The sequence below is a fragment of the Xiphophorus maculatus genome, chromosome 21 (genome assembly GCF_002775205.1).
Source record: "Xiphophorus maculatus strain JP 163 A chromosome 21, X_maculatus-5.0-male, whole genome shotgun sequence".
In the NCBI taxonomy this organism is placed as follows: domain Eukaryota; kingdom Metazoa; phylum Chordata; class Actinopteri; order Cyprinodontiformes; family Poeciliidae; genus Xiphophorus; species Xiphophorus maculatus.
Window position 1 is genome coordinate 22601303 of NC_036463.1, and position 72089 is coordinate 22673391.

Sequence of the window (72089 nt, forward strand, 5' to 3'; positions counted from 1 at the left end):
ATTTGAAAAAGTAACACATGAAATTTCAGTATTGAAACTGGTGTCACTCATTCATGGAGCTGTAGCAGTTTGTGTACATCAGATACAGAGACGTTGTGCTAAAAATAATCCCTCTGACATCAGCGGACGCTGCAGAGCTGCGTGCAGGAGTTACAGCGGGTGAAGAAAGGTGATCTGCACTGGCTGCCAGTTGTAAATAATTTCATTTGCCTAATTGTAAATAGTTTAAATAGTTAGAATAATATATTCATGCTTTTTTACTGCAGGCAGGACAGTGGGTGCTGATGGAGCGTGACATGAACTGATAATCCCATCACAGGTAGGTCTAAACTAGTGCCGAGCTTTTATTGGGTGTTGATGCTGCATAAAGAGGTTGTGCTCTTTACTGTTCAGAAAAATGAAGTTGTACTTAGGATAGTGTTTATGGATGAACATCCATCCATTTTCTTACACCTTTATCGTATTGGGGAGGAGAGGGCTGCTGGTGCCTATCTCCAGCTGTCAACGGGCAAGAGGTCACCCTGGACAGGTCACCAGTCCATCACAGGGCAACATAGAGCGATCCAATCTCCATCCAGAAAAACCCCGGGCTGGGAGTCAAACATGGGACCTTGTTGCTGCAAGGCAACAGTGCTACAATCTTCACCACTGTGCAGCCTGTATTTATGGAATCTGTATTTGTTTAGCTGAAAATCAATGTAGACTAAGTCATTAGATCATACCTCATGTTTAGTGGAATGGTAGAAAGTCATGACTGACCTGTGGCCTCCATAATGCTGATTGGTAATGTTCTCTAATAAACCCAGAGGTCTTCACAGAACACAGGTTCATGCTGTTGAGGTGCTTTTCTAAGGGAACAAAGTATATGATATGAACTTATTTAGCGCTTTTCCAATATTTTTGGCCACTCAAAGTGCTTTACACTAGAGTCACATTCACCCACACAGTTATACACCGTTACACAGGTCAGTAGGCAATTTAGGGTTAAGTGCCTTGCCCAGAGGCACATGTACACGTGGCAGCTGGAATCAAACCTGTAACCTTTCAATCACAAGATGACAACTCCACAGAGCCCTGAAGCATGAATGTGTATCATTTTCCATCCACTGATAGACATGAAGTCTGAGGTTCAGCTCCACTGGTAAGAATACTTTTCCAAGACCCTGTTTGGAACAAACGTTTAATAAAAAAAACAGTTGCATTCATTTTTGGTTCCTATTTCTAAATGAGGCCAGACTTGCAATTAGAAGCATTCATAAATGTCACCTGAAATAATAACCGTTTTTTTCTAAGTCTGAAGGTAGTTCCTTTTCGCCGACTCTTTATACATTTATTTTCCGTCTTGCTGTTATTGTTATTCATAGCAACAAATTTATCAACAATCAGACTAATTGAATTTCTTCCCTCAATTTAATTCAGGCATACACGATGATGCAGAGGGAAACTCTGAATCATGTACTTTAGAAGTCTTTCTTTTTTGCTCTTGCATTGAAATATTTCTGCAAAGCCAAAGCAGAATTAGAAATGAAGATGTTCCACCTACAGTGTGTCATGATGTTTACATAGGACGGTTAATCCCTGCAGAGGCCTGAAGATGTAATTCCTCTGCAGCGTCTAGGTTCACTGAATCCTCACATCCGTTTCCCCCGGGGGCCATTTGATGCTATAAACATTTGGAATCTAGTCTGCTCACATGCAGCAGCAAAACAATATCCTCCCGAACACATTCTCCAAATTTAACATTTAGCTTTGTCTGTGTGTTTATTTGTTTTTTTGGGTGGGGGGTTCAAGAAAGAAAATGCTGTTAGTTGAAAGGTTCATGGATGACAAACAGCTTGGGGCTACACATTTCACGTGCTGCTTTCGCAGTTCTGCTGCGTTAGATTGTAGCATCTGTTCAGATTACATGTGTGGATGTTATATGTGCATAAACTTGTTCCTTAATCATATTTTCCTGACGTCGTTTGCCACTTGTAAGATTTAAATGTGGGATGATCTTTTTTTTTTCTGCCCCTCAGCTCAAGGTGCAACCGGAGATATTCCACACAGCTTCCATACAACCTTGTGACAAGCTGAGGCATCAGCAGGAAGGAATGCGTCATTATGTACAGGTGCTTCACAAAGCTTTGTTTATCTCATGGATTTATATTTCATTTGATTTATGAACAGAAGGCAATGCAAAAGGAGACACAGTGTCTTAAAGGGTGTTTTGTGAAATACATTAGGATTTCGAATTACATTTAATAAATTTGACTTTCAATAAGTGCCAGACTGATACATCATTTATCTTTTCATTTTTGAAAAGATACCTTGGCAGTTTTGCCAAGGTTTTGTGTTCTGCCCCCTCTACACCGATACCATCAGCAAAATCCTTTGCAGCCGAAAATTGCTGAAGAAGCAGCATCATGGAAACCAAAGAACACAGCACAGCTGGTTGTGTCATAAGATAATATTCAATCTCCTGTAGCAGTCATAAGGGAGAAGCCTCTGACTGAAGACTGGTGTGTGTCATCACATGCCAGCAGCTCATGATACTCCATACTAGCATGTTCTGGATGATACATCAGCAGTTTTGGCTGTATGGTTAGAAAGATCAGTAGAGAGATGACCTGGAGCTGCAGAGAGCCACCGCTCCAGTGGGGTTGACTCTAGATAGGTCTAACTTATTTATATAGCACATTTAAAAACAACGATGTTGGCCAAAGTGCTTTACAAAAGTTAAAGGAAACAACATTAAAAACAACAATAAGATTAACAAGACTGCAACAAACTGGCGAGCTGTTCAGGGTGTACTCTGCCTCTCGCCCGGAATGTTAGCTGTAGATAGGCACCAGCACCCCTCCCAATCCCACTAGGGACAAGTGTGTTAGAAAATGGATGGATGAAGATTAACAAGAACAAAAAGTAGAGTAAAAAAACTTAACTACAAGACACCAAAACCAAACAGGTTTGATGCAACTCAAACTGAAAGCCAGTTTAAAGAAATAAATTTCCAGAAGAGAATTAAAATACTGCACAAACTCTGCAGCATGAATATTAAAGGGTGATGTTGGTGCAATGGCAGAAACTCGATCTCCACTGAGTTTTACTATAGCCATCAGCTGCAAAATCTGGCAATAAGATCTCAGTGCTCTTTCTGGACTCTAAACATGTAGGATCCAAAGCATTCAAGATTTTAAAAGCAAGACAAAGAATCTTAAAAGCCACATGAAAACAAACAGGCAGCCAATGTAAACACTTTAAAACCAGGGTAATGTGGCCATCCCTTCTGTTACTTGTTAAAGATGAGCAGCTGCGTTTTGGACGACTGATCTAATGCTCCTCATCATCCTGAACATCCCCACAGCGAAATATGGTGGTAGTGGTATAATGCTGCAGGGATGGAAGATCCAGAGAAGTCAGGAGGTAAATGAAGTAAAGCACAAAATAAATCTCAAGAAAAATCTGTTGGACTGAACCCTTGAGACTGAGTCAGAAGTTCACATTCAGATAAAATGTATTTCCATTGATGTACAGTCGCTCCAATTTGTAACAATTGTCACCTCAAAACACTTTATAAAATAAACAGAACCAGTTCATATCCAGAAGTATGCAATTAAGTTGTTCCAGGCACAAACAGCAGAACAACCCTGGAATTATAACCAAACTTTACTCCAACACATCAATATGATTTGATCTAAGTTAGTCAAAGTCCATACCTGAATCCAGTATTTACAGATTCACTCCATTCAATCTATTAAGAAGATAAATTAGAAAAAAAATATATGAAGATATTTGGAAATTTACCCCCAAAAGTCATGAATAGCAGCAAAGATGGTTCCAAAAGGATATTGACCCAGCAGGGTTTAATATTAGGGAGTTTAATTTAAAACCTTGCACTATTTTCTCCCACTTCTCAATTGCACACAGCTTTATGTCGGTCTGTCACATAAAACCAATATATACTTATATTACTTATATTTAAGTAATATTTATAAGTAAATTATATAGGTTTGCGATTTTAAAAACACAAAGAAAAGTCCAAGAGACGTGAACTGTAAAATAAAAAAATTGGCAAAAAAACTTTACTACGTTAAACATTTGTGAGGGGTGAAATGAGCTCCAGCTCTCGGTGAGTCGTACCAGTTGTTCAAAGGAGCTCATCAGCAGCAGCTCAGATTTGCTTTTTCTCCTTGAGCTGTGAATTTTTACAGAGCTCACAGCTTGATTCGATTACAGTTCACCTGCAGGGCTGCAGACGAAACTCCTTTTATGAGCAGGGCCGGTGCTTCTTACTGATAATCTGGGAAGCACTAGCTGAAGTGACTTCAATGCAACATACTTTTTTCAGAGTATCTGTATCAATGAGAATGTATTTAAAGAAACATCACAGAAATCTTAATTGAAAGTGTCAGGTAATCACCATGTTGATACAGGAAACAATTTTCATTTCCTTTTTATGGAGTCATAAACTGTGTTCCTATCAACAAATCCTAAAATAGATTTATTTCCTATAATAGAAGTGGTGCTACAGAGAACCTTCACACCAGGAATCTTTAGTCCACTTTACTCAAACTCCAGTCCGTTTTCCTGAAAGTCCAGTTTGCTTGGGGATGTGTGAATGGGTAATCAAACTCTGATGTGGAACAAAAAACGATCTCTAGCCCACTTACAAACCAGGTCTAGGATCACTCTGGTGCAGTTCAAATGAACATGTGAACAGAGACAGCTCCAGATAAAGAAAAAGACCATAGCGCACAGCATTCTGGGTACATATGACCTAAACATATGCGAGAGTCTAGCTCTAGTGGAATAAATGGCTCGTGGTCTGTTACAAAAGACAAAAGAGAAATCCTACAAAAACTAAAATCTGATGCCACTCCATGTTTGTTTACATTTGGCGAAGAAGGAAGTTGTTCTTCAGGGTTTTGTTGTCGTTTTAGTAACACTTTATTTGAAGGGGTGTAAGACTGACATGAGACTATCAAAAACATGACATGACACATGTCATAAACATGAAGGAGACTTCGTTAATGCTTATGGCTGTTGTCATGAAGTGTCATTCAGTAAATAATGACAATGATATTAATGCAAAGTTGACACTTTTAATGGACTTTTAACACCATACAGCATTAAATGTTAAATTCATAAATACTGTAAAAATTTCACTTCATGACAACACTCATAGACATTAACGAAGTCTCCTTCATGTTTATGACAATCTGATGTCAAGTCTTATGCACACCCCTTCAAATAAAGTTTTACTGTTGTTTCTTTCAGTGTTGCCATGGTTCTTGGTGCAGCGCCACCTTGAAGGTTTGAATGTTTCAACGCAGTGTTGTGTGAAAATTAACTGCATCAGCTGAAAATGTAACAAATGTGGCAATTTTGGTGAACTATCAGGTGTCAAAACAAAAGGAGCTGGTCCTTCAGAGAGGCGATCAGGTAGACCTGCTTTGAGTTCTTGTCTTGGGTTCTCAGAGGGAGCCCAGGTAGGATTGCCTCTATGTCCAGATCTAGAACTCCAGTGAGGCTTTCTTGTTTCTAGAAATGTTTGTTCCAGTAAACGTTTAATCCTGTCTCTAAATAAAACACTATAAACTAACATGTAGATGATTCAGGCTTGGATAGTACGAATGGGAATGTTCTTTACTCTTTGTTTCTGCTCGGCCAGTCATCGTCCATCTCTCTGGCGTTCTAAACCATCCCACTCCTGCACAGTTCCATTCCTTTGTCTCTCACAAGCACAGCACTGTCAGTTTTTGACACATCTAAACACTAGGAGAGTGACGTCCGCCCTGCTGGTGCAGTGTTAGCCTGGTAACTTTTTGGTTTTCCATTGAGGTGGTGGAGGGGAGGGATTCAACGATCACATGGAGATTCCGGAGTTCCCAGAGTGTATAAAAGCCATCTACTATACATGGGAGAGATCAGCGTCTCCTGGCTTCATGCCAGCACGCCAGGGTCGCCAAACACATTCCTCTGATTCAGTGCTTGAAGTTGCTGTTGTCGTGTGCCCCCATTCTTTTATTCAACAAACTCCATTCCTCCTGTTGGCATGGCAATAGCAATTAATGGTTGTTTTAAGACTCGGTGAATCTCAAATATAGCACTTTTACTGTGGTTCTCTAACAGTGAGATTTAGAGATTATTTTAATCATCTTTACCAACCTCATCTTTACCATCCTCCTATATGAGCCATGCTCATATAACACTATGAGCATGGCTATAGTGTCTTATTTGACACAGTTCTGCTTGATTTAAGCTTTCTAATTAGAATTGGACTGTAGCTTTAAATAAGTTTAGCAAGGACACATGTTCCTGACGTCACCACATCTACTCTATATAAATGGCCTAATTTTATTGGCTTTCCTGTTTTAAAGTGTGTCTGAGAGAAACAGTCACTGCATAACTGTACTCCAGGGAAATAGGAAGTCATTGATTAACATGTAAAAGTTCTAAGAATAGCAAATTAATATAAAAAAGTAGGTAAAGCATAAAAAATGCTTCAGTTTCATTCAAGCTGTAGGAAATATGAAAGATAGCGAATACCAATGATTATAACTGGTGTTTTAGTAAGAACACAATTTTTTATCTTATCTGAATAAATAAACTCCAATGTGTGAAGGATACTGTATTTGGTTTCTACAGACTAAAAATGTTGTTCTCTTACTCAGCATCCAAGATTGGGTCGTTGGCCCTCCTGATCCCCACTTGAACTGTGGATCAGCTGACATCATCTTCTGACTGGACCCTTCCATAACTTCCAGCCTGACTTTTCAAACACCTCCTCTGCTACATTCAACTATTGATTCCATCTTTTTGTTGTTTTTAAGAGTGGCCTCACTTATCGCCATTGCTGCATACTGAGCCTTATCCACTATGACAAAGAGTAGGGTCAGCACCGAAGTCAATAAAGTCATCAGTCAGAGCGCAGAGTCAAATCCTCTGTAATGATTATTCAAAATTGGCTCCGGTGATAATCCTTTCTGATTAGAACAGAAATGGATCCTCAGCTCTGTGTAATATCACAGCCAGAACAGGAACAGTAGCAATGCTGCCTGCACCGCTTTTAATAACCAGCTATTGACTGGCTTTCACTCAATTGCCATTTATCATGATCAGAACAATTTCCTTTTCAACCACATCATCATGAACAGGACCATGGAGATCAATACCTCCATTCTGGTTGGAGCCGATGTGAAAGTTAGCATTAATAATGTCTTTTTATAATTTTCATTTTTTGTAATATTAAGAATATTGGACACAAAAATGTATCTCCATTGAGGGCCCAGTCCCATTATTCTCTTAAATTCTGCCACTCTAACTGTGTTCATGAATATTAATGAGATAACCCCATGCAGCCTTGAAAATAACTTTCACATTCATGTTTGGAACAAAAAATGGATTATTATAGCAATTCAATAACATTCTAAATATTGTTGAACTGCTGGTGCAAATGAAATCTTTAGGCTAAAACTTCCTAAGAATACAATGGTGTTATGGAAACCAATATATCAATGTCCTGTAGGGAACTGATTCTACTCTTCATAAATATGGAGAAGCTCTAGAGGATCTCTTGGCGAGAGAAGCCTTCATTGACCGTAATCAGAAAGAAAACAGGCAGAAAGAGGAGAAGGCATGCGACTAAGGTCTCAGGTCTGGGAACAACAGCTTCGACCGCCACGCTGAGTGCTGTTTATGACACACAGCAATAAAAATTCTGCATTTGTATAGTTCTTGAATATCTGCCAGACATTTGTGACTGTGCAGTAACCAGAAAACACAAAAAACAAGGACAGCAGAGAGCAAAACATGAATTCCTCCCATGAAAACTTATTTTTGATTACCAGCAAATTCATGGAGCAAATCCCAGTAAAAGTTTCAGCAAAGTATCTTTACAATAGAGGATTATTTACTTGGTTAAGCTGTCATACAAATTTAAACCAAAGAGGAATAGGAAAGTGCAACCTCTTCCTGACTCCGCTCACATGAAAAAGTTTTGTTTTCAAAATGGGTTGTCAGTTTCAAAACAGTCACATGCACAGTGGTCTGTTACCATAACTGTTTTTATCCACATGGGAATGAGAAGAATAGCCAGAAATGAAATTTTTGCTCCTGTAGACCAGTAAGTGGTGATAAACAAGGAATATGGAACATGCAGACAAATGTTTTTTAGCCTCCTTTTGTTCACACAGTAACATTGTGGACAGGCCAAACAAAGTTTTTTGCAAACAACAGGAAACATTTGGAAACAATAATAAACCATGTGCTTCAGCCTTCAGGACATGTTTTCAGTACCAGCAGCAGCACTCAGTGTTCTGCCTGAGCTGCTGCACCTCTTCAGATTATTTGGTGTGTTAAAGGAAAATCTTTTCCTTTAACACACCATATGGTGCATTTACACCACACCTCTTTAGTCCTCTAGTTCATTTGTGTAGAATGTCCAGGTCATTTTGGGAGGTGTAAATATGAAATGTGAAAACGCAGAGTGAATAAAGTGAACATGCTACAGACCTCGGTGTCGGTTCAGTTGACGTGAACTCTGGCACAAATCAAATGCATATGTGAATTTCAAGAGGACCAGAGAGTCTAGAGCTAGCAGGAGAAATGGCTCGCTTCTTCCGCTAAAGACAAAAGAGAAATCCTACAACAAATCTGACGCCGCTTTATTTTTGTTTACATTTTGTGAAGAAGTAAGTTACTCTTGTGTCCTTGTCAGAAATGTTTGTATGTCGTTTTCTTCAGTAGTTTTTGGTGCAGAGCCAAGGGAGGGAACATGCTTTTTAATTAGTTTATTTGGTTTGACATAGTACAGTGTGAAAGCAAATCACAGAAGCTAAAAATATAACAACTGTTGTGATTTTGGTGCCAATCAAACCGAGTCTCCCAGAACGTGAAAACACTTATTACATGCCCCAGTTATTTTTTCTGTGTTGTGTCGATATTGAGCCTGTGCTGCAGACCAGGGTTAGGAATAGACTACTAATGGATAATGATGGTGAACATATCTGATAAGGCATAAGTAGGCCTGTCGCTATAAACGATAAATGAATTAATCGTACGATAAATTAAAGCTATCGACATCATTTTAATTATCTCTTCCGGCCTTTTTCTCTTTCTGTTAATGACACTGAATGAGAAAAAGGCTCAACTCCGGTGCTCTCCACTGACCCCCCTTTCCTTATTTCCTCAGTGTAAAGCCCAGTGCACAAGACACGACCTTAGAGCTGTCTGCCGATTGTCGGCCCATTTTCAAAACCTAACAGACCACACATTAGCCGACAGAAATCCTTGGTATAACGGTTAGATCGGGTTCGTTCCTGCCGTGTGGTGTCCAACAATGGGCACAAAATAATGACTACAAGTTCAGTGAACTAATTTTAAAACCGGGCATTAATCATTGCTTTACTACAGTCTACCTGCAATGCATGTGGCTAGTGTCAGAGTAAAGTCCTGACTGAATGAAGATCATTAGAACCTATTTACGTCACGTTAACGAAGAACAGCTGAAAAGTTACCGGGTTTATCAACTGGTAGCAATTTCGCTCCAACTCCTCCCCTTGTCATTTCTATATTCTTTGCACGTTAAATAAACATTAATGTTGTTTCCACATATCATCTCCAATGTCCGCTGGACTTCGTTGCACCGTGTCAGCTGTTTGGGATTCCCCTCTGTAATTTCCCCTCAGAAAGCACGGAGGAGCTTTCTGATTGGCTACCTGTCACATTCAGCAGGCTGCGTTAACGATCCCAGTGGGGAAAACTATGAGGGGCCGTTTAGGACAAAATTTACGTTTTGTCTCTCACACACTACCAAAAAGTCTCGCATACTCCAAAAAAGTAGCCACGCACACTCCAAAAAATTACGTTTTGTCTCTCACACACTACCAAAAACTCTCGCATACTCCAAAAAGTAGCCACGCACACTCCAAAAAATTACGTTTTGTCTCTCACACACTACCAAAAACTCTCGCATACTCCAAAAAAATAGCCTCGCACACTCCAAAAAATTACGTTTTGTCCCTCACACACTACCAAAAACTCACGCATACTCAAAAAATAGCCTCGCATACTCAAAAAATTACGTTTTGTCTCTCACACACTACCAAAAACTCTCGCATACTCAAAAAAATTACATTTTGTCTCTCACACACTACCAAAAACTCACGCATACTCAAAAAAATAGCCACGCACACTCAAAAATTACTCACGCACATTCAAAAAATACTCAAATTGCGTATACACACACTACTAAAATGTCACACACACACACACAAACGTTAACTTTCTCGCTCACATACACTACTACCAGCTCGCTCACATACTCTGTACTAACAGCTCGCACATTCACAAACGTTAACTTTCTCGCTCACATACACTACTACCAGCTCGCTCACATACACTACTACCAGCTCGCGCACATACACACAAACGTTAATTTTCTCGCTCACATACACTGCTAACAGCTCGCACACACACAGACGTTTATCTCTCACATACACAAGACTAAAGTTGAACACACACACAGTACTAAGACTCGTTTTATGTATGTGTGAGAGCGAAACTCTTTTTGAATGTGTGAGAGCGAAACTCTTTTTGAATGTGTGAGAGTTGTCACGGAAGAGGCGGGGCATAATTTTTGGATCAAACTGCGCATGCGTAGATCCTAAACTATAAGTTTCGATTGTTGACTCACTGTATGTTCTATTACTTAGTATATTTGTGCTTTTAAATATATATAGAACGTTTAACTTTCTTGTAGATTAAATGTGCTATAGAAATAAATGAATCTGATTGATTGATTAAAAAGAGCAAAATTGCTGTAGTACAATCTGTCCACTGGGTGCCAGTATTACAGGAATTATTAACCGGCGCCAACTAGTGCCGAAGAAGAAAGAGTTTGCTATACCGAACATGGCTAACTCTAATTCGAAACGAGAGAGAATTGGTCAGGCAGCTGCCATTTTAAACACCGCTCCGGAACGGAACAGAGATGAGAGTTCTGAATCTACTGTAGCACTGCGGGCAGTCGTTGAATCGTTTAATGCGCCTGTCAAAGTGCTGGTTGCCTCCGGAGAAGATAGAATGGTGTTTAAAATGGCAGCTGCCTGACCAATTCTCTCTCGTTTCGAATTAGAGTTAGCCATGTTCGGTATAGCAAACTCTTTCTTCTTCGGCACTAGTTGGCGCCGGTTAATAATTCCTGTAATACTGGCACCCAGTGGACAGATTGTACTACAGCAATTTTGCTCTTTTTAATCAATCAATCAGATTCATTTATTTCTATAGCACATTTAATCTACAAGAAAGTTAAACGTTCTATATATATTTAAAAGCACAAATATACTAAGTAATAGAACATACAGTGAGTCAACAATCGAAACTTATAGTTTAGGATCTACGCATGCGCAGTTTGATCCAAAAATTATGCCCCGCCTCTTCCGTGACAACTCTCACACATTCAAAAAGAGTTTCGCTCTCACACATTCATAAAAAGTCTCGCTCTCACACATACATAAAACGAGTCTTAGTACTGTGTGTGTGTTCAACTTTAGTCTTGTGTATGTGAGAGATAAACGTCTGTGTGTGTGCGAGCTGTTAGCAGTGTATGTGAGCGAGAAAATTAACGTTTGTGTGTATGTGCGCGAGCTGGTAGTAGTGTATGTGAGCGAACTGGTAGTAGTGTATGTGAGCGAGAAAGTTAACGTTTGTGAATGTGCGAGCTGTTAGTACAGTGTATGTGAGCGAGCTGGTAGTAGTGTATGTGAGCGAGAAAGTTAACGTTTGTGTGTGTGTGTGTGACATTTTAGTAGTGTGTGTATACGCAATTTGAGTATTTTTTGAATGTGCGTGAGTAATTTTTGAGTGTGCGTGGCTATTTTTTTGAGTATGCGTGAGTTTTTGGTAGTGTGTGAGAGACAAAATGTAATTTTTTTGAGTATGCGAGAGTTTTTGGTAGTGTGTGAGAGACAAAACGTAATTTTTTGAGTATGCGAGGCTATTTTTTTTGAGTATGCGAGAGTTTTTGGTAGTGTGTGAGAGACAAAACGTAAATTTTGTCCTAAACGGCCCCTCATAGAAAACCCCTGATTTAGATCGGAGCGGCAACGACGATCTACCATAACACACCACACAATCTTAGAAAGACCAACGTTCTAAGATTGTTGTAAGGGGAAAAATAGGAGCAAAAAATCATGTAGTGTGAACTATTGCATCAGGTAGTCGATGTGCCCATTTTCTCTATTTAAATCTAATTATTACTGAAGGGCAACATAGTATACAGACTTCATAATCTGCACTCTTTTGGTTGAATGCAGTATTTATTTCCACTTTGGCTTTATGTTGTTTAGTTTTTTTTCAAGTGCGTTTTTTGTTAATGGAGACTGAGAATCCATTTTATTTTTGTTTTTGGTTGTTTTGTTTATTTTATTTATCAGTTCCAGTGTTTAGTGTTCTTTTGAAAATAAAGTGTATCTATCTTTGGCAAGAAATCACATGGATTATTATGTAATTTCCATTAAATCAGTGTAAAAAGGTCTTCAAATAATATTATCGTTTATCGCAATAATTTTTGAGACAATTAATCGTTCAGCAAAATTTGTTATTGTGACAGGCCTAGGCATAAGTGCAGTTACTAAAATGAATGGAAGTCAATACAAAGACCTCCTATGGGCAGATATACAAACTTGTGTGTGTCCTTGTATTCGATGCATTTTAAGGACCAATTTCTTTACACATCCTGCGTTGTGGGGACCAACTGTTCCTTATTGTTGCCCAGGACCCATAAGAAGAAGTGCTAATTTTGTGTGATAAAAACCAGCCCCTTGTTCTATGTTTTGCTTCATATGAGATCTGGACCCACTGCTATTGAGAAGCCATTTCTTCCTGGAGGCGGGGTCTCTGTCGAAGTTTTGAATTATACCCAATTGTTAACGTTTGTCCGTGATGTATGTAATGTGGTGGCTTAATGAAGCTTACCGGAAATTGTGTGTACTGCAAACAACCCCATGGGTAGTAGGGTGACACCATCTTTACGAGTAACAAAATATTTTATCCATTCTTCATGTTCCGACTTTAATTGTTCAATATTTGGAAGCATGGCCAAAGCAGACTGAATTGCTTTGTTGACTTCCTTGCTTTAATTTCCAATATGCTGCCATATACAGGCAGACTATGATTCTAGAGGAGCTCAGAAAATAACAGACACACACAGGCATGTGCTACCTGATCTTTAGACTGAATCTGCTCCTGGAGACACTTCCTAAAGCTGCTCAACAAGGACAGCTGTCGATGCTACAAGTTGCATTTGAGCTCTGTAGCACGTGCTGCCAGGGAAATTATACAGGAACTTTTACATTTGATTTTGCTCAAAATCACAATAGCAAAGTATTTGAAAATTGGAAAAGCAGTTTTGTTTTTGTTGAAAATATTTCTAAAGGAAGAACAATAGTTTTTATGACATCTAAATTAGTTTTTATGTTTACTAGAAGGCTGAAGGAAGACTAGTTTTAGCCAAGATTGACAAGCATAAAAATGCCTTGTGTGGCCTTAGTTCCTAACACAGGTGCACATAATATATGTATACCAATCATAGTTTATTGTAAATGTTTTAAAACAAATGGCTTTTTTTCTTCCAAATACAAATTAAACTCATTTTCTTGTTTGCCTTAGAGATATTTTGTCAGCGCTGGTTCAAATGTGAGATGAACGACTCGGCCATAAGTGCTGCTCCTGTATGAAATTGTTATGGTTCTGATTGGGTTTTAAGGTTCATGCTGAACAACAAAAAATAAACTCAAATTCATCTCTCATGATTTTGACAAAGAATCATGATGTACAGACCCATGTTTACAAACCACTTAGATATAAATGGTTGTTTCAATCTATCAGAACAATACAGATACGTAATATGTTGTCATAGTAACCCCTATTCTCACCTTTTTCTCTTGTTTTTGCACTAATATAACTTCTGCAACTGAAAAAAGGATGAAATTAGTTAATTCATACAAGTGAAACTGTTCTTAGGTGTTGGAGTTGAAATTTCATCTTTTTTTGTATTATTGACGGTTTTGTCAGAAGGAATATTTATATTTTTAATCGCAGTTACACAAACATCCCACCAAAACCTCTAAGCATTTTGAGTGTGCAGTTTAGCTTCATTGGGACATTGATGACAATGAAAACATCTAAATGAGGACTGCATATACAACTATAACCGTCTACACCACCAAGTCTCACCATGGGTGTGGAGTTTTATTTATTATTTTTTTATCTTTCACAGTACACACACATCCAAATCCTTATCTTTCATACATTGCACACTTCCTACACAATGAGGATATTTTGCACCAAAGTTAGCACGTCTATGTTTTTCTCTTTTCCTTCAATGGTATTATTACTCTAATTGTCCCTTGGTGACTTCTAGATGAGTAGTTGATGTTAAATATTTGTTTCTGACATTTTTTTTAAATAAATGAATTAAAATTATTTCTATAACAGTATTTGCCATCTACAGCAGCTGCACAGCGACCGCTGTCTAAGAAAAGCACAACACATCACAAAGGACACTTCTCACCCCGGACATTCTCTGTTCACACTGCTGCCTTCAGGCAGAAGATACAGAGCAATCAGAATAAGAACCAACCGTCTCAGAGACAGTTTTTACCCGATAGCAATAACAAAACTAAATGCAATCAAAAACAACCATTAATCATCATGAATGATGTATGTGAGAATGTGGCTATTCTTATTTATTAGTTTTTTTTTGTTTTGTTTTTTTTCCAGTTATTTATTTCTTACATTGTGTGTGAATTGTGAGACAGTTATTTTTTTTGTTTTTAAGCATATGCACTGACTGATGGCACTTTTTAAATTTCGTTGTTCTTGTGACAATGACAATAAAGATTTATCTATCTATCTATCTAGTCTTTGGTACGCACTGAGGTTCTGTTTTGCAGTGTTGTCCTCATGAATGTCTGACGGATCAAGCTTCTTGGCTACATCTATTTACAGGCCCCAACAGATGGTCTGATGAAATCAGAAAACATGACTGGAACTGCTGGTTAATCCTTTATTCAAATGAGCCATTGCCTCCTTCATCTAGTTACCGTGTTCAACACTTGAGCCAGTAATAATTTTCCACATCAGTTGTGCCTCTTGATAGCATCAGGTTATTGGTAGATTTTCTGTACTCCTGCAAGTGAGACAATTCCTCGTCCCAATAGATCTTCAAGTGGTCTGTGCTCTTCTTGAGGGAATTTTAAAAGGCCCCATTCCGGTCTGTTGCACCCTGCCTCATTTTAATCCTGCCTGGAGTGCTCTAATTGTTTCTTTCTCCTCTGAAGGGGCAATCAATCCTGACACTTTTAGTCTGATCTCAAGAAGGTTGAAGGTCCTTCAGCTAGGACAATTAATTACGATCAAAAGACAAAATAGTGGAGAACCAGGACAAAGAGAACAGACAAGGATTATGAAAATGATCCGACCAACAGTGGTAAAACGAGAAAGATGGAGATTAAACGTTGTGGTATCAAAAGGGATCTGAATAAAACAGAAATTATATTTTGTTATCACATTCACATTTGATAACATAATATTATCTTAAACTTTTGTGAAAGAGAATTAATTCCCATACAGGTTACTTCTGTGTTTTTAGGCCACACTTTAACTTCATCATAAGCAAAAATATCAGACTAATATTAGGAGTATAAATACCAGTTTCATCACAATATGATAAAGTGTTCTAAAAAGAGCTATAAGGTTTGTCGCATTGTTGTTATTATTTTTTATAGGCATTTAAATGAAAAAAAAAGAATTTCCTAATACATAAAATATGAAAACATGTCACCTATTTGTTTAAGTGGACTTTTTATCAGTTAATTTAAAAGTGCTCTTGATCACCTTTCAGCCATAACAAAGCAAACTAATAAATTTTAAACTTCAATAAATTCACGAAAGAATAACAGACTTTGAAGTCCATCTTTATTAAAGCACAAAATGTTTTGTCTCAAACAAAACATTTTAACAGAACATGATCAAGGACACCACTAAATATTTTCATCAAATGCACATGCAGTTCAATCATCCTGCATCGTCGTACAGATAACTTTGTGGATCAATATTTTCATTTTGACTTGACATAATTGGATCATTAATCATTTAATTGGTTTATCAATGTGGATCACATTGATCCACATTGATAAAATGTGGTTAGTCAATTCCATTGACTAACCACATTTAGTTAAAAATGACTTTGTATTGACTATCCAGTCTCAGGTCTAATTACAGTCTAAACTAATCATTCAACCAGAATCTGAAGTGGGCTAAAATATCATAAAAGGCTACACTTTATGATACGAACTACAGAAATTCAAGATCAGATCAGAAACAAAGTAACTGATTTGTGGATCTGGAAAGGATTACAAACCCATGTCTAAGGATTTCCAACTACAGCAAACCCCAAAGAGAACAATGATCCACAGACGGAGAAAACACAGAACAGTGAAACAGGAGAGGACAACCTCCAAAAATGACTCCAACAGAGCATCAACAACTCATCCAGGAGGATATGGCAATGTCTGGTAGAGTCTCTTGTGAGACAGGATTTTAACTCCCACCTCTAGAGAAGGGTCTTAGCAGTGCTAAATATGCTAATGGTGGAGAAACAACTTACCATTACAGGAAAACCGTTTATCCACCGTCATCGGTGGCCATGCTCACTAGCATAGCATTCACAACAGACTGCTAACTGCAGTGTAACAGATCAAAGGGGGAGGGGAAGGGAAGATGAGCAGCGCCACACAATATTGTGACTGACAGTGCTAAAACCCTCCTTCTGGCTCTGAGTGGTTGTTTAGACTTAGACTTAGACTTAGACTGACTTTATTGTCATTTTGCATGCACAGGGTGTATACAGAACGAAATTTCGTTACATACGGCTCAGAACAATGTTTTGAGGTTCCAGTGTTGTGAGGTTACTCCAGAATAAAATAAAATACAGTATAAAATATGAATATAAATATGAATATAAAATATAAAGTGCAGGACTGACAGTAAAATTGAAGTTATTTAGCTATGTATATGTGCAAGGTATGAAGTGGAGACCAGTTTTTGAGTGCAGTCCAGTTAAGAGTTCAGGAGTCTGATGGCAAGTGGGAAAAAGCTGTTTCGGAACCTGGTGGACCTGCACCGGATGCTGCGGAACCTCTTTCCAGAGGGCAGCAGGGAGAACAGTCCATGGTGGGGCTGTGAGGGGTCACTGACGATGTTTCGGCCTCGGGACACGCAGCGCTGGGATGAAATGTCCTGAATGGAGGAAAGGGGGGCCCCGATGATCCTCTCTGCTGTCTGCACCACTCTCCTCACGTTCTTCCAGTCGGAGGCGCTGCAGCCTCCACACCACACAGAGAGGCAACTGGTCAGAATGCTCTCTATGGTGCTTCTGTAGAACGTCTTGAGGATAGGCGGGGGCAGGTGTGCTCTTCTCATCCTCCGCAGGAAATACAAGCGTTTCTGTGCCCTCTTGACCAGAGACGCGGTGTTCACAGTCCAGGTGAGGTCGTTTGTGATGTGCACCCCCAGGAATTTGGTGCTGCTGACCACCTCCACAGCCGAGCTGTTGATGAGCAGTGGAGCGTGGCTGGGCCGGTTCTTCCTGAAGTTGACGATCATCTCCTTCGCCTTGTGAACGTTCAGGATCAGGCTGTTGTCTCTGCACCAGTCCACCAGCTGCTCCACCTCCTCTCTGTAGTCCAGGTCGTTGTCGTCTCTGTCTCTGATAAGGCCCACCACCGTTGTGTCGTCCGCGAACTTCACGATGTGGTTGGTGGCGAACCTGGGGACACAGTCGTGTGTCATCAGAGTGAACAGCAGAGGGCTGTTAGTTAACACTGGAAGAAGACAAAGGACCGTGACTTTTTTCACAGATTATATGTCTCATACACTGCCACGACACAGTGACAGCTTCAACAAGTATGTAAAAAAAGACATTTATTACAAAATGTACATACTGCACCTTTAACCATACTTTGCTCTTGAGGGTTTTGTGCTGTACTTTTAAACCAAGCTGCTTAAATTTAAAAGTTTATTGAGAAACAACAGTTTTCCAGTCCAGCCTCACAGATGAGCTCCTGATCAGGAAACTGACAGCTGGCAGTCTTACAGGTGACATGCAAAAACAATGCACGCGTATTTTCATCTTACATCACCTAGCAACCAACGCGTGTGCATGCCTTTCTATTTGCTCCTTCATCTACATTAGTGTGTGTATTAAAGTGTGCAGCAGTTTGCTACAACGTTTAGCCATGAAAAGCCTTGTAGCATGTCAATGGATAACAGACACCTAGAGCTAGACCTTAATGAAGACACAGTTCCTGACACCGCTGCTCACCCTGGTGCTGATGGACCCACATTTGAATGATAGCATGGTTGTTATGAAGATGGAAGCCAGAGCTTTCTCTACAATAGGCTCTGTCTGTTATGTCATGCTTCTGTGACCACCATCTCCACCGTGACACAAACATCTGCTGCCACTGGACAAATGTCTCATGGCTGTGAAGTAAAACATGGAAAAAATACATAATGTAATCTCTTACTGCCACCCAGTCATAATGATGGCACCGATTCATATCAAATCAGTGCAGGTGAATCAGAAGGCCCAGATACAGAACAAACGTGCTCATAACTCCATATTGTGACTCTCTCTTCTTATTGTAGACATATAAAGGTATAAAAATAGGAGGAAGGGAGTTTTTGGTAAATTGTTAGATTCTGTCAGTCTGATCTGTGTGACCGATTCCAGCTGGCTATGGTCAGAGTTTATTGGAATGTTTGGTGCTGCAGCTGTGCGTTGCAAATAAACATGAATCTGATGACTCTTCAGAACCATGAATACACTAGGTGCTAGGTGTCACAAAGAAATGTTCCACAATATCTGCATGAGGCAAATATTACCATAGAGTTGAAGCCAGAAGTTTACATACACTCTTTTCTTCTCACTGTCTGAGGCCTAATCAGACCAAACATCTCTTGTTTTAGGTCAGTTAAAAGCCCCAAAATATTTCTATTTGGAAAAATTCCTCAATAATAATGGAAATAATGTGCCAGAGTTTCATTTATTAATGTCTTCAAATTCAAAAGTTTACGTACAGAATGTTTACTGCGTCTATAAACGATGAGGGATGATGAGGTCTTGGCTTTGAAAACTTCTGATAACTGACTTAATGAAAAACACACATTGGAGTTAATTGAAGGCAAGAAAAAAGACTCACCTCACTGTAACCAATGTATCTAATGGCATGAATAAAGTATATTGGTACTTAATGGTATGAATGAATTTACTTGATTGATTGACCTGTATTTTAAGGCTGCACCTGAAACTCTTTGCTTTCTTGTTCGATACGATTGGAAAGTCAGCAGAAAATACTTAAGATGTTGGAAAGAAAATCATGGAGCTGTTCCAGTTTGATTCATCCTGAGGAACGATTTCCAGATGCTTGAAGGTTCCGTGTTGATCTGTTTGAATAATTCTATGTAAGTAGATGTGTAAACCAGAGATGTGCTTTTGACATGTGAACTATGTACATGAGAACTAAAACAAAAGCTAATAGTGATGAGCACCAGTCTATCCACCCTGTTGGGTGGAGAACCCAACAGGAAGTTTAAGGTCCATTCCTAAAAGGAGGGTATGTGGCATGAAACCAAACAATTTAAATAAACTTTATCATCCAGTCATTCTGTCAGAAGCTTTTTCATTAATACATCTGTAGTAATGATGACTGAATGTTAACATTACCATTTTCTGGGAAATCTATGGTGTAGCTTTCATACAACCACATGATCTGATCCAATGTCTGATCCAGTAATGGTTGAAAACATCTCTGACAGTTTTATTTCATCAAAGATTGTTAGATCTTGCATTTTAAGCCTCCTGCTCTTAGTGATGGATGCATTTCCATCTCAGAGCCACATGACATTTTTCAGCTAGGAATCTAACATCCAGTTTTAGTGTTGGCCTTAGAATCAAAGTGCCAAAGTTTCTATCTGCAGATGTCACTTTGCGCTGATGTTCCAGTCATATGGGGGAACATCCATCACATAGCAGGCAGACATACCAATTTCTGTTCTGACAGCGGCCTCAGCAGACCTGACTACACTGCAGCTGGAAGACATGCCAAGTTTTTTTTTCCCCTTTTCATTTTTTCACTCAAAGCTTTGTTATATTTTTTTCTTCCAAGTCTTTCTTTCTAGACCCAGACAGATTTAACAAGTAAACCATTTCAAGTTCCTTGAGATCATTGTGCTGAATATACAAAATCTTAATTTAAGCATAAAAAAGACAAAAATTAGAGGTTGCTTATATTTTGAAACATAAATATAAATAAGTTTTGGCATGCTATTTTTTAACCAATGTAACCGAAAAACAAATTGTAAGTGGCCTACATACTGTCAGGTGATGCACAGTAAACACTGAACTCTGCCCCTCCATACTTTAAAGTTTCTAAAGAAATTTCCTGGAAATCCCCTGAGGCGGAAGCTCCACATTCTTTGAAAAACGGCAGCAAGTCAAAGTTAATAATTATACTAAAAGCCTGCACTGGTGACGCATTCTCTTCTGACATATCCATTTTTCACACTTGTGTGGCAAACATTTCCCTCTGATGAATATTTTCAGGGATCAAAATGGAGTGCTTTAAGACGTTATTGGGAGTGTCTCATTGATATTTCACTCACAAGGCAAGAGTCGGCATTTAAGAGCACTATACTAAATAAAAGGATATTGATTTGGCTAAATGAATGCTCGATCTAACCTTCAGGACTGTATGAATTGGGGCAAGTGTCATGTAAGTTTGCTGCAGCTCAGATGCTTTAATAACTGCAGGAAAGACTGTACTACTGCATCCATGTAAAGCTCCTCATGGATGGGGAAAACTTTAAAGTTATAACTTATGAGATGAGAAATAATGAAAGGATATCAGGCTGGAAACTTGCTTCTCTCTCTTGACCTTTATTTTACTTACAAAATTGCTGAGTTTGACCCACAGTGGCTGGAACGTGGTTTTATAGGTTCACATGGGAGCCAGCTTGTAAACGGTAGACGAGACGATAAATTCCCACTCTGTGAAAATGTCAGGAAATTCAGTTGCGGCCGCCGTGATGCTCCTGGAAACATGACTTGAAATGTGAATAGAACACGACTGCACCTGATATGACCTTTGTTAGAAAAGCCAGTTCTAGGCATGAGTCCTTCCTTTTTCTGTATGTTATACACCCAGCTAAATAACATGAATTGAACTTTTAGACCTTTGCACAAGTCAAAACATAATTGAAGAAATTTAAATAAATGCAATAACTCCAATTAATTAAATTTTTACTGCCACATTCCCTTCCCCTTTTTAGATATGACTAAGCTATCTGTCGTGAGTTTGGAGTTGAAGCGGGACCAGAATGCAGACAAGAGGTTGGGAGCAGCATGAACATTGGAAGGCTTCAACAACGTTAAAATCATGGCAGGGGGACCAGGACCAGGAGGAAAACATTGGAAGGAGCAAACACTGAAGAACGAAAAACAGGAAGCTCAAAGGGGCAGTATTAAGTTTTTTTCCAGGCACATATTGGCATTTCACAGGACAATTAAGAAACTATGTTAACTTAAGTTGTATTACAAATGCTGTATATATCAAATATGACTTAAAAGAAATTTGGTCCTGTAATTTAGTGCCTTGAAATTGGGCTTCTGTCACTTTAAAAACTAATGTGCTCTCTGAAACTACACTTCCAGAAAGCCATCACAACATGGCTCTTCTATTAACCCTTTAAGAAGGTTTTTACCAGCGTTGCACTAAGAAGTAGCTTCTCTGTTGAGATCAGCAGTTGCACAATTCCGCTAGGTGTTTGTTAATTGCTGCTGTTGAATTGTTGTTTGAAGGAGCTGTTTAGGGGAGTTGAGAGGGGCGGCTGCTCTGTGAGGCGGAAACTCTGAGGCTTGGGAACTGCAGCTATGAGGAAGAGCTGCGTCTTGGCGGCGGAGCTAGGTCCAATCAGGTGTTTTGCACACCTGAATGTAGCCATGGAGATTAAAGGATTTCTCAAACATGCATGAACAAATCAAAGCAACACTCAGGGTAGGCTTTTGGTGATTGAATAACATTATAACATGATGTAAAGCTCAAAAAATGTGATTTTACATAATACAGAGATATGATCAATGACACTGGGAGCAGGTTGATGAACAACAACCAGTTTCAGAAAAAAATGTTCCAGTATGGACGGAACTGAGTGAGTGTAGAATCTCAGAACAGTTCCAAACATGACAGAAGTCATTTTTCTGCTAAAATGACAAGTGCTAAACTGACAGAAAACTTTGGTTATTCCCAAGTTTTTCATGCATCTTATCCATTTCCATCCATCCATCCATCCATCCATCCATCCATCCATCCATCCATCTTCTTCTGCTTATCCGGGGTCGGGTCGCGGGGGTAGCAGCTTCAGATGGGAGGCCCAGACTTCCCTCGACCCGGCCACTTCTTCCAGCTCTTCCGGGGGAATCCCAAGGTGTTCCCAGGCTAGTCGAGAAACATAGTCCCTCCAGCCTGTCCTGGGTCTTTCCCGGGGTCTTCTTCCAATGGGACATGCCCGGAACATTTCAACAAGGAGGCGTCCAGGAGACATCCTAACAAGATGCCCGAGCCACCTCAACTGGCTCCTCTCGAAGTGAAGGAGCAGCGGCTCTACTCTGAGTCCCTCCCGGATGACTGAGCTTCTCACCCTATCTCTAAGGGAGAGCCCAGACACCCTACGGAGAAAACCCATTTCGGCCGCTTGTATCCGTGATCTCGTTCTTTCGGTCACGACCCAAAGCTCATGACCATAGATGAGGGTGGGAACGTAGATCGACCAGTAAATCGAGAGCTTCGCTTTTTGGCTCAGCTTTCTCTTCACCACGACGGACTGGTACAGAGCCCACTTGACGGCAGATGCTGCGCCAATTCGCTTGTCGATCTCCAACTCCCTTCTTCCCCCATTCGTGAACAAGATCCCGAGATACTTGAACTCCTCCACTTGGGGCAGGACACCCCCCCTGACCCGGAGAAGGCACTCTACCCTTTTCCGGCTCAAGACCGTGGCCTCGGATTTGGAGGCCCTGATCCTCATCCCGGCCGCTTCACACTCGGCTGCGAACCACTCCAGCGAGAGCTGTAGATCATGACCCGATGAAGCCAAAAGGATCACATCATCTGCAAAAAGCAGAGATGAGAGCCTTATTCCACCAAATCGGATCCCCTCAACACCTTGGCTGCGCCTAGAAATTCTGTCCATGAAAGTGATGAACAGAATCGGTGACAAAGGGCAGCCCTGGCGGAGTCCAATTCTCACCGGAAATGAGCCCGACTTATTGCCGGCAATGCGGACCAGTCTCTGACACCGGTCATACAGGGACCTGACAGACCGTATCAAAGTCCCCGGTACCCCATACTCGCGGAGAACCCCCCACAGGGCTCCCCGAGGGACACGGTCGAACGCCTTCTCCAAGTCCACAAAACACATGTAGACTGGTTGGGCGAACTCCCATGCACCCTCCAGGACCCTGCCGAGGGTGTAGAGCTGGTCCAGTGTTCCACGACCAGGACAAAAACCACACTGCTCTTCCTGAATCCGAGGTTCGACTATCCGACGGACCCTCCTCTCCAGCACCCCAGAATAGACCTTGCCAGGGAGGCTTAAGAGTGTGACCCCTCTATAATTGGAGCACACCCTCCAGTCCCCCTTTTTGAACAGGGGGACCACCACCCCGGTCTGCCAATCCAGGGGAACTGCCATCGATGTCCATGCGATATTGCAGAGTCGCGTCAGCCAACACAACCCTACAACATCCAGAGCCTTAAGGAACTCCGGGCGGATCTCATCCACCCCCGGGGCCTTGCCACCGAGGAACTTTTTAACCACCTCGGCGACCTCGTCCCCAGAGATTGGAGAGCCCAACCCAGAGTCCCCAGGCTCAGCTTCCTCAATGGAAGGCATGTTGGTGGGATTGAGGAGGTCTTCAAAGTATTCTGCCCACTGGCCCACAATGTCCTGAGTAGAGGTCAGCAGCACACCATCCGCACTATAAACAGTGTTGGTGCCATACTGCTTCCCCCCCCTAAGACATCGGATGGCGGACCAGAATCGCCTCGAAGCCGTACGGAAGTCTTTCTCCATGGCCTCTCCAAACTCCTCCCACGCCCGAGTTTTTGCCTCAGCAACCACCCGAGTTGCATGCCACTTCGCCCACTGATACCCATCAGCTGCTTCCGGGGTCCCACAGGCCAAAAAGACCCGATAGGACTCCTTCTTCAGCCTGACGGCATCCCTCACCGAAGATGTCTATCAATGGGTTCGAGGGTTTCCGCTGCGACAGGCACTGACAACCTTGCGGCCACAGCTCCAATCGGCCGCCTCAACAATGGAGGCACGGAACACGGTCCACTCAGACTCCATCTCCCCCACCACCGAAGCCAACTCACCACCAGGTAGTGGTCAGTGGACAGCTCCGCACCTCTCTTCACCCGAGTGTCCAAGACATACGGCCGCAGATACGATGAAACGATGACAAAGTCGATCATCAAACTGCGGCCTAGGGTGTATTCATTTCATCTCATAAAAAACAGAACAACCTCAATTATCAGCAAATACTTTACCACTTCGCCATGATCTTCAAGTTTTACTCCAAATTAAATTCATTTCTTAGGGTCTGTGTTAAAATCTTATCTTGCATTGTTTAGTGAATCAAACTGGGATCATTAGTGCTGAGGCTAAATTCCTTAAAGAGCTAGTTAAAGCTACAAACAATATCACAAATTGATTGGATCAAAGACTTGCTTTGAAGTCTTCCCATCATGTCCTTTCTGTTGTTTGCTACATTAGTTTTTGCAGCCCTGTGCACACTCTCCTTCAGCATTTGAGCAGCACAGCTACTTTCCTGAGGGTAAATATCCATATTTTAAAATAAATAAATTATTTTAAAAATACTTTACCTTTGTGTTTTCTGGTGAGTCAAACTTCCTTGAAGCATGTCATTTCCTTTAATACCATGTCTATGGAAGAAAACCCTTCATTTTTGCTCATGTTGTCTCTTCTCTTTGCTAGGCTTGCTTATGACTCACCACATTTTGTCAAGCGAAACCAACTGGAAGGCTGATAGAAAACACATAATCTCATCCTGGTGCATGAACTTTATGAATTAAAAGTTAGTATTCTTACTTCTTCACATGGCTCAATAATCCTAGAAGCTACTGGAGAAAGCTGCCAGTAATTACTTACAATTTTTGATTAAATAAAAACAATATCTGTTGACATAAAAGCAGATCATCATTCATTATCAAGCAAAATCGTAAAAAACAGTTCTGACTAACTGGAGCGTTTCCTACCACTAACTGTTCAAAGAAATCCAATCCCTAGTAAACAGATCAACTCTCAGCAGCTATAACTTAGCTTCCTCTGATCATATAAGTAGCCCTGGAGTTGTTTCTTTCCACTGGTATCTGCAACTTTTCTTTTGAGTAACCTGGCTTTAAGCCGGTTTTCCATCATTTTTTAAATACAATCCTTTGGTAAGCTAGCTCTGAGTACTTTGAGGTCACATCATAAACAGCAGTTTAAATGCAATACCACTAGTGGGTGCCTGCGGACCACCAGTGCTCTGGGCACCACGGTTTGAGAAAGACTGCATTAGACCAACAGAAAACATTTCAATACAAAATGTGGGTTTGATCAAAATTGCCATGATATGTGTGTTTGATGGTGGACCCAAATACAGAAAGGCTGAGGTGGCAAGTAGATTTCATGCTCATTAGGACTACACCGTCTGCACTGCACAGAGCAGGAAATGGCTGAAACAGCCCTGTTTTCACATATAGCAGCTATTTACTGTTGCCATTTAGTGACATTTTTACAACTGAGGTCCCCTACCTGTAAGCTGCTCTGATATTAATCAGAATCTGACTGAGTATTAACAAACTCAGAAAGACAACCAGAGAAAGACAAATAATAAAAGCGAAGAAAGATGCTAAATAATCAGGAGCATGATGAAAATTGAAAATTCGAAATACTGCTTATCTGCTTAGACACAATACATTTACAGTTACTAAACTTTGCAAAAGTAAAAATCATTTGCTTACTTTGTGGCACTTTGCTACCAGAAATTAGTTCTCTACATCTCTGCTCTACCCAGTGTTATATTTCTATGGTAATTAATCCTCTCTGAAAACTGTCGTGTGCGTGAGAGGGGCAGACAAAATTCTCTCTCTGTCTTGGCTCCGTTCACACTGCAGCTGTAAGTGACCCAATTCCGATTTTTTGTCAAATCGGATTCTTCTGCCGTGGCCGATCACACATTAAAATAAATGAAACCTGTATGTGTTCTGCAGTGTAAATGGGCAAATGACCTGAAAGTGTCTTGCATGATGAGTAGAGCGCGCAATAAAGACAGCATTTTCAGTGTTCTGCCAACTGCCATAACAAGAATGCTCAGTGTTTGCGGAAGTAAACCTGGATGCTAACGTTGGAGCATAGTTTACACATTTGAAGTTGTCCAAAAGGAGCAGCATATTAACAACTTAATCCTCATTATAGCCAGTCATAGTTGTTATTCTTTCCGCTTGCATGTGTAGCAGCATAAATGGTACGCTGCCACTTTAAGATCAATTTCGGCTGCTGCATATAAGCAGGTGTCTACCTGCCACAAGACTACTTGCGTCATGACGTCAACTCATTCTGCTTAGTTTGTTTGCTGAGCTGTGCTGGGTAAGCATGGCTGTCTCTTTGTTTGTCAGCTTTTATCATAGCAATTAATGCAAGCTGGTCTGATCTGTTTAGCCTCCCTTGCTGTGCCTCCAACTCCTGGATCAATTTGTTCGGTTGTTTGCTGCCGGGAAGGTAAGCGCTAGCATGGCTAGGTAACATCCGTCTCATGTAAACGAAGCCTTTATGTAGTATTCTGTTACAGCTGCGCTCCATAGGTGACCTTGTGGATCTGTTTGTCTGGCCGTGTAGTAATTTACAGGTAAGCAGCTACCATAAGTCATAGTTTTTATCAGCAGTTGTATTAATAATCTACTCTATTTTTTAGCCTCCTGCTGAGTCCCTGACAACTATTAAATTTGGACGTACACTCGCTGCCGTTTTGCCTACGATGAATTGTTTTAAAAGATTTGTATGAACTTTCCCCCCGCTGCCGGGAGCATTGATGGCACTACAAACGGGATTAAAAAAAAGCAATGTTGTAGTGCTATTGTATCACTGTTTTACTCATATTGTTTCATTTTTTTTGTCTTTCTTTTAGGGACTGAGGCTTCTGTGGTGGCGGTGGTGACCCCTGGTGGCGGTGTCTTGTCTCGTGTGTTTTGTTGGAACACCCCTTTTTTTGTAGTGTGTGTGTTTGCCGTGTCTTTGTAGTGTCCAGGGTGATCCCTTTTCTTCACTGGATGTTGCCCCTTTCCTCACTACTCTCCCCCCACTGGTAAGCCTCAGTTTCCTTTGAAATTTAAACATTTTATAATCAACTTTATTAAAAATGCCTTCACTGTTTTAACTATTCGATTTCAGGTTATTGTTAAATTTAAACAACCTATTAAAGTTTAATAAATTTTTTGTAGAATTGTCTGAATCTTGTCTCATTCCCTGTAGAACGTACCTGTGTCCTTATTATTGGGGCCTGCCATGCAAAGCAATGGCAGGAACCTATTGCTATTCTCCCAAGAAAAGTTTCTTTATTATTATTGGGGCCTGCCATGCAAAGCAATGGCAGGAACCTATTACTCTACACCCAACAAGCGTCTCTTTATTGGGGCCTGCCATGCAAAGCAATGGCAGGAACCTATTACTCTACACCCAACAAGCGTCTCTTTATTGGGGCCTGCCATGCAAAGCAATGGCAGGAACCTATTACTCTACACCCAACAAGCGTCTCTTTATTGGGGCCTGCCATGCAAAGCAATGGCAGGAACCTATTACTCTACACCCAACAAGCGTCTCTTTATTGGGGCCTGCCATGCAAAGCAATGGCAGGAACCTATTACTCTACACCCAACAAGCGTCTCTTTATTGGGGCCTGCCATGCAAAGCAATGGCAGGAACCTATTACTATTGTCGGAGAGAAGCGTCTCTTTAAGTATTATTATTGGGGCCTGCCATGCAAAGCAATGGCAGGAACCTATTACTCTACACCCAACAAAGTGTCTCTTTATAATTGGGGCCTGCCATGCAAAGCAATGGCAGGAACCTATTACTATTGTCGGAGAGAAGCGTCTCTTTAAGTTTCTTCTTTATTTTTCTTCCGTCACCGTTAATGCGGCTCGTACCGCTGGGTGCACACCTACAAATGAGGTATCAAAACGTGCAGAAAATTCACGCCATTGGAGCTATTATTTTTGGTGGGATTTGGGCTTAACGTGGCGACATAATTCGCAAAAAACTGCGAAAAAAACCCCCATTATAAGTCAATGGGAAAAATCCTGGAAATACCCTATTTTTGAGGATTTGCTGTGTCGTCACAAATTCACCTAGAAATGCCATTCAAATTTCATTTTGTAGATACGTCTGTGATCTCTTTGAAAGTGAAGACGGCTCGTCGATACCAGTTACGGTTTGTCCACAATTTGCCTCTAAGCGACCCAAAGTTTCTCATTTTTCTTCAAATTAGAGTGACAGCCCATCTCGGTTCATATCTGGGCACAACATTTCTTTCTCTCATCGCTGTAAATGCTCTGAGTGAGGTACAGATATGAATCTCGGGACTATCGCAGAAGACACATTGAACTGTCATACGCTTAAAACGCTTTTCGAATATGTATTACGGTTCCCGAACAAGAAGGATTTGTTTCCAATGCTTTTTTTCAGTAAAGTGTGTTTGCTCAAACACACTTGTGTGTTTGAGAGCTCACAGCTCAGAGCTCACACCTGCTGAGACCATTATTTGCCATAGCAACGGAACTCAAGAGGCTATTGGCTGCTCATTAGGACTACAAAAACGCATCACTGTAGTTCTATCTACCCTCAGTTGAAACAGATCAGGACTGAGAACTGGCCTTTAGAACTACCTGCTGCTATCGGCTGTATATAACTGATTTAACTCAGTAACTGTTACACATGGGATTAGTTTGGAACTTTAAAATGGAGCATAATAATAATTTCAAAATAAAAGCCTTGAATATTTTACATGACGTAATTGCTCTTTTTGGCCGTATATGACTTTTTCATCCAAAGCAATGTTACACATGGGATTAGTTCGGAACTTTAAAATGGAGCATAATAATAATTTCAAAATAAAAGCCTTGAATATTTTTACATCAGGTAATTGCTGTTTTTGGCCGTATATGACTTTTTCATCCAAAGCACTGTTACACATGGGATTAGTTTGGAACTTTAAAATGGAGCATAATAATAATTTCAAAATAAAAGCCCTGAATATTTTTACATCATGTAATTGCTCTTTTTGGCTTTATCTGACTTTTCCATCCAAAGCACTGTTACACATGGGATTAGTTTGGAACTTTAAAATTAAGCATACTGAAAATTTCAAAATAAAAGCCTTGAATATTTTACATGACGTAATTGCTCTTTTTGGCCGTATATGACTTTTTCATCCAAAGCACTGTTACACGTGGTATTAGTTTGGCCCTCTGAAATGAAGCATACTGAAAATTTCAAAATAAAAGCCTTGAATATTTTTACATCATGTAATTGCTTTTTTTGGCCGTATATGACTTTTTCATCCAAAGCACTGTTACACATGGGATTAGTTTGGAACTTAAAAATGAAGCATACTGAAAATTTCAAAATAAAAGCCTTGCATTTTTTTACATCAGCTACTTGTGTTTTGAGCATTATATAACTATTTTAACCCAAGGACTATTACGCATGGGATTAGTTTGGCCCTTTGAAATGAAGTTTAACAAAACTTCCAAAATAAAAGCCTTGAATATTTTTACATCAGGTAATTGCTGTTTTTGGCTTTATTTGACGTTTTCATCCAAAGCACTGTTACACATGGGATTACTTTGGAACTTTAAAATGGAGAATAATAATAATTTCAAAATAAAAGCCTTGAATATTTTTACATCAGGTAATTGCTGTTTTTGGCTTTATATGACTTTTTCATCCAAAGCACTGTTACACGTGGGATTACTTTGGAACTTTAAAATGGAGAATAATAATAATTTCAAAATAAAAGCCTTGAATAGTTTTACATCAGGTAATTGCTGTTTTTGGCTTTATATGACTTTTTCATCCAAAGCACTGTTACACATGGGATTACTTTGGAACTTTAAAATGGAGAATAATAATAATTTCAAAATAAAAGCCTTGAATATTTTTACATCAGGTAATTGCTGTTTTTGGCCGTATATGACTTTTTCATCCAAAGCACTGTTACACATGGGATTAGTTTGGAACTTTAAAATGGAGCATAATAATAATTTCAAAATAAAAGCCTTGAATATTTTTACATGAGGTAATAGCTCTTTTTGGCTTTTTTTGACTTTTTCATCCAAAGCACTCTTACACGTGGTATTAGTTCGGAACTTAAAAATGAAGCATACTGAAAATTTCAAAATAAAAGCCTTGCATTTTTTTACATCAGCTACTTGTGTTTTGAGCATTATATAACTATTTTAACCCAAGGACTATTACGCATGGGATTAGTTTGGCCCTTTGAAATGAAGTTTAACAAAACTTCCAAAATAAAAGCCTTGAATATTTTTACATCAGGTAATTGCTGTTTTTGGCTTTATTTGACGTTTTCATCCAAAGCACTGTTACACATAGGATTAGTTTGGAACTTTAAAATGGAGCATAATAATAATTTCAAAATAAAAGCCTTGAATATTTTTACATCAGGTAATTGCTCTTTTTGGCTTTATTTGACTTTTTCATCCAAAGCACTGTTACACGTGGTATTAGTTTGGCCCTTTAAAATGAAGCATACTGAAAATTTCAAAATAAAAGCCTTGAATATTTTTACATCAGGTAATTGCTGTTTTTGGCTTTATGTGACTTTTTCATCCAAAGCACTGTTACACATGGGATTAGTTTGGAACTTTAAAATTAAGCATACTGAAAATTTCAAAATAAAAGCCTTGAATATTTTACATGACGTAATTGCTTTTTTTGGCCGTATATGACTTTTTCATCAAAAGCACTCTTACACGTGGTATTAGTTCAGAACTTTAAAATGAAGCATACTGAAAATTTCAAAATAAAAGCCTTGAATATTTTTACATCAGGTAATTGCTCTTTTTGGCTTCATTTGACTTTTTCATCCAAAGCACTGTTACACATGGTATTAGTTTGTCCCTTTGAAATGAAGCATACTGAAAATTTCAAAATAAAAGCCTTGAATATTTTTACATGACGTAATTGCTCTTTTTGGCTTTATTTGACTTTTTCATCCAAAGCACTGTTACACGTGGTATTAGTTCGGCCCTTTGAAATGAAGCATACTGAAAATTTCAAAATAAAAGCCTTGAATACTTTTACATCAGCTACTTGTGTTTTGAGCATTATATAACTATTTTAACCCAAGGACTATTACGCATGGGATTAGTTTGGCCCTTTGAAATGAAGCATACTGAAACTTCCAAAATAAAAGCCTTGACAACATTTTAAATCGTACCGAACGGTGCACGTCCGCCTCGCTTAACGTTCTTGCGGTTCTCCGCGTGCCACTGGTGACGTCGCGGCGTTCTTTGGCGTCGACGCCGATTTGTGGCGCGACGACGCCGGGCCCGAACCCCACGGGGGCGCCTTGGCAGGCCCCGTCTAAATTTCTTCCGAAATTTTTTATACTTCTTTATTTTTCTTCCGTAACCGTTAATGCGGCTCATACCGCTGGGTGCACACCTACAAATGAGGTATCAAAACGTGCAGAAAATTCACGCCATTGGAGCTATTACTTGTGGTGGGATTTGGGCTTAACGTGGCGACATAATTCGCAAAAAACTACGAAAAAAACCCCATTATAACTCAATGGGAAAAATCCTAGAAATACCCTATTTTTGAGGATTTGCTGTGTCGTCACAAATTCACCTAGAAATGCCATTCAAATTTCATTTTGTAGATACGTCTGTGATCTCTTCGAAAGTGAAGACGGCTCGTCGATACCAGTTACGGTTTGTCCACAATTTGCCTCTAAGCGACCCAAAGTTTCTCATTTTTCCTAAAGTTAGAGTGCTTCTCTCGCTGATTAGAGTGAGAGATCAAGACAACTTTTTCAACCCAAATCATTTTTGAAATCGCCATCACGCCCACAAATATCGCACGATTAGTATCAAAATCGCTCCTGACATTGATACGCCTGTCTGCTCCGGTAAAATGTTTTCGAAATTTATCTAGACCGTACGGTTTTCTGTCACGGTGCTTCAGAGCAAAGTGATGCGACAGGATTTTCTGAGGCTCTCAGGCTCTGTCAGTAACAGTTCACACCTTGGTGTGAAACTTATTTAACATAGCAACGGATCTCAAGAGGCTATTGGCTGCTGATTTGGACTACAAAAACGCATCATTGTAGTTCTATCTATCCTCAGTTGAAACAGATCAGGACTGAGAACTGGCCTTTAGAACTACTGCTGCTATGGGCTGTATATAACTGATTTAACTCAGTAACTGTTACACATGGGATTAGTTTGGAACTTTAAAATTAAGCATATTGAAAATTTCAAAATAAAAGCCCTGAATATTTTTACATGACGTAATTGCTCTTTTTGGCTTTATTTGACTTTTCCATCCAAAGCACTGTTACACATGGGAGAGAGACTCTATAGGCACCCTTCTGTCAAAATTTAATCGGAGTTTGATGGATGAGTAATTAAAGACCCTAATTAATTGATTGCTATTAATCCCCCCCCCCCCCCCCCCCCCCCCCCCATCCCCCACCCATCCCCCACTCCATCTGTTACGCCATCTGTTATTTCGGCTATGTGTTTTAAAAATAGTACAATTAAAGAACTGAGTTTGATTTATGACCCTAATCATTAATTGCTAATAATATCCACCCCTCCCCCACTCCATCTGTTACGCCATCTGTTATTCCGGCTATGTGTTTTAAAAATAGTACAATTAAAGAACTCAGTTTGATTTATGACCCTAATCATTAATTGCTATTAATATCCACCCCTCCCCCACTCCATCTGTTACGACACCTGATATTCCTTCACCTTCTGACCTCTAGGGGGTTTGAATTAGCCAATAGAAACAGAGACAAGGGGTTCGGCCTTTAGTGTTTCTGCTATAAGTAATGTCGGAAAAAATCAAGCACTCTACTTGTAAGAGTTGTTCAAGAACTTTACAATGAATGGAACTAAACGAGTTCGTCCTGCTGCTGAGAAAAATGGACCTACCTCCTCTGCATCAGCTGATACGGATTCGAAGTTACCTAGCCCTAAGACATTCGCTAAGATGATGAAGTCAACACCGTTAACAAACAAATACCTGCTTGCTGAACAAGAAGAAGAGCGTGCTGCTGTATATGAGATCCCAATAGCAGTGAAACCGGATTTGGGCCCAGTGTTGGATAATCCTGTAAGCTCACCTTCATCGCCTGATGCATCTGCCTCAAACACTGTGGATAAAAGAGAAATAGTGACAGGCGGAACGTCTCTTCTATGCGAGACCCCGATATCCATCTATGACAACTCCAGGCCTAGAACGGATGCCCCAAAGAAATCGAAATTTTATCTGTGCCGCGTGCAGAGCCCGGTACTTGGATCCCTCAAGGCAGACTGGTCTTTAAAACCTCATGGTCTATGGGGGTCATGGGGTTATGTTTTCCGTTATGAGACCGGAGAGCTTTACCTGTACCAGCTGGACAAGGATGAGGAGCTTTCGCCGATATCGGATACATGCAGCCTCACCTATAATGACTGGGCAGTGCTAAGGCTCGCAATTCCTCGTGCCAATGAAGATATGGAATTGGCCTTAGAGCAAAATACAAGAGAAGATGAACCTGACCCTCGATCTGCAAAGAAAACCAGAAGACAGTGTTTCCCAACCGATACTGAAATTGGAAAGGGACACATTCTTTTCAGCGCAGTGTGGGAATCGAAAACTACTGAATCTGGGCGCTGGTCCTTAAGGGCGAGCAGACGGAGGGGCGAGAGCCTGAATTCCCCAGACCTGTTTGTGTTGGAGGCTTTCAATGTGGACTGTGGTGTATTCAGAACCATGCTGGCTCTCCCATTTGAGGCCTGGTCTGAGAAAATGACGGAAGTCGGGGATCGGATTTCAGAACTGTTCCGAAAATCTCGCTGCTGGCTCGATATTTTGGCAGTGAAGAAAACTCTGACATTTCCTGTCCTGCCATCCTCTTCTGGCCCGACCCTCTTCTGAGGACCCGCCCCTCTACCTTATATAATGAGACCGCTGCGAGGACTTCTGACACCAGACCTTTAGAATGGGAGAAGTAAGGAGCTATGGACTATGGGGATCAAACTGGGGCGAGTCCAGTTATTCTACAGAGAGCCTCTTCACTCCTCCGTCTCCTGGAAGCTACAACATGGGTCCATATTACCCGCCTTCTCCTGTTTTATACTCTTCCTCATCAGCATCATCTCCAGCACTCTCTCCTACAAAATTTCTGATACCGAGTACTCTAGCTGAAGAGGGTATCCCTCCGACAGCAGCAGCAGCAGCAGCAGCAGAGGACTCTGAGGAACCTTCTACCACCTACACCCAACCTCCAGCACTGGCAGCAGAGGATTCTGGAGAGCCTGCAACCGGCTACTCCGAACCTCCACCTTCTCCAATTCAACAAGAAGATGAAATTGATGGATGGATACCGAGCACGCTGATTGGTGGTGTAAAAACAGCCTTACTGCATCTATTCAGTTTAATCTGTGCCAAGTATGTCAAGGAAACCTGCTACGGCTGCAAAACAGATCACCCAAGCCAGCGACAGCATCAGTGCCTGGAAATACCGGAGGAAGAATATTACCAACTCCACTTTCATCGCATCACACAGCGACTCCTGACTCCACGATTCATTCCTGCTGTCCAGAAATTGCTGAAGCAGCGCCACATACAGGTTGAGGATGCAAAAGTGAAGATGATTGCAGAAACGGTTTTACACGAACTGAAATCGGCATTCGGAATCCAGACTGCAATTAACGACATGTATCAAAGCATGTCCACTGATGAAAAACTCAACCAGCTTCGTTCTGTTTCAGAGTGTTACACTCAGAATGAAAAGTAATCTCTCTTCTGTTTTGACTTGTATTTTTCTAGTTCTATAGATTTAGTTTAAGTATTATCCTTTTCTTCATCTTATTTAGCATGTTTAAGTATTTTACTCATTATCCTTTACTTGTGTTTTATGACTGATTGACTAGCATTAAATATATCTTTATACACGTATTATCGGTAAAACATTTAATTGTAATTTCTAGTAAATAATTGTACTGTTTGTGATTTCTTACTATTAAAGCAAGAATAAATCCTTTGTACTACGATCTGGTTTTGTCATTATTTATCATCCGTCCATCAAAGCAGGTGACACTAGGATGGCTGGGAAAAGGTTAATGAAAACGGTATATTACACTCCGTCACATCCCGGTAGTTTAGGAGGAATAGAGAGATTGAGAAGAGGTTTGGAGGATGAAACGGGAAAGAAGGTTAAGGTGGAAAAAGTACAAGGTTTTTTATCGGAACAAGACACTTATACTTTGCATAAACCTGCACGCATAAATTTCCCAAGAAACAGAGTTTTTGTCACGAGGCCTTTAAAACAGTTTCAAGCAGACCTTTGTGACATGCAAGCTTTGGCTGAGGAAAATGATGGTTATAATTACTTATTAACAGTCATTGACATATTTTCTAAAAGAGCATACGTACGAATTTTAAAGAGGAAGACTGCGGATGAAGTGGTAAAAGCCTTTGCATCCATTTTCAAAGATAGTCAGACTCCTAAAAAATTGCAAACAGATGCGGGTAAAGAATTTTTTAACAAAAAATTTAAAGCTTTAATGAAAAAGCACGGCATTGAGCATTTTGCCACAGCAAGCGAAACAAAAGCCTCGGTGATTGAAAGGTTTAATCGTACATTAAAAACAAGAATGTGGAGATATTTCACCGCTAATAATACCCGTCGTTACGTCGATGTTGTGCAAGACTTGGTGAAAAGCTACAATCACAGCTACCATGCAAGTATTAAAACTACCCCTATGGAAGTGAATTCAAAAAATGCCTTTCAAATCTTTCAGAACCTGTATGGTACGTCCTCGAGCACACGTCGCAAGAATGCCAAACCTAAGCTTAAACCCGGGGATCTGGTTCGATTATCTAAATTACGCGGCGTTTTTGATAAAAAATATGAGCAGAGTTTTACGGATGAAGTGTTTACTGTGGCTGATACCATACTCCGATCCCCTCCTGTGTATAAACTGAAAGATCTTGATAACGAACCAATTCAAGGTTCTTTTTATGAGGAGGAGCTTCAGAAAGTGAAACTGTGTAAAGATAAAATGTACCAAGTGGAAAAGATATTAAACCGACGCACCGTAAGGGGGGTTAAACAGGTTTTTGTGCAGTGGAAAAATTGGCCTCAGAAATTTAACAGCTGGATCAGACTGGCTGACCTTCAAGATGTATAAAAGACACCTGCAGTAAATCTTACACCTGACACAACATCATGGAGCGCTCGGTAGAGGATGAAGGGTTCTACGTTACTTTACCCTCAAACGCGGGTTTAAATGTTTTTAAGGATAATACCATTTCAAGTTTTCGTGTGAATTTAGCACAGCATATTAATTTAGAAGGTTCCTGGCAAGTTGCCTTGACAGAGATTTCTTATCCCCACACCTGGTATAATGTCCCGGAAGAATTAGCTTACTTTGAATGGAGGGATAGAAAAGTGAAAAAGGTGTTTCGGGAAAGTATTACTCACGGATACTACAAAAACGCAACACATCTGGTTGGAGAAATCGAAACTGTCCTTAGAGCAATAAAATCTGACATTTACTTTGAACCGATTTATACGTTTGTAAATAAAGTATTCTTTCAAGTAGGAGGACAATATCAAATACGTTTTCATGCTCCGATTGCTTACATGCTCGGCATGGAACCTGGAAAATGGTTAACTTTTGATAGAAAAGCTTCTCAACCAATGGACATGCAAGCAGGATTTTACATGATTTATTGTTACAGCGACGTGGTCGAACAGCAAATAGTGGGGGATAGTTATGCTCCTTTGCTGCGTACGGTTAAAGTGGACGGTAAATTCGGTGATATGATCACTCAAACCTTTAATCCCCCCGATTATCTTCCTGTGGCGCGGAAACATATCGAATCTATTCAAATAGAACTGAAATCAGACCAGAACGTTCCGATAGATTTTACCTATGGAAAGGCAATCGTGAAATTGCATTTTCGACCTGTGAGGTCACGAGGAAGCCTGAGATAATAACTGTATGAACTTCGATGAGAAACATTCGTATAAAATACGGCTGATGATAAGGTGATCATTCATACGGGCTCACCCTCGCAGCGTGAAAGAGAGTATTTACCTTAAGAGAAGAACTGTATAAATCAGGGGTAACATGAGTCAAATAAATCTGAGAGATGATCCTCACCGGTTTGTACATTATTACCATAACCAGGTAGGGGGCGCGTTACCTGGTTTCTATGGGGCGCCGGTGATGTACGGCAGAGGTATAGGGGCGGTATTCTCTAGATTATTCAGATTTGTGTCGCCCCTAGTCAAATCAGGTTTCGCCCTGGCTAAACCTCACTTAAAAAGAGCAGCCGCTAATATTGCCACAGATGTTCTAGGCAAAGCTATGAATAAAATATCTGGTTCTAAAGAGGGTCAAGAAGGGTCAGGAATTATGGTTCTGTCAAGAAGAGCAAGGACGCGCCCACCGGGAGAGCGTGCGCATAACTTACAAATACGTAGAGCACTGAAGCGAAAGAAGTCAAACGGAAGAAGGAAGGCTAAAGCGAGGAACTCTGTTCCTAGCAAAGATATATTTCAATAAAACATGGCTCTTTTGCATCACAAATCACCGGAATGTACTTTAGCCGAGTTAGATTTATTTTCAGCCCCTATGACCCAGCTATCTATAGAAGATAAGGTCTACACTGAAATTTTGCCGCTGTCGGCTCTTACGGACAACGGTCCTATCGAATTTATGATCCCGGGAGGAGAGAAATATCTGGACTTAAACGACACCCTGCTTCATCTACGCATCAAGATCACCAACGCCGATGGTAGCAACCTAGCTAATGACGCTGCTGTGGGATTAATTAATTATCCTCTTAACACAATATTTTCCCAATGCGACGTCACGTTGGGAGACCGTCTGATATCTCAGTCGAGTTCCACCCACCCTTACAGGGCAGTGATTGAAACTTTACTTAATTTCTCTCAAGATACGCTGAGAAGCCAATTTAGCGCAGGTCTTTTTTACAAAGATACGGCGGGAGCCATAGACTCTATAGTTGTAAATAATGGTCCAAACCAGGGTTTAAATAAAAGGGCCTCCTTCACCGCTGAGTCCAGAGAAGTGCACCTGTTGGGGGCACTGCATGCCGATATATTTTTCTGTGAGAGGGTGCTGCTTAATTCTGTGGATTTAAGGATTAAATTAACAAGAGCCAGCGATGCATTTTGTCTGATGGGAGCCCGTGACTCAACTTTTCGATTGAAAATTTTGGGGGCTTCTCTTTTTGTGAAAAAAGTATCGGTTTCTCCCGCGGTCCGTTTAGGACACGCTTCTGCTTTAATGCGGGGAAATGCGTTGTACCCACTTTCCAGAGTTAATGTTAAAACATATTCTATCCCTGAAAACTCAAGAATATGTACTCAGGAGAACCTATTTTTGGGGGCTATACCAAAGTATATAGTTCTGGGAATGGTTCATCACGAGGCCTTCACAGGAAGAAGGGACTTGTCACCTTTTCATTTTAAACATATGGACGTTGAGTACTTGGCTCTGTGCCAGGAGGGCAAACAGATCCCCGGCAAAGCTTTCCAGCCCCAATTCAACCAAGGAATATCGGTCAGAGAATTTTACAACATATTCTCTGCATCAGGCCGTCATCTTAAAGACCTTCCGCTGAGCATAGACCGAACTGATTTTAACCAGGGATACTCACTGTTTGTCTTTAATCTCAACCCTGGAGAGGACGCAGACGCATTATCACCGGTTTCTAACGGAAACTTGAGGTTAGAGATCCGGTTCAGAGTCCCATTACCACACACGACCACGCTAATCGTCTATACGTGTTACGATTCTATTCTGGAGATCAATTCTAAAAGAGAGGTTTTGGTGGATTATTATTAATCATGAATAATCATCAACTTGAGAGTCTGCTACACCAGCTGTTGGGGAAAGTATTTTGCGGAGTCTGGGCATGCGATGAACTGTCTTTGCTCTCACACGAGTACGCAGGACCCGCATATTTTATTGTGAACACGCATCCTGCTCACATGCCCGGAGAACACTGGCTAGCTCTTACTTTGGAAGGGAACGGTATTGCCACGTTTTTTGACTCCTACGGCTTTCGGCCAGACTTTGATTTCTATCCAACAAGCATCGTAAAATTTCTGAAAGACAGGTCTTCAAAAATAATATATCATAATAATCAACTTCAAGATACTCTGTCTGTTGTTTGCGGTCATCATTGTGTTTATTACTTATGTAATAGAGCATGTGGTTTATCAATGCAACAAGTGCTTGATTCATACCCCGGGGATGTGAAAAAAAACGATGTCATGGTTTCAGATTTTGTGAAAAAATATCAGCGCTGTGTAAAACACCAAAAGTTTTGTTCTTTTCACCACGGAACATGTTCTATGCAAATGTTTAAAGATTGTCACAAATTGTTAACATGATTTTCTAATATTAGTGTATTAAAACAAGAGACTGTACACCTGAAAAATTCTTTAATAAAATATTTTATTGGAAAAAAGAATTGTTGTCAGAGAGTTTATGGAGTAAAAGCAATCCAACGTGATGGTTTTGTTCTTTTACGCGTACTTTGTCTGTTTCTGATCTTATTCTGTAGATCAAATTTAGGGGATAAGATAAATTTCTTTTTACGAGTACTTTTTACATCCGTCACCTCATCCCCAAAATCAAATTTAGGGGTTAGGATAATCTTCTTTTTTTCTCTTCTGGAAGGGGTTTTGACACCGTCTGTCTTGACACGCAAATATTGTTCACGAGCTTGTGGATTATTAACAGACGATACCGGGAAATTTAATTCATCCAGTGTGGAAAGGAAATCGGTCCACCCTGCAGGCAGGAGGCTTTGGGATTTTCTTTTAAACGGGAGCAGAAGGTTTTTGAGTAAATCAACCAAATGAGAACCTTTCATGACATTTCCTTTATAAACAAATTCTGCTTTAGATGTCCAACCGCTGTTACTTTTGGACAGCTTTTTCAAAATGTATTCAGCATTTTTTCGATCTCTTTCAGGAAGAGCTTTCACAACTTCATTAGCAGTTTCATCCAATTCGGTAGTTTTTTGAATAGAATCATCTTCACGGTTTCTAAGTTCAAGATCATCCTTGGTACGCTGCACAGTCACAGAAAACTGTGGCTCTTCTAGTTGACCTTGCTTGATTAAAGATAGAGATCTTTGTAGCAAAGCATCATATTTCTTAATTTTCTCGTATGCAGTGAGCCCTGATTCATTCAAAATGGCTCTCATTTGAGAATCCAGATCCTCCTCCGCCGCATCTCTGATTGAAGTCTTTGAGGAGTTCAAATGTTTAAACTGATGAGGTGAGATGAGAAACATCTTTTGAGATGTTTTAAGAGCCATTGCTTTTGTTCTATCTGCTGAGGATTCCGCCCACTAAGTTTCCTATTAACGGAGTCAGAGCAGCTAGCAGGGGGAGAATAAATCCTCCTCCTTGACTTTTAAGAACCAGCTGTTTACGCTTTAATCCGGTTCTTTTATCCGCCAACAGTCTGATAATTTTTCGCTGCTTTTTCAATTTCCGGTGTTGAGAAGGTGTTAGTTTAATATTTCCTTTTAGAATGTTCAGAGCAATCTCACATAAAGTTTTAAGAAAATCCGGTGAGCAATGAGCTAAAATATCTTTACGCTTCTGAGGGGTGGCCTGGTAAAGAGCCCTGAGCATCGGAGCATTCCTTTTTATGCGTGCAGACATTCTGACTTACTTTGATTTAGGTACATACACCACTGGCGATTCGCCGGGTAATATCCCCGTCCTTAACCTGTAACGTTCTGGGCAGCTAGGAGTAAGATCTACGATTAAATATCCGTGAGCTTCTTTGGTTGCGTCTTCAAAACTCTCCAGGAAACTTGCTTTAGCTGATGGGAAGACTTGACGCGCTAGTATATCCACCTGTAATTTATCTCGAGGGTTCTTAAAGAGCACCATATAATTACTGTTGAGACTAATGGTGCGGCTGTATTTTCCCTGTTGAAATACATTCTGGGTGAGATATAGAACAGACATATTTCTATGATGTCGATATTGGGTGAACAATTTGGCTACTTCAGGGTGGTTAGAAGCCTGGAAAATGACATCATCCAAAATGACCAAGTGACTTTGATTCACAGGGAATAATTCTTCGTCGTCAAAAGAATCAGGCAGTCCTTCCACAAATTTAATATTTTTATTCAGTTTTTGCAATTCAGCATATAATGGTTGAAAAGAAGTAAAAATCCAAACAATATTGTCCGGTACAACATTCATGACATGCTCAAGATTTTGCAACATTTTCCCTACAAAGTATGATTTTCCACAGCCACTTGCCCCCACGATCATACATGAGAAAGGTGAATTGAACCTAGGGTCAAAGTATACCTCTTGAACATCGTTGGAATAAGACATTTTTATTTTTTTATTTTTTCCTTGTCTCTTAAACTCTAATAACCAAAAGGTAGAGTTGAACCATCAGGAAAAAGCCTGCGTTTGTCATACACAACCTGAAACCTTTTAAGAAATGTCGCGTTTCTTAAAACGAACCCTTTTTTATCGCGTTTTATGGTGTGTTGCGGTGTTTTGATAACACCGTGTCGGGACCCCTCTAAGTACCCTCCCACCAGCTCTCTGATGCTGTCAAAATTGACTCTCTCGCTGCACTCATAAGTTTGAGTGATGCCTTTCACCCGGATCACCACTTTCTTTTGATTTTTTGTCTGGTAAGCATAACTTTTAGGCCCCGCTGCTACAAATTCCTGAATGGTGTCACCTCCTAATTCGTCGGTTAAATCACCGAGATAATTTCCCAGTTCTAGAGGACTCTCACCATCTTTTACCACATAGATCAGGCTGTCTGTGTCTATGTAGAGAATCTTATCCTGCACTCGCTCCAGACAGCTGAAAAGTTTTAAACGAGCATAAGCTGTGGTAAATGCTGCGATGAAAATATTATTTGATTTGTTAGGACGAATGATGCAACGTTTGCTGTAATTCCACTGGATCAGACAGGTTTCAGGGTTGATAAAGTGAAAGTACTTCACCACGTATTTACCTGAGAAAAAAAAATTGAAATATTCATCAGGATCACTTACAAAGCTGGTCTGAGAGAGATCATTTCTTTGCGCAAACTTTCCCCAGAAGCTATTGAGACACAGTTTAGCTACTTGTCTTTTAGCAGGATTCACCTCAATTTTCCCAGCATCTAGTTGAATACCTTGATTAATTTGATAATCTCTCACATATTTCAACCTGCTCTCCTGATCCATCGCTTCAGGGGGATAACCGCTGGCTTCCTGTTTCCCCTTCAAAAAGGTGTGAATGTAGTCTTTAAAGATCGAGCTACTGCTTCTCTCAAAATGCCAGACCTCAGTGATTTTTCCAAGACGATAACCGCATTGCAATGCTTTTTGAAACTCCGCACTCACCCAAACACCTGTCAGAGATCGAGCCTCGTCCTCATGGGTGCAGATCCCCGATTGATTGTTAATATCTGCACATGTGCGGCAAAGAGTGAAAACTAGCTTACCCCTAGATGTCTTGTAGGGTAGAACTGGAAAAAACAGGCCTCGTGGAGGATAAACGGTAGCTCTGATAAAACCAAAATAGTTGACTGGATCATCGAAATCTTTGTAAATGAGGGTGGGGTGACCTAGCGGATATTCACACGTAGCATTTACATAAGGGTAGAGAGATGTGAAGTCCACATAATGCACAGACTCACCCGGTCCAGCTGTGAACCTGAGCTTTAGAGCACAAGTTCGACCTCCGTACAGAGCGTTCCGAGGGACCAAAGGTTCTGGCGCATCAAATTTTTCCAGGAATCTGATTACCCCTGGATCAGACTTTTTCATTTCATCCCACTCATGTTCCCACACAGTCTCGACTCGAACACCATAAACGGCTTGCAGAATCTTAGATCTTTCAACCGTAGCTGCATAAATTTGTTCAAACGGTACTTTTCTCAAAGGACACACTTCAGTCTGCTTGAAACACCGAGGGCAGGCATGGTAAAGACACCCGTTGAAAGAGAATATGGTGGCTAAACCTGAGATTACTGCGAATCCGTCGACAAAATAGGGTCCGATTTTGCGTTCGCCCGAGTTTAGCGCGTGCTCAATATGTAAGTTCTCACTGTCCATCTTCCACTCTAGCCACTGAATTGAAGCATTGGAGAAAGTTTTGGACCCACGCCTGTAATCTACAGCGGATGGGATCGCCAAGGATTTCTCCGGAAGAAAATTGGTCACAAAAACCTGCATGCATGCAGAAGCAATTGTGATGTTCTTAAAGGGATCCACATTTGTCTCCTTAAAAAACTCCTCTCTGAATTTAACACAACCTTGAAAAAGAATGTCCACATCATTTTTGCAATAATGCAGGGATTCTTTCTCAAAGTCAAAAATGCCTTTGGATGCTTCACCGTACCAGTCAGTAATTTTCTGCCTCTCATCAGGATTCATAAGTTTGACGCCGTACGAATCTAAAGGAGGAAACACACCCACATACTTGAGATGCTCTTCAGCGGAAAATTCGTGGGGAAAATATCCTTTCGAGCGGTCATGGAAGCCCAGTGCTTTCGGCATGGCACTCAGTTTCATAGTCAGAAATGACAGGCTATCAATAAATTTCAATTTGTAATCGGGGTCTGTAAAACAAAGAACTTTTCCTCCTTGCATGATTAGAAAAGGCTTGATACCTAACTGCACCATAGAGTTAAGCAATAAATAACTATCAAACCCACGTGCATTATGTGCGATGAAGGTGTGTCCCTTAAACATTGGTCTTCGGAAATGAAGAAGGAATTGCTGTGCACAATCCAGGCCATAAGCGTGCCATTCAACACCTTTAACAGTTTTTGAACAGACTAGAAAGGGTTTATGTACGCCGCTCTGATCGACAAATGTTTCAAAATCGTAAAACACTAGTTTGTCATGAAGTTTGTCATCAATAGTACTGGTTTGAATGTAGCATTGATGATCGTTAAGAGTTACATCTGTACCAGGAGGTAGATTTTTTTCACCGCAAATGACACATTTTGATTCGCAAATGTGTAAAGTTTTCTCTTTGTTCATAGGAACGCGATACAACCTTTTACACGTAGAACAAAATTTGATCGTCTCGCAATCGCTTACACGCATTTCAGCATGAGGTCTGTTGCGAGGTTCTTTGTGCCTATCGAAGCATGTAGAGTTTCGACATATTCTGTTACAGTCATCGCAGTGTACTGGGTTGTACTGCAATTGTCTGCAGCTGTAGCCACAGCAGACACCACAGTAACCTTGGCAATGATGGGTGTTAGAATTATTATGACCGCCGTAACAAAATTTGCAAATATATCTCGACCCGGTAAAACCTGCAAGATTCCTAATGCCATAGAAGTGATTATTATGGAGGAGGAGAAAGCAGGGATTTGAACGATTTTGGAAATCTGTTTCAAATTTAGATAAAGCCCTATCTTTTGAGGTTCGATGAAACACTACAATTTTTCTTTGTAGAATGTTTTCAAACTTTGCGACGTCGCTGAATGTAACCGCTGTCTGATCAGTTAGACCTGCCTGATGCTGCCACTTTCTTCCCTGTTCAAGAGCTTGTTTATCTGTAAATTCAGGGTGAGCTACATGTGCAAGGCTGGTAGCAAAACACAATTTATTTCCTGTATTTTCTACAATATACAGGTGACGCCTCTTCTTATTAATCAATTCACATTCCAATGTTCTTTCAGCCTTACGTTTTGAACCTCCTGTAGGATTCCCGACTATCTGGAGAATCAGCTCCAAATTACTTTCTGAGGGCAGCTCTGCATTAGATTGAACCAGCTCATCTAAAAATTCCTCAAATGCAGGCAGGATTGCGTCGTTATCAGTAACGGAGATATTTATGTGATGAGAAATATTACCCCACACTAATTCTAACTGTACAACGTCATTACGATCAGCTATTGATCTTGCAGTATTAGCCAGATCAGTTAAAACATTCATAACTGCGGTGTAGAATTCAGCGATGTCAGGTACAGTTTGGGTTGGAGGCGCGATTGATAACGATCTCCTTATTTCAATGTTATTGAAACGCTGACGTTCAATTCTCTGATTTTGATCTAGATTACCTCCTCGCTGCTGTTGCTGCTGTGCTTGATCATCTGCTGCAGAAACTGTTTCAGATGGTGACATAGATTCAGTATTTTGAAAACCTTCATCTAATGAAATGCTAGACGAAGTAGCCGATGAACCAACGGGCGAGTTTTGCGGAGATATACAGTTATTTAAACCGCGGACTGCATCGTCAATTTGTCTGAAATAGTCTGAGACTTCAGATGCGTTTAAAATATCAGAGATTGGTGATCTAGCAGGGCTAAGAGCAGGGCTCTGTGAAAAGTTATTTTCACCGGTATTCAAAGCTGAAGCGATTGTTTGTAGAATCTGGATGGAATTAATAATTTGTTGGGAATAATCTGATTGAGATTCTGTATTTTGAAAAGTTTCATCCAACGCAAATGAGGTAGCCGGTGAACCATTGGGTGAGTTTTGCGGAGATATGTAGTCATTTAAACCGCGGACTGCATCATTAATTTGTCTGAAATAGTCTGAGACTTCAGATGCGTTTAAAATATCAGAGATTGATGATCTAGCAGGGCTAAGAGCAGGGCTCTGTGAAAAGTCATTTCCCCCTGTATTCAATGCTAATGCAAGTGTTTGCAGAGTTTGGATATTGTCAGCTATTTGTTGAGAATAATCTGATTGAGATGATTCAACTCTAGCTTGTTGGTGTTCCATTCTTTACTGAGTTATAAGAGACAAATCATACATGATTCATTTCACAATCACCTTTGCATCGGAGGAAAGATTATGCAACACTGTTCTGCTGGCTTGTAGCAGGATTTTAACTTGTTCTCGGTTGCGAGCCAGAGCTTGTCGTCGTCGTCGTCCTCTGTCCGTAGGAGGTCTGTCCAGCAGCATGAAAGATTCTGCAATAAATAATTAGGAATAAACTTCTAGCAGCTATGAAATGTGATTTTACTAGATAAATTCAAATAAAATACCTGTAATCATTCCATCTAATAAAACGGTTCTGAATTGGAGATTATGTGCTCTCCTCTTCCTCTCCCAGCCCCTGGGTCCGGAAGCTGTGGAATATATTTAATATGATTACAATCAGTTAGGTAAGGCCGAATTAAAGCATTACTGAAAAAGTATTTAAAAAATAAATAAAGTAGATTAGGATAAAGTAAATACAAAAAATAACATAGAATAAATTAATAAATAATTTTTTAAAAAAAAAAAGCATGTAGCATGTTAGAGGGGGTAGTGAACAAACATTGCACTTTAATTTTACAATAAGACAAACTGGAGTCTCCAACTTGACAAGAACGTAGCTCTTGGCGACTTGTAAGGTTTTTTTAAATTTTTATTATTTTTTTATTTTTATAGTGGTATGTGTGGAAATAAATACACACGAACTCCTTTTTATTACGTCTGCTTTCATGTCCGGCTTTATGTCAACAAGACATACACACGCACGCAGAGAGAGAGCAAGGGATCTTCTGCGGGTGGGGGGATCGCTCACCCACCCCTGGCCATCGGCTGTTATGTCCTGGAGACAAAAAAGCGCATGCACACACACACACACACCCCTCCCCTCTGCTGTCTCTGTGTGTTGGGGTGGGTTGAGTAAAGTTTTCAGTGAAATGTTCCCAGTGTAGAAAAATATTCACACCCCTCCCCATGTTTCGTATTTTAAGGTGTTATAAAGAGAAACTTTATTAGAGTTTACGTTACGGATATATATCTTTCTTTTAACTTAAAATAACAGTTTGAAAATTGGGACTTGCATTGGAATCAGACAAGAGAAGCATTAAAGGTATATATCTTTATTATCTAAAACAAATAATTAAACTTACATGGCTGGAGAGAATTAGTAGGCCTCTCAGGTAGCGCTTCTGGTTCCGCTTCAGGATCTGGTTCCGGTTCCGCTTCAGGTTCTAGTTCCGGATCCGCTTCAGGTTCTGGTTCAGGTTCAGGTTCTGCTCTCTGTTCGATGTCTGGCCTTGCCCTGGCAGCCTGCCGTGGTGTGGGAGGAGGCGTGACGGAGATGAAATCAAATCTCTGCCCTGAAGGCAGGTCTGCCACAGGTTCGTCTTCCGATTCAGACGAGATGAGAATTACGTCTTCATCACGGGTTATGCCTGTAAAATGACGAAAAAATAAATAATAAAAAAAAAAAAACAGTTTCTTGATTGGTTAAGATAGTTGTTTTAAAAACAGAAAAAAAACTTACTGTGTACTCCTGTCTGAACAGAACCGGATGGTGTCAGAGCCGTATTCACCAGCTGTGATGATCTGATAGCTTCAGAGTCAGTTCTTTTTTTATTCAATGACAAGCGGTTCTTCCTAGGATTCTCCCGGTTATCTGTAAATATTAGAGTAAAATTAGAGTAAATGTTTTATTTTCTCGCTTTTAGAATTCTGGTTACAGAGATATTAAATTACCAATTGTATTGTTTAATCCTGTGTGGTTCTGGTATGTCTCCTGAGTATTGGCAAGATCTGTAAGCAAATAATATTTTAAATTATGTTACAACTCTGGCTAAAAAAGAAAAAAAAGGTATGCTGAAAACAAACTTACCGCTTATAAATTCCGACTCTAAGACAATGTTTGGATCTTCTGAGACTGCCCCTAAAAATAAGAAAATCATTATTAAGCATGATGCATTTCTGTATATACATATATATATTCAGTATATGATTAGAGAAAGACAATTTGAGAATTGTATTTACTTACGATCGAACAACGTGGATAGAACCTGAGAACTTATAGCTGCAGATCTTCCTGTAAAGTCAGACATAATTCAAAATAATACTTCTTTAAAGAAAATTAACAAGTTTGGAAATACAGCTGGATTTGTAACAAAAGTCAGTCGAAATTCTGGAGAGCTGTGATTCTTACCCTGAGATGACGTCTGCTTTTAAAAGAACGCGTGAGGTATATGTCCAGCTTTAAGTCTTGTCACACACGCAGGCAGAGAGCAAGGGGGGTGGGGGGGTCCTCTGTGTGGGAGGGGTCACTACTGACCCGCAGCTCATATCATATCATCAGATTCTGAGACTTGCATCATTAGAGCCACCTAGGCCTGTTTAGCCCCTGTCAGATATTCTTCATAAATAAATTTACAGATGAGGAACATTTCCTGACATGTATTACACTAGCAACTGTTACAGAAAAAAAATCTATGAGTTTAAATGTATTTAAACCAAGATTTACTATTTTGGAGAAAACATGAAGCAGTAGGAAGATCAGCGCTGATTCAACAGCAAGAAAAAGATTGAACAAAATCATTCACAATGATGCCGGACCAAATTCTGGAAAAGTCTGGACAAATTCTTTAACTGCGGAAAGATATAAGTTAAATTTGAGTAGGCCTGTTTACTGTCTGTCACATATTCTTCAGAAGTACGTGTACAAATGAGGAACATTTACTGAAACGTTTCACACTAGCAAGTGTTACAGAAAAAGAAAATCTATAAGAGTTTAAAATTTAAGCGATGAAGGAAATCACAAACTCATAGTCAGCACTGATGTGTTTTTCATTTGCTCACAAGTGGTCACATGTGCCACTGGCACACAGATGGAGTGCTGCAGATCCTGAGAGCTGATAGCTGATAGTCAACCAGTATGGTGATCAGAGGTCATCATCCTGAGGGGCTTTTAACCCACCTCACACTTCTGTTTAAAACCAGAGGTAACTACAACAATGCCTCACACAGATGGTAAGATCCCCTCTCGGGCGTAGAATCTGGGCACACAGATGGAGTGCTGCAGATCCTGAGAGCTGATAGCTGATAGTCAACCAGTATGGTGATCAGAGGTCATCATCCTGAGGGGCTTTTAACCCACCTCACACTTCTGTTTAAAACCAGAGGTAACTACAACAACGTCTCACACAGATGGTAAGATCCCCTCTCGGGCGTAGAATCTGGGCGCTGATAGCTGATAATCAATAAGCATGGTAACTAGAGAACGAATCTGTGATGTTTTAAATTGTACCTACCGGATCTATATCCTGACTGGATATTAGTTGTCCGGAGACAGAGTATCACGCTTGCCACGTGTGGTGACCAGAGGTCATGGGAACCATCCTGAGGGGCTTTTAACCCACCTCACACAGATGGTAGGACCGTATCTCCCGCTTCACATATCAGGAAGATATTCTGTTTAAAACCAAAGGTAACTACAACACCCCAAATCTATTTAAATATACTATAATGTTATATTATTCTAGATTATCTAACACTTATTGTTTTTTCATACTTTAATTGTATTATTCTTAAAACTCAATGTTTTTTCATACTTGTACTATTTTTAAAACACATAGCGGGAATAACAGATGGCGTAACAGATGGAATGGGGGATGGGTGGGGGATGGGTGGGTGGGGGGGGGGGGGGGGGGGGGGGTTTAATAGCAATCAATTAATTAGGGTCTTTAATTACTCATCCATCAAACTCCGATTAAATTTTGACAGAAGGGTGCCTATAGAGTCTCTCTCATGGGATTACTTTGGAACTTTAAAATGGAGCATAATAATAATTTCAAAATAAAAGCCTTGAATATTTTTACATCATGTAATTGCTCTTTTTGGCCGTATATGACTTTTTCATCCAAAGCAATGTTACACATGGGATTAGTTCGGAACTTTAAAATGGAGAATAATAATAATTTCAAAATAAAAGCCTTGAATGTTGTTACATCAGGTAATTGCTGTTTTTGGCTTTATGTGACTTTTTCATCCAAAGCACTGTTACACATGGTATTAGTTCGGAACTTTAAAATGGAGCATAATAATAATTACAAAATAAAAGCCTTGAATATTTTTACATCATGCAATTGCTCTTTTTTGGCTTTATTTGACTTTTTCATCCAAAGCACTGTTACACATGGTATTAGTTTGGCCCTTTAAAATGAAGCTTAACAAAAATTTCAAAATAAAAGCCTTGAATATTTTTACATGACGTAATTGCTCTTTTTGGCCGTATATGACTTTTCCATCCAAAGCACTGTTACACATGGGATTACTTTGGAACTTTAAAATGGAGCATAATAATAATTTCAAAATAAAAGCCTTGAATATTTTTACATCATGTAATTGCTCTTTTTGGCCGTATATGACTTTTTCATCCAAAGCAATGTTACACATGGGATTAGTTCGGAACTTTAAAATGGAGAATAATAATAATTTCAAAATAAAAGCCTTGAATGTTGTTACATCAGGTAATTGCTGTTTTTGGCTTTATGTGACTTTTTCATCCAAAGCAATGTTACACATGGGATTAGTTCGGAACTTTAAAATGGAGCATAATAATAATTTCAAAATAAAAGCCTTGAATGTTGTTACATCAGGTAATTGCTGTTTTTGGCTTTATGTGACTTTTTCATCCAAAGCACTGTTACACATGGTATTAGTTCGGAACTTTAAAATGGAGCATAATAATAATTACAAAATAAAAGCCTTGAATATTTTTACATCATGCAATTGCTCTTTTTTGGCTTTATTTGACTTTTTCATCCAAAGCACTGTTACACATGGTATTAGTTTGGCCCTTTAAAATGAAGCTTAACAAAAATTTCAAAATAAAAGCCTTGAATATTTTTACATGACGTAATTGCTCTTTTTGGCCGTATATGACTTTTTCATCCAAAGCACTGTTACACATGGGATTAGTTCGGAACTTTAAAATGGAGCATAATAATAATTTCAAAATAAAAGCCTTGAATATTTTACATGACGTAATTGCTCTTTTTGGCTGTATATGACTTTTTCATCCAAAGCAATGTTACACATGGGATTAGTTTGGAACTTTAAAATTAAGCATATTGAAAATTTCAAAATAAAAGCCTTGAATATTTTTACATGACGTAATTGCTCTTTTTGGCTTTATTTGACTTTTTCATCCAAAGCACTGTTACACATGGTATTAGTTTGGCCCTTTAAAATGAAGCTTAACAAAAATTTCAAAATAAAAGCCTTGAATATTTTTACATCATGCAATTGCTGTTTTTGGCTTTGTATGACTTTTTCATCCAAAGCACTGTTACACATGGTATTAGTTTGGCCCTTTGAAATGAAGATTAACAAAAATTTCAAAATAAAAGCCTTGAATATTTTGACATCATGTAATTGCTCTTTTTGGCTTTATTTGACTTTTTCATCCAAAGCACTGTTACACATGGTATTAGTTTGGCCCTTTGAAATGAAGCATACTGAAAATTTCAAAATAAAAGCCTTGAATATTTTTACATGACGTAATTGCTCTTTTTGGCTTTATTTGACTTTTTCATCCAAAGCACTCTTACACGTGGTATTAGTTCAGAACTTTAAAATGAAGCATACTGAAAATTTCAAAATAAAAGCCTTGAATACTTTTACATCAGCTACTTGTGTTTTGAGCATTATATAACTATTTTAACCCAAGGACTATTACGCATGGGATTAGTTTGGCCCTTTGAAATGAAGGTTAACAAAACTTCCAAAATAAAAGCCTCGACAACATTTTAAATCGTACCGAACGGTGCACGTCCGCCTCGCTTAACGTTCTTGCGGTTCTCCGCGTGCCACTGATCACGTCGCGGCGTCCTTTGGCGTCGACGCCGATTTGTGGCGCGACGACGCCGGGCCCATGCCCGACGGGCGCGCCTTGGCAGGCCCCGGCTAAATTTCTTCCGAAATTTTCTAGTTCTTTATTTTTCTTCCGTAACCGTTAATGCGGCTCGTACCGCTGGGTGCACACCTACAAATGAGGTATCAAAACGTGCAGAAAATTCACGCCATTGGAGCTATTACTTGTGGTGGGATTTGGGCTTAACGTGGCGACATAATTCGCAAAAAACTACGAAAAAAACCCCATTATAACTCAATGGGAAAAATCCTAGAAATACCCTATTTTTGAGGATTTGCTGTGTCGTCACAAATTCACCTAGAAATGCCATTCAAATTTCATTTTGTAGATACGTCTGTGATCTCTTCGAAAGTGAAGACGGCTCGTCGATACCAGTTATGGTTTGTCCACAATTTGCCTCTAAGCGACCCAAAGTTTCTCATTTTTGCTCATATTAGAGTGACAGCCGACCTCGGTTCATATCTGGGCACAACATTTCTTTCTCTCATCACTGTAAATGCTCTGAGTGAGGTACAGATATGAATCTCGGGACTATCGCAGAAGACACATTGAACTGTCATACGCTTAAAACGCTTTTCGAATATGTATTACGGTTCCCGAACAAGAAGGATTTGTTTCCAATGCTTTTTTTCAGTAAAGTGTGTTTGCTCAAACACACTTGTGTGTTTGAGAGCTCACAGCTCAGAGCTCACACCTGCTGAGACCATTATTTGCCATAGCAACGGAACTCAAGAGGCTATTGGCTGCTGATTTGGACTACGAATACGCATCACTGTAGTTCTATCTATCCTCAGTTGAAACAGATCAGGACTGAGAACTGGCCTTTACAACTACTTGCTGCTTTGGGCTGTATATAACTGATTTAACTCAGTAACTGTTACACATGGGATTAGTTTTACACTTTAAAATTAAGCATATTGAAAATTTCACAATAAAAGCCCTGAATATTTTTACATGACGTAATTGCTCTTTTTTGGCTTTATTTGACTTTTTCATCCAAAGCACTGTTACACATGGTATTAGTTTGGCCCTTTAAAATGAAGCTTAACAAAAATTTCAAAATAAAAGCCTTGAATATTTTTACATCAGCTACTTGTGTTTTGAGCATTATATAACTATTTTAACCGAAGGACTATTACGCATGGGATTAGTTTGGCCCTTTGAAATGAAGCATCCTGCAAATTTCAAAATAAAAGCCTTGAATATTTTTACATGACGTAATTGCTCTTTTTGGCTTTATTTGACTTTTTCATCCAAAGCACTGTTACACATGGTATTAGTTTGGCCCTTTGAAATGAATATTAACAAAAATTTCAAAATAAAAGCCTTGAATATTTTTACATCATGTAATTGCTCTTTTTGGCTTTATTTGACTTTTTCATCCAAAGCACTGTTACACGTGGTATTAGTTTGGCCCTTTGAAATGAAGCTTAACAAAAGTTTCAAAATAAAAGCCTTGAATATTTTTACATGACGTAATTGCTCTTTTTGGCTTTATTTGACTTTTTCATCCAAAGCACTCTTACACGTGGTATTAGTTCAGAACTTTAAAATGAAGCATACTGAAAATTTCAAAATAAAAGCCTTGAATATTTTACATGAAGTAATTGCTCTTTTTGGCCGTATATGACTTTTTCATCCAAAGCAATGTTACACATGGGATTAGTTTGGAACTTTAAAATGGAGCATAATAATAATTTCAAAATAAAAGCCTTGAATATTTTTACATCAGGTAATTGCTGTTTTTGGCTTTATTTGACGTTTTCATCCAAAGCACTGTTACACATGGGATTACTTTGGAACTTTAAAATGGAGAATAATAATAATTTCAAAATAAAAGCCTTGAATATTTTTACATCAGGTAATTGCTGTTTTTGGCTTTATATGACTTTTTCATCCAAAGCACTGTTACACATGGGATTAGTTTGGAACTTTAAAATGGAGCATAATAATAATTTCAAAATAAAAGCCTTGAATATTTTTACATCAGGTAATTGCTCTTTTTGGCTTTATTTGACTTTTTCATCCAAAGCACTGTTACACGTGGTATTAGTTTGGCCCTTTGAAATGAAGCATTCTGAAAATTTCAAAATAAAAGCCTTGAATAATTTTACATGACGTAATTGCTCTTTTTGGCTTTATTTGACTTTTTCATCCAAAGCACTGTTACACGTGGTATTAGTTTGGCCCTTTGAAATGAAGCATACTGAAAATTTCAAAATAAAAGCCTTGAATATTTTTACATCAGCTACTTGTGTTTTGAGCATTATATAACTATTTTAACCCAAGGACTATTACGCATGGGATTAGTTTGGCCCTTTGAAATGAAGGTTAACAAAACTTCCAAAATAAAAGCCTTGACAACATTTTAAATCGTACCGAACGGTGCACGTCCGCCTCGCTTAACGTTCTTGCGGTTCTCCGCGTGCCACTGATCACGTCGCGGCGTCCTTTGGCGTCGACGCCGATTTGTGGCGCGACGACGCCGGGCCCATGCCCGACGGGCGCGCCTTGGCAGGCCCCGGCTAAATTTCTTCCGAAATTTTCTAGTTGGGGCCTGCCATGCAAAGCAATGGCAGGAACCTATTACTATTGTCGGAGAGAAGCGTCTCTTTAATATTATTATTGGGGCCTGCCATGCAAAGCAATGGCAGGAACCTATTACTCTACACCCAACAAGCGTCTCTTTATTATAATTCTTTATTTTTCTTCCGTCACCGTTAATGCGGCTCATACCGCTGGGTGCACACCTACAAATGAGGTATCAAAACGTGCAGAAAATTCACGCCATTGGAGCTATTATTTTTGGTGGGATTTGGGGTTAACGTGGCGACATAATTCGCAAAAAACTACGAAAAAAACCCCATTATAACTCAATGGGAAAAATCCTAGAAATACCCTATTTTGGAGGATTTGCTGTGTCGTCACAAATTCACCTAGAAATGCCATTCAAATTTCATTTTGTAGATACGTCTGTGATCTCTTCGAAAGTGAAGACGGCTCGTCGATACCAGTTACGGTTTGTCCACAATTTGCCTCTAAGCGACCCAAAGTTTCTCATTTTTGCTGAAATTACAGTGACAGCCGACCTCGGATCAGATATGGGCACAACATTTCTTTCTCTCATCACTGTAAATGCTCTGAGTGAGGTACAGATATGAATCTCGGGACTATCGCAGAAGACACATTGAACTGTCATACGCTCGAAACGCTTTTCGAATATGTATTACGGTTCCCGAACAAGAAGGATTTGTTTCCAATGCTTTTTTTCAGTAAAGTGTGTTTGCTCAAACACACTTGTGTGTTTGAGAGCTCACAGCTCAGAGCTCACACCTGCTGAGACCATTATTTGCCATAGCAACGGAACTCAAGAGGCTATTGGCTGCTGATTTGGACTACGAATACGCATCGCTGTAGTTCTATCTATCCTCAGTTGAAACAGATCAGGACTGAGAACTGGCCTTTAGAAGTACTGTTGCTATGGGCTGTATATAACTGATTTAACTCAGTAACTGTTACACATGGGATTAGTTTGGAACTTTAAAATGGAGCATAATAATAATTTCAAAATAAAAGCCTTGAATAGTTTTACATCAGGTAATTGCTGTTTTTGGCTTTATTTGACGTTTTCATCCAAAGCACTGTTACACATGGGATTACTTTGGAACTTTAAAATGGAGAATAATAATAATTTCAAAATAAAAGCCTTGAATATTTTTACATCAGGTAATTGCTTTTTTTGGCCGTATATGACTTTTTCATCCAAAGCAATGTTACACATGGGATTAGTTTGGAACTTTAAAATGGAGAATAATAATTTCAAAATAAAAGCCTTGAATATTTTTACATCAGGTAATTGCTGTTTTTGGCTTTATTTGACGTTTTCATCCAAAGCACTGTTACACATGGGATTACTTTGGAACTTTAAAATGGAGAATAATAATAATTTCAAAATAAAAGCCTTGAATATTTTTACATCAGGTAATTGCTGTTTTTGGCTTTATATGACTTTTTCATCCAAAGCACTGTTACACATGGGATTAGTTTGGAACTTTAAAATGGAGCATAATAATAATTTCAAAATAAAAGCCTTGAATATTTTTACATCAGGTAATTGCTCTTTTTGGCTTTATTTGACTTTTTCATCCAAAGCACTGTTACACGTGGTATTAGTTTGGCCCTTTGAAATGAAGCATTCTGAAAATTTCAAAATAAAAGCCTTGAATATTTTTACATCAGCTACTTGTGTTTTGAGCATTATATAACTATTTTAACCCAAGGACTATTACGCATGGGATTAGTTTGGCCCTTTGAAATGAAGTTTAACAAAACTTCCAAAATAAAAGCCTTGACAACATTTTAAATCGTACCGAACGGTGCACGTCCGCCTCGCTTAACGTTCTTGCGGTTCTCCGCGTGCCACTGCTTACGTCGCGGCGTTCTTTGGCGTCGACGCCGATTTGTGGCGCGACGACGCCGGGCCCGAACCCCACGGCCGCGCCTTGGCAGGCCCCGGCTAAATTTCTTCCGAAATTTTCTAGTTATTATTATTATAGAACTTTATTTTTCTTCCGTAACCGTTAATGCGGCTCGTACCGCTGGGTGCACACCTACAAATGAGGTATCAAATCGTGCAGAAAATTCACGCCATTGGAGCTATTACTTCTGGTGGGATTTGGGGTAAACGTGGCGACATAATTCGCAAAAAACTACGAAAAAAACCCCATTATAACTCAATGGGAAAAATCCTAGAAATACCCTATTTTTGAGGATTTGCTGTGTCGTCACAAATTCACCTAGAAATGCCATTCAAATTTCATTTTGTAGATACGTCTGTGATCTCTTCGAAAGTGAAGACGGCTCGTCGATACCAGTTATGGTTTGTCCACAATTTGCCTCTAAGCGACCCAAAGTTTCTCATTTTTGCTCATATTAGAGTGACAGCCGACCTCGGATCAGATATGGGCACAACATTTCTTTCTCTCATCACTGTAAATGCTCTGAGTGAGGTACAGATATGAATCTCGGGACTATCGCAGAAGACACATTGAACTGTCATACGCTTAAAACGCTTTTCGAATATGTATTACGGTTCCCGAACAAGAAGGATTTGTTTCCAATGCTTTTTTTCAGTAAAGTGTGTTTGCTCAAACACACTTGTGTGTTTGAGAGCTCACAGCTCAGAGCTCACACCTGCTGAGACCATTATTTGCCATAGCAACGGAACTCAAGAGGCTATTGGCTGCTGGTTAGGACTACGAATACGCATCACTGTAGTTCTATCTATCCTCAGTTGAAACAGATCAGGACTGAGAACTGGCCTTTAGAACTACTGCTGCTATGGGCTGTATATAACTGATTTAACTCAGTAACTGTTACACATGGGATTAGTTTGGAACTTTAAAATGGAGCATAATAATAATTTCAAAATAAAAGCCTTGAATATTTTTACATCAGGTAATTGCTGTTTTTGGCTTTATTTGACGTTTTCATCCAAAGCACTGTTACACATGGGATTACTTTGGAACTTTAAAATGGAGAATAATAATAATTTCAAAATAAAAGCCTTGAATATTTTTACATCAGGTAATTGCTTTTTTTGGCCGTATATGACTTTTTCATCCAAAGCAATGTTACACATGGGATTAGTTTGGAACTTTAAAATGGAGAATAATAATTTCAAAATAAAAGCCTTGAATAGTTTTACATCAGGTAATTGCTGTTTTTGGCTTTATTTGACGTTTTCATCCAAAGCACTGTTACACATGGGATTACTTTGGAACTTTAAAATGGAGAATAATAATAATTTCAAAATAAAAGCCTTGAATATTTTTACATCAGGTAATTGCTGTTTTTGGCTTTATATGACTTTTTCATCCAAAGCACTGTTACACATGGGATTAGTTTGGAACTTTAAAATGGAGCATAATAATAATTTCAAAATAAAAGCCTTGAATATTTTTACATCAGGTAATTGCTGTTTTTGGCTTTATATGACTTTTTCATCCAAAGCACTGTTACACATGGGATTAGTTTGGAACTTTAAAATGGAGCATAATAATAATTTCAAAATAAAAGCCTTGAATATTTTTACATCAGGTAATTGCTCTTTTTGGCTTTATTTGACTTTTTCATCCAAAGCACTGTTACACGTGGTATTAGTTTGGCCCTTTGAAATGAAGCATTCTGAAAATTTCAAAATAAAAGCCTTGAATAATTTTACATGACGTAATTGCTCTTTTTGGCTTTATTTGACTTTTTCATCCAAAGCACTGTTACACGTGGTATTAGTTTGGCCCTTTGAAATGAAGCATACTGAAAATTTCAAAATAAAAGCCTTGAATACTTTTACATCAGCTACTTGTGTTTTGAGCATTATATAACTATTTTAACCCAAGGACTATTACGCATGGGATTAGTTTGGCCCTTTGAAATGAAGCATACTGAAACTTCCAAAATAAAAGCCTTGACAACATTTTAAATCGTACCGAAAGGTGCACGTCCGCCTCGCTTAACGTTCTTGCGGTTCTCCGCGTGCCACTGGTGACGTCGCGGCGTTCTTTGGCGTCGACGCCGATTTGTGGCGCGACGACGCCGGGCCCGAACCCCACGGGCGCGCCTTGGCAGGCCCCGGCTAAATTTCTTCCGAAATTGGGGCCTGCCATGCAAAGCAATGGCAGGAACCTATTACTATTGTCGGAGAGAAGCGTCTCTTTAATATTATTATTATTATTATTATTATAGAACTTTATTTTTCTTCCGTAACCGTTAATGCGGCTCATACCGCTGGGTGCACACCTACAAATGAGGTATCAAAACGTGCAGAAAATTCACGCCATTGGAGCTATTACTTGTGGTGGGATTTGGGTTTAACGTGGCGACATAATTCGCAAAAAACTACGAAAAAAACCCCATTATAACTCAATGGGAAAAATCCTAGAAATACCCTATTTTTGAGGATTTGCTGTGTCGTCACAAATTCACCTAGAAATGCCATTCAAATTTCATTTTGTAGATACGTCTGTGATCTCTTCGAAAGTGAAGACGGCTCGTCGATACCAGTTACGGTTTGTCCACAATTTGCCTCTAAGCGACCCAAAGTTTCTCATTTTTCTTCAAATTAGAGTGACAGCCCATCTCGGTTCATATCTGGGCACAACATTTCTTTCTCTCATCGCTGTAAATGCTCTGAGTGAGGTACAGATATGAATCTCGGGACTATCGCAGAAGACACATTGAACTGTCATACGCTTAAAACGCTTTTCGATTATGTATTACGGTTCCCGAACAAGAAGGATTTGTTTCCAATGCTTTTTTTCAGTAAAGTGTGTTTGCTCAAACACACTTGTGTGTTTGAGAGCTCAGAGCTCAGAGCTCACACCTGCTGAGACCATTATTTGCCATAGCAACGGAACTCAAGAGGCTATTGGCTGCTGGTTAGGACTACGAATACGCATCACTGTAGTTCTATCTATCCTCAGTTGAAACAGATCAGGACTGAACTGGCCTTTACAACTAATTGCTGCTTTGGGCTATATATAACTGATTTAACTCAGTAACTGTTACACATGGGATTAGTTTTACACTTTAAAATTAAGCATATTGAAAATTTCACAATAAAAGCCCTGAATATTTTTACATGACGTAATTGCTCTTTTTTGGCTTTATTTGACTTTTTCATCCAAAGCACTGTTACACATGGTATTAGTTTGGCCCTTTAAAATGAAGCTTAACAAAAATTTCAAAATAAAAGCCTTGAATATTTTTACATGACATAATTGCTCTTTTTGGCTTTATTTGACTTTTTCATCCAAAGCACTCTTACACATGGGATTAGTTTGGAACTTTACAATTAAGCATACTGAAAATTTCAAAATAAAAGCCTTGAATATTTTACATGACGTAATAGCTCTTTTTGGCGGTATGTGACTTTTTCATCCAAAGCACTCTTACCCATGGGATTAGTTTGGAACTTTACAATTAAGCATACTGACAATTTCAAAATAAAAGCCTTGAATATTTTTACATCATGTAATTGCTGTTTTTGGCTTTATATGACTTTTTCATCCAAAGCACTGTTACACATGGGATTAGTTTGGAACTTTAAAATGGAGCATAATAATAATTTCAAAATAAAAGCCTTGAATATTTTTACATCATGCAATTGCTGTTTTTGGCTTTGTGTGACTTTTTCATCCAAAGCACTGTTACACATGGGATTAGTTTTGAACTTTAAAATTAAGCATATTGAACATTTCACAATAAAAGCCCTGAATATTTTTACATGACGTAATTGCTCTTTTTGGCTTTATTTGACTTTTTCATCCAAAGCACTGTTACACGTGGTATTAGTTCAGAACTTTAAAATTAAGCATACTGACAATTTCAAAATAAAAGCCTTGAATATTTTTACATCAGCTACTTGTGTTTTGAGCATTATATAACTATTTTAACCCAAGGACTATTACGCATGGGATTAGTTTGGCCCTTTGAAATGAAGTTTAACAAAACTTCCAAAATAAAAGCCTCGACAACATTTTAAATCGTACCGAACGGTGCACGTCCGCCTCGCTTAACGTTCTTGCGCTTCTCCGCGTGCCACTGATTACGTCGCGGCGTTCTTTGGCGTCGACGCCGATTTGTGGCGCGACGACGCCGGGCCCGAACCCCACGGCCGCACCTTGGCAGGCCCCGGCTAAATTTCTTCCGAAATTTTCTAGTTGGGGCCTGCCATGCAAAGCAATGGCAGGAACCTATTACTATTGTCGGAGAGAAGCGTCTCTTTAATATTATTATTATTATTATTATTATAGAACTTTATTTTTCTTCCGTAACCGTTAATGCGGCTCATACCGCTGGGTGCACACCTACAAATGAGGTATCAAAACGTGCAGAAAATTCACGCCATTGGAGCTATTACTTCTGGTGGGATTTGGGCTTAACGTGGCGACATAATTCGCAAAAAACTACGAAAAAAACCCCATTATAACTCAATGGGAAAAATCCTAGAAATACCCTATTTTTGAGGATTTGCTGTGTCGTCACAAATTCACCTAGAAATGCCATTCAAATTTCATTTTGTAGATACGTCTGTGATCTCTTCGAAAGTGAAGACGGCTCGTCGATACCAGTTATGGTTTGTCCACAATTTGCCTCTAAGCGACCCAAAGTTTCTCATTTTTGCTCATATTAGAGTGACAGCCGACCTCGGATCAGATATGGGCACAACATTTCTTTCTCTCATCGCTGTAAATGCTCTGAGTGAGGTACAGATATGAATCTCGGGACTATCGCAGAAGACACATTGAACTGTCATACGCTCGAAACGCTTTTCGAATATGTATTACGGTTCCCGAACAAGAAGGATTTGTTTCCAATGCTTTTTTTCAGTAAAGTGTGTTTGCTCAAACACACTTGTGTGTTTGAGAGCTCACAGCTCAGAGCTCACACCTGCTGAGACCATTATTTGCCATAGCAACGGAACTCAAGAGGCTATTGGCTGCTGGTTAGGACTACGAATACGCATCACTGTAGTTCTATCTATCCTCAGTTGAAACAGATCAGGACTGAGAACTGGCCTTTAGAACTACTGCTGCTATGGGCTGTATATAACTGATTTAACTCAGTAACTGTTACACATGGGATTAGTTTGGAACTTTAAAATGGAGCATAATAATAATTTCAAAATAAAAGCCTTGAATATTTTTACATCAGGTAATTGCTGTTTTTGGCTTTATTTGACGTTTTCATCCAAAGCACTGTTACACATGGGATTACTTTGGAACTTTAAAATGGAGAATAATAATTTCAAAATAAAAGCCTTGAATATTTTCACATCAGGTAATTGCTTTTTTTGGCCGTATATGACTTTTTCATCCAAAGCAATGTTACACATGGGATTAGTTTGGAACTTTAAAATGGAGAATAATAATTTCAAAATAAAAGCCTTGAATATTTTTACATCAGGTAATTGCTGTTTTTGGCTTTATTTGACGTTTTCATCCAAATCACTGTTACACATGGGATTACTTTGGAACTTTAAAATGGAGAATAATAATAATTTCAAAATAAAAGCCTTGAATATTTTTACATCAGGTAATTGCTTTTTTTGGCCGTATATGACTTTTTCATCCAAAGCAATGTTACACATGGGATTAGTTTGGAACTTTAAAATGGAGAATAATAATAATTTCAAAATAAAAGCCTTGAATATTTTTACATCAGGTAATTGCTGTTTTTGGCTTTATATGACTTTTTCATCCAAAGCACTGTTACACATGGGATTAGTTTGGAACTTTAAAATGGAGCATAATAATAATTTCAAAATAAAAGCCTTGAATATTTTTACATCAGGTAATTGCTCTTTTTGGCTTTATTTGACTTTTTCATCCAAAGCACTGTTACACGTGGTATTAGTTTGGCCCTTTGAAATGAAGCATACTGAAAATTTCAAAATAAAAGCCTTGAATAATTTTACATGACGTAATTGCTCTTTTTGGCTTTATTTGACTTTTTCATCCAAAGCACTGTTACACGTGGTATTAGTTTGGCCCTTTGAAATGAAGCTTAACAAAAGTTTCAAAATAAAAGCCTTGAATATTTTTACATGACGTAATTGCTCTTTTTGGCTTTATTTGACTTTTTCATCCAAAGCACTGTTACACATGGTATTAGTTTGGCCCTTTGAAATGAATATTAACAAAAATTTCAAAATAAAAGCCTTGAATATTTTTACATCATGTAATTGCTCTTTTTGGCTTTATTTGACTTTTTCATCCAAAGCACTGTTACACGTGGTATTAGTTTGGCCCTTTGAAATGAAGCTTAACAAAAGTTTCAAAATAAAAGCCTTGAATATTTTTACATGACGTAATTGCTCTTTTTGGCTTTATTTGACTTTTTCATCCAAAGCACTCTTACACGTGGTATTAGTTCAGAACTTTAAAATGAAGCATACTGAAAATTTCAAAATAAAAGCCTTGAATATTTTACATGAAGTAATTGCTCTTTTTGGCCGTATATGACTTTTTCATCCAAAGCAATGTTACACATGGGATTAGTTCGGAACTTTAAAATGGAGCATAATAATAATTTCAAAATAAAAGCCTTGAATATTTTTACATCAGGTAATTGCTGTTTTTGGCTTTATTTGACGTTTTCATCCAAAGCACTGTTACACATGGGATTACTTTGGAACTTTAAAATGGAGAATAATAATAATTTCAAAATAAAAGCCTTGAATATTTTTACATGACGTAATTGCTCTTTTTGGCTTTATTTGACTTTTTCATCCAAAGCACTGTTACACATGGTATTAGTTTGGCCCTTTGAAATGAATATTAACAAAAATTTCAAAATAAAAGCCTTGAATATTTTTACATCATGTAATTGCTCTTTTTGGCTTTATTTGACTTTTTCATCCAAAGCACTGTTACACGTGGTATTAGTTTGGCCCTTTGAAATGAAGCTTAACAAAAGTTTCAAAATAAAAGCCTTGAATATTTTTACATGACGTAATTGCTCTTTTTGGCTTTATTTGACTTTTTCATCCAAAGCACTCTTACACGTGGTATTAGTTCAGAACTTTAAAATGAAGCATACTGAAAATTCCAAAATAAAAGCCTTGAATATTTTACATGAAGTAATTGCTCTTTTTGGCCGTATATGACTTTTTCATCCAAAGCAATGTTACACATGGGATTAGTTCGGAACTTTAAAATGGAGCATAATAATAATTTCAAAATAAAAGCCTTGAATATTTTTACATCAGGTAATTGCTGTTTTTGGCTTTATTTGACGTTTTCATCCAAAGCACTGTTACACATGGGATTACTTTGGAACTTTAAAATGGAGAATAATAATAATTTCAAAATAAAAGCCTTGAATATTTTTACATCAGGTAATTGCTGTTTTTGGCTTTATATGACTTTTTCATCCAAAGCACTGTTACACATGGGATTAGTTTGGAACTTTAAAATGGAGCATAATAATAATTTCAAAATAAAAGCCTTGAATATTTTTACATCAGGTAATTGCTCTTTTTGGCTTTATTTGACTTTTTCATCCAAAGCACTGTTACACGTGGTATTAGTTTGGCCCTTTGAAATGAAGCATTCTGAAAATTTCAAAATAAAAGCCTTGAATAATTTTACATGACGTAATTGCTCTTTTTGGCTTTATTTGACTTTTTCATCCAAAGCACTGTTACACGTGGTATTAGTTTGGCCCTTTGAAATGAAGCATACTGAAAATTTCAAAATAAAAGCCTTGAATATTTTTACATCAGCTACTTGTGTTTTGAGCATTATATAACTATTTTAACCCAAGGACTATTACGCATGGGATTAGTTTGGCCCTTTGAAATGAAGGTTAACAAAACTTCCAAAATAAAAGCCTTGACAACATTTTAAATCGTACCGAACGGTGCACGTCCGCCTCGCTTAACGTTCTTGCGGTTCTCCGCGTGCCACTGATCACGTCGCGGCGTCCTTTGGCGTCGACGCCGATTTGTGGCGCGACGACGCCGGGACCATGCCCGACGGGCGCGCCTTGGCAGGCCCCGGCTAAATTTCTTCCGAAATTTTTTTCTAGTTATAATTCTTTATTTTTCTTCCGTAACCGTTAATGCGGCTCATACCGCTGGGTGCACACCTACAAATGAGGTATCAAAACGTGCAGAAAATTCACGCCATTGGAGCTATTACTTCTGGTGGGATTTGGGGTTAACGTGGCGACATAATTCGCAAAAAACTACGAAAAAAACCCCATTATAAGTCAATGGGCAAAATCCTAGAAATACCCTATTTTTGAGGATTTGCTGTGTCGTCACAAATTCACCTAGAAATGCCATTCAAATTTCATTTTGTAGATACGTCTGTGATCTCTTCGAAAGTGAAGACGGCTCGTCGATACCAGTTACGGTTTGTCCACAATTTGCCTCTAAGCGACCCAAAGTTTCTCATTTTTGCTCAAATTACAGTGACAGCCGATCTCGGTTCAGATCTGGGCACAACATTTCTTTCTCTCATCGCTGTAAATGCTCTGAGTGAGGTACAGATATGAATCTCGGGACTATCGCAGAAGACACATTGCCCTCTCATACGCTCGAAACGCTTTTCGAATATGTATTACGGTTCCCGAACAAGAAGGATTTGTTTCCAATGTTTTTTTTCAGTAAACCGTGTTGGCTCAAACACACAATTGTGTGTTTGAGCATGTATGACTCACAGCTCACACCTGCTGAGACCATTATTTACCATGGCAACGGAACTCAAGAGGCTATTGGCTGCTGATTTGGACTACAAATACGCATCGCTGTAGTTCTAACTATCCTCAGTTGAAACAGATCAGGACTGAGAACTGGCCTTTAGAACTACCTGCTGCTATGGGCTGTATATAACTGATTTAACTCAGTAACTGTTACACATGGGATTAGTTTGGAACTTTAAAATTAAGCATACTGAAAATTTCAAAATAAAAGCCTTGAATATTTTACATGACGTAATTGCTCTTTTTGGCTGTATATGACTTTTTCATCCAAAGCAATGTTACACATGGGATTAGTTCGGAACTTTAAAATGGAGCATAATAATAATTTCAAAATAAAAGCCCTGAATATTTTTACATGACGTAATTGCTCTTTTTGGCTTTATTTGACTTTTTCATCCAAAGCAATGTTACACATGGTATTAGTTCAGAACTTTAAAATGAAGCATAATGAAAATTTCAAAATAAAAGCCTTGAATATTTTTACATCATGTAATTGCTGTTTTTGGCTTTGTATGACTTTTTCATCCAAAGCACTGTTACACATGGGCTTAGTTTGGCCCTTTGAAATGAAGCATACTGAAAATTTCAAAATAAAAGCCTTGACAACATTTTAAATCGTACTGAATGGTGCACATCCGCCTCGCTTAACGTTCTTGCGGTTCTCCGCGTGCCATTGATTACGTTGCGGCGTTCTTAAGCGTCGACGTACATTTGTGGCGTGAAGATGCCGGGCACAAACCCCACGGGCGCGCCTTGGCAGGCCCCGGCTAAATTTCTTCCGAAATTTTCTAGTTATTCTATTTTCCTGGAGTTATTCCAGGTGGCGTTGTCGGTTTCCCTTATCTTAAACTTTAACATCTTACATTTGGGTTTCCTAATAAAGAAAATCCACCCCAGGTTGCCACACATGTATCAGGACGCAGAATAGTGACGTTTGTCGAGTATCAGTGACGTTAGGTCAGATTTGAATCAGATACGTATTGGATACCCAAGTGGCCTGAGTCGCATTCGAAAAAAATCCGACCTGTGTTGTTCAGACTGTCATGAAAAGGTTGGATACAGGTCGCATTACATCAAAAAATCGGAATTGGGTCACTTTAGGCTGCAGTGTGTTTCAAGTTTCAAGTGTGTTTCAATGCCTTGAAATGCTTTGCAAGGCATGTCAATGCTGTCCTATGCATTGCTATGGCAGACAACAATTAAATTGAATTAAAATGTAGAGGCACAGAAGAAGCCTGCTTATATAAATGTGTCTTTAAATGGGATTTAAAAGATGAAAGTGAGTTTGCCAGTCTTATCTCCTCGGGGACATTATTCCCTGAGGAGATGAAACCAAAAACCCATTAGTCTTCTACACTTCCTGTTTTTAAATTCAGACAAGGCAGAGGTTGTCGTCTTTGGGCCAAAATCTGAAAAACAATCTGCATAGTTAATGATTTAATCTGGATGACATTAACTTAGCTTCTTGGATAAAAGTGAAGGACCATGATGTAATTTTTGACAAGATGTGTCACTTAATACCATTTTGAAAAGATTTCTTTCATCTTTCTGCCTCACAGAGCTTCCTTTGCGAACACGTTCTCAGCTCTTCAGACAAGCCAGCAGCAATTAGCAAACACCTGCCTGGTGGAACTCTGCTCCACCAAGTGAAGCATAATATACAAAATACTTTTCAGTGCAGCACCTGTAAAACCATTGTTAAAGGGTTAATAGAAGAGCCATTTTGTGATGACTTCCTACAGGTGGAGTTTCAGAAAGAGCAGGAGTTTCTTAAAGAGACAGAGGCCCAATTTCAACAAATTAAATTACAAAGTCAATTTTTAAGTCATTTTTGATATATACAGCATTTGTATAACAACTGAAGGTAACATCATTACCTGATTGTGTTGTAAAATGGCTCTATGTACCTGAAAAATATGCAACATCCATCCACCCACCCATTATGTCGGATCGCAAGGGGGGCTGGTGCCCATCGTCAGCGGTCAGCAATGCAACTTTAAAAGACTTGATTTATCCATGTCAACTCAGACTGAAACTTGTTGACATGTGACTTCAAAATGAAAGTATGAATACACATTCACATTTGAACTTGTTTCCATTGACAACAGCGTGGCCATAAACCATGTCCTTCATCATATTAAACTCAAGTTGGGCTTCTGAAGATGAGCTGATTATAAGCAGCCTGAGGGAATTGTGTTCAGTAATGACATTGATTTGTGTCTTTGCGTGTGTGTGTGTGTGTGTGTGTATGTCACTCACCTTCACAAATATGCTCTGTCTCATTCCATCCATCAGTCTAACTACACATGAATCCAGTTAGTTCTTCATTATCATTAACCTTGGCAACTCCCCCCTGTAAGAACACAACCATCTGGTTGTTCTTTTAAAACTTGCAATTTAAGTATTTTTCATCCTCATGCATGCAAACACACAACACCAAGCATAGAAACGATAAGCCACAGTCTCTGCTGGCATTCCAAGCACAACAGAGGACTAATGTTTGCCTCCCTCTCTCTGAGGAGATGAGCAGAGCAATAAAAGTTGGAGCCTCACACGTCTACTTCAGTTAATGAACCTCTGCCGCTGGATCCTTGTTAATGGATTAGTCCATTATGATTAGTTCATGATAGCCACGGTGCCGCCAGTCATGCCGAGATTTGTCATTTTACATGTGGGATCGAGCCTTCGTCAGTACTTCACTTCAATCAATTGATGAAGAGGCACGACTTAATTTGAGTCTGATTGATGAAACAGAAGATAATGTCTTTAATTCAGTTATTGCTGCCATATGGTGCTTCATGTCTGAGATGGTCTGCAGGTATAACACATGCATCAATTCAGAACAATAATTCACAGCAGGCTCAGGAGGCACAATATGGCATGTTATTTTTTTAAAAGAGGAAAAGTGGAAGATGAGAACACCAGATCCAATAATGCAGATGATCCGAAAGTTGCTTTCAAAGCAACTTGGACTTCTATTACACATCAGCAGAAATACAGGCGGATCTTCTCCATGCTATGCTGGATTGATTCAGTGAAAGGAGCTCCAACCAAGTACAGAGTACTTGGAAATGAGTAATTTTTTAGAAGCCTGATGTTCCTGTTTAAAATATTCTTTCTTGTTGATTGTATGCAATATTAACATCACTGCAAAAAAAATAAAATACAATAATAATAATAATAATAATAATTGAGCTTATTTAAAAAAGCAGCACAACCTTATGCAATAAGAATTTTGAGTTTTCTCAACGAATTGCCAACTGATTGTCCTAAGTATAATTTTGTCATTGTGCCAAACATTGTACATTTACATTGTTTGTTTAATTCTCTCAATTCCTTATTCTTAATTGTGTATATATTTGTGGTCTTTAGTTCTTGTTTGAACTGAAGACTACATGTTGACATGAGAAACAGAAAATACTGATACCTGTTGCTTAAAAATTGCATATGTGGTTATATGTGTACACCAACTTCTATGAATATTTTCTGAAGTGCATCAACAGTGTACTTGAAAGTCTTTGGGTGCAAAATGTTTACAGCACAGAGAAGGCCAAAAATATTTGCCAAAGCAGTTATTGAGCAGGGTTTCCCCTAATGTACTATAAGCCTGGTGGCCGCCATGCTTTACTAGCCGCCCCCAGGCTAAGCCTTGCATTTATGTTATTACAAAAATAATAACAATAAAAAAAATTTTAAAAATCACTTAATTTTTTTTCTTTTTATTGAAGCCGGATTGCAAGCGTCTACGTTGCTCTGAGCGTTTCACTGGCAGAGCAGATTTATTCCTAAAATATAGATTTATAATAGATAGTTTTGCAATTCATGCATTTAGAGGTGGACAATAAACATAAGGTAAGTGAGCAACAGCATCTAGGCCTGACTTTGAGTCCTATTGGATTCCAGATGCATTGTGGGTTTCACCTGTTTGCTTTGATGTTTCAGGATGAGAACGGCAGGGAGATGGCGTTGGAGGTAGCCATCATGTTGAAGATGAAGAATCTAACTACCAGTTCATCAGGACAGTTAGCCATGGTTTCTCTGCTGGACTGGTATGAACTGGAGGAGGAGCTGCTCCTAGTGATGGAGAGGCCCATGCCTTCAGAGGACCTCGGTGTCTACCTTAATGAGCATGAAGGTTGTCTAAATGAGGAGGAGGCCAAGGTAAGCTGCTGGATGTAAATTCGAGAGGGTTTTTTTTTAAATATTGTCAGTTACTACTTCAGTTGCTTTTGGGGATTTTGTTTCATAGTGAATATGATAAAATCAGAGGGATGAAATAAAGTGCAATATACCCTCCGTAGAACAATTTTGTAAAACTTTATGTTAATGCATCTCATAATGTCTCTACAAACATTGAAGTGTGTGGGTGTTATGTGACAAGGTGAAAAAATCCATATGAAAATAAAAATATTTACAAGTCACTGTATTTCTCACTGAAGTCCAACATCAATATGTGCAGAATTATGAGCTTCAAATCATTTTTGTCTTTTAGATCATATTAAAACAGGTAGTGGAACCAACGATTCAACTTCACAATCCAAACATCTTCCACAGAGATATTAAAGTGGAAAATGTCCTTATTGAGAGGAACTCTCGATATCCATGATAATAATTTTGAGACCAACAGCTTTCTCAAAAAGAAGCTGAAGATCAACAAGAGGCCTTCCAAAAGTGAGACAAACATTGTATTATACCTTTGCACAGCATATATAAATCTGTCCTCTGTCCGCAGCTCTAACTGTTGTTGCACTTTGACCTCTGACCCTCCAGACTGCCAGGATATTCTGACTAGGTGTCTGAAGAAACACCCAGAGGAGCGTCCCACCCTGGAAGAACTGCTCAATTAGCCATGGTTTTCTTAAACTACACATCGCACAAACATTAAAACATTAAATGTAACTTTTTTTGTTGGTAGTGAGTTTAGTCTTGTTTGGGATGAGGATTAAGGTTTAGGGTTAAAGGACAGGTTTGTAAGTTGGGGTTCTTATGGGGTCTCTGGTTTCCTCCTCTAGTTGAACAACATTTATTTTTATAGCATGTTTTCAGCACCCTCCCATAGGCCTACCACCTGTGAGAGGGTTCAAAATGGTCAAGTGCAGTGTGGAATGGGTGATGGCCAAGGGAGGGGGCCCTGGCGGTCGGATCCTTGGTTGCAGAAGCTGGGGGATGGGTCCTGACTGTTGTTTGTGTTTATGCGCCAAACACCAGTTCAGATTACCCACCCTTTTTGGAGTCCTTGGAGGGGATACTGGAGAGTGCCCCTCTCCAGTACAGCAGGCGCTGTACAGGTCTGTCGTGGTGACGAGAGAGCTGAGTCAAACGGCGAAGCTCTCGATTTACCGGTTGAACTACGTTCCCACCCTCATCTATGGTCATGAGCTTTGGGTCATGACCAAAAGAGCAAGGTGGAAAGCGGCCAATATGAGTTTTCTCCGTAGGGTGTATGGGCTCTCCCTTAGCAATAGGGTGAGAAGCTTGGTCATCCAGGAGGGACTCAGAGTAGAGCCGCTGCTCCTCCACGTCGAGAGGAGCCAGTTGAGGAGCTTCCGGAGCAAGACCACCAGGTTGAAAAACAGTTTCTTCCCTTTAACAGTCAGATTGCTGAACTCAAGTTTCACCTAATTCAGCTTAGTCTCATAAATTATTTACACACTTTTACTTTTTTTAAAAATATAGATATCTATATATCACATAATTATTTTATTTTATGTGTATATTAAATTTCTTAATCTGGGAACTGAGTCAAAATTTCGTTCCACAAAAAATGCAAAGGTGTTATGACAATAAAAAATCTTTGAATCCTACCTGTGATGGACCGAGTTAAAAAAAGGAGGAGACACAGGATATTAGAAAAATAAGTTGTTTTTTTTTAACCCAAAGATTATAAATGACAAAAGCTAAACTGAGATAAAAGATGTCAAAAAAACCAAAACTGAACAAAAAATGTAAACAAACTTGCTGCACAAACAAACATAACTAACCTCACAAAGAAATTACACACAGGAGTTTATATACTGGCTGATCAGACCAATTAAGACACAATAGGGGTAACTAAACAGAATACAATTACAAATAACACAAAAACAAATAACAGTACAGCTAAGTTTTGCTAAACTAAATACCCTAAAATGAAAATCAAAAATATAAAACTTCAAATGCTAATATTTACTTGCAACCAGTTTTCCAGCTTCTTTTCAGAGAAAATTAAAACAATCAGAGGATTAATCTGTACATCAACGATAAAGTCAGTACCAATGCTGTGCCCAAACAAAACAAATACAGGAAAAATGACCCAATTCCACCTACTTAATTATAAAACCCTACAGGAAATTATAAGTCAACTAAGCTCAAGTTCCTGCTGTCTGGATGTTTTACCCACACATTTCTTTAAGAAAGTCCTGCCTGTTATTGCTGCTGATCTGATCCAAATAGTAAACTCATTGCTCTCGTCAGGCGTTTTCCCCCAGGCTTTGAAAACAGCAGTAATCAAACCACTTATAAAAAAGAACAATCTGGACAAATCACTAATGCAGAATTACAGGCCGATCTCCAACCTCCCATTTATCAGCAAAGTTATTGAAAAAGCTGTGTGTAAACAATTAAATAGCTTCCTAACAATAACCAACCGCTTTGACTCCTTCCAGTCTGGTTTTCGTGCTCACCACAGCACATAGACTGTCCTCGTAAAAGTGTTCAATGACATCCATATAAATACGGACTGTGGGAGAACCACAGTGCTGGTTCT

At 39.2% G+C, this 72089-nt stretch overlaps 2 protein-coding genes across 2 annotated transcripts; both read right to left on the minus strand.

Annotated features, from left to right (window-relative positions):
• Window positions 1-41590: 41590 nt before the first annotated feature.
• LOC111606184 lies at window positions 41591-46511 on the minus strand. The gene is made up of 2 exons (XM_023326021.1): window positions 46446-46511; window positions 41591-46370 (listed from the first exon to the last, which is right to left on the minus strand). Exon 2 carries the CDS (start codon window positions 46177-46179, stop codon window positions 41854-41856), a length of 4326 nt encoding a protein of 1441 aa, XP_023181789.1. The 5' UTR covers window positions 46180-46370; window positions 46446-46511; the 3' UTR covers window positions 41591-41853.
• A 628-nt stretch (window positions 46512-47139) lies between these two features.
• On the minus strand, window positions 47140-48390 carry LOC111606271 (translation initiation factor IF-2-like). Its single transcript, XM_023326711.1, has 5 exons — window positions 48185-48390; window positions 48029-48079; window positions 47893-47949; window positions 47681-47812; window positions 47140-47588 (listed from the first exon to the last, which is right to left on the minus strand). The coding sequence occupies exons 1-5, from the start codon at window positions 48246-48248 to the stop codon at window positions 47281-47283; spliced, it is 612 nt and encodes a 203-aa protein (XP_023182479.1). The 5' UTR covers window positions 48249-48390; the 3' UTR covers window positions 47140-47280.
• Between the last annotated feature and the right edge of the window lie 23699 nt (window positions 48391-72089).

Coding starts and splice junctions, on each gene's coding strand:
- LOC111606184 (XM_023326021.1), bottom strand. CDS start 46,179: ATGGAACACCAACAAGCTAGAGTTGAATCATCTCAATCAGATTATTCT.
- LOC111606271 (XM_023326711.1), bottom strand. CDS start 48,248: ATGTCTGACTTTACAGGAAGATCTGCAGCTATAAGTTCTCAGGTTCTA. Junction 47,950..48,028: donor AGAGTCGGAATTTATAAGCG/GTAAGTTTGTTT, acceptor ATTTGCTTACAG/ATCTTGCCAATACTCAGGAG. Junction 47,813..47,892: donor AGGATTAAACAATACAATTG/GTAATTTAATAT, acceptor TAATATTTACAG/ATAACCGGGAGAATCCTAGG.